Source organism: Vicugna pacos, chromosome 29, assembly GCF_048564905.1.
Source record: "Vicugna pacos chromosome 29, VicPac4, whole genome shotgun sequence".
Lineage (NCBI taxonomy): Eukaryota > Metazoa > Chordata > Mammalia > Artiodactyla > Camelidae > Vicugna > Vicugna pacos.
The window spans coordinates 1612374-1684462 of record NC_133015.1 but is presented as its reverse complement, the minus strand read 5'-3'; the positions used below and the strand labels follow the sequence as shown (position 1 = coordinate 1684462).

At 40.7% G+C, this 72089-nt stretch overlaps 1 long non-coding RNA gene and 1 pseudogene across 1 annotated transcript; one reads left to right on the top strand and one right to left on the bottom strand.

The window, feature by feature from the left end:
* Positions 1–7520: 7520 nt before the first annotated feature.
* LOC102528239 (TLE family member 5 pseudogene) lies at positions 7521–8114 on the top strand (annotated as a pseudogene).
* Positions 8115–24742: 16628 nt separating this feature from the next.
* Positions 24743–70951, bottom strand: LOC140690245 (uncharacterized). Its single transcript, XR_012065446.1, has 3 exons — positions 70836–70951; positions 42796–42920; positions 24743–24793 (listed from the first exon to the last, which is right to left on the bottom strand). It is a non-coding gene; the product is annotated as an uncharacterized lncRNA (long non-coding RNA).
* Between the last annotated feature and the right edge of the window lie 1138 nt (positions 70952–72089).

The window sequence follows — 72089 nt, the reverse complement described above, 5'->3', positions numbered from 1 at the left end:
CACAAGAGACTTGGAAGGAAGAAGAAAAGGAAAAGCCATTTTTGTGGTCACTAACTGGGGAGAGGCTCATGGGTATTGGCAATGTGGAATTTTGACGCAGTTTTGGATTCCTCTTGAAAACTATCTACTTTGGTGCTACGGAAAGATGAGATCAATAGCTGCTTCCCTCCTGCAAGAACTGCACTTCCTCATTCTCATTCCCAAGGTGTGTAAACTTATTGTATTAAACTTATTCCTACTTGAAATACCTAGCGATACCTAGAAAATGTAGAGTATTTGACTGTATTGTCCTGAACAACCATGATGATTATACTACATTATAGTGAAATTTCCAAAGAATAAGGAAAAAGAGACAAATCCTACAAGTTTATGGGAATGGCATGAGAGAGAATATCATTCCAAATATTAGTATCAGAATGCCCTCAAATGCACAACTTTGGATTCTAAAATTAAATGGAGTAGCACCTTCAAAATGCTCAGACAAAATTATTTACAACCTACAATGTGTAATTCTTAGACAATATTCTTGGATAAAATGACTTATAACTCAAAAAGTTACTGTTGAGGACCCAGTTGGAGTCTGTGCCCTGCAAAGACAAGGAGGACACTGAGGATGAGAAAGACTAGGAGTTGGGGATGAAGTGCAGGAAAGAGAGGAAAGAAAATTCCTCTCTTGTATTATCCCTAAGATAATAATGAAGTGTTACAAATACTAACAGGACTAGAGAACAAAGAATCTACATTTGAAGAAACATGCTCTAAAGAGTTCCTTTCAAAAGAAAAATACCTAATATATTTAATAATAGTGAAAACAGTAGTATCATTCCACAAAATAGTTTGGAAAAGAAGTAATGTTACTGTGGCAAATCACATTATTTATTTAACAATTCTTGATGTGTTTCCCTGATACTCTTCCCTATGGAAAGAGTATATTTTTTGCATTACTGATGTCAGAAATGGCCATGTGACCTCCTTTGGCAAATAGAATGACAGCAAAATTAGTATAGTAAATTCTGTTCATAAGTTTTAAGAGTCATCACTTGTTTTTCCATTTGCTGTTTTCTGTCTCCTAGCAGGTCCTAGATAAGGACCAGTTTCTTCATCCTGCATCCTAGAAAATGGGAACCTGGAGGAGACTGGTAGCCATCTGAAGTTGAAGAGAACAGGAAGAAATAAATCTCTGTTGTCGTAATTGTCTAGAATTCAGAGGTCATTTTTTACCTTAACATAATTTAGCCTAAGTTGGTTAAGTATATAGAAAACCAAACAAAAACAGTATTAATGCCAGGGCAGACAAACAGTTACACAAGAAATGAAATGAATAGAGTGAATTATGTGATTCAAATATGAGCAATTCATTTCTTTAACAAATATGTAATTAGCACCTATTACGTGCCAGATATTATTTTAGACACTAGGAGTAGAAAAGTGTATTAAATATACAATATTCAACATTGTTATCCTTGCGGAGCTTACTAGATTGTGTGGATACTGACAATAAACAAATATCAGGTACATTTATAAGTATCAAGTATATTTTATGCAAGGTGTAACACATGAACTGATACTTAACAGAAGTAAGAGATTGAGTCATCAGATATCTGAAGTAAGAGTCTTTTAGGAAAGGAAAGAAGTATAGAGGTATTGAGGGGGAAGAGTATTGAGGGGGAAGTACATTTGGCATTTTTGAGAAATACCATGCAGGCCAGCATGGCTGGAAGATGGTGATGAGAGTGACCCCACAAAATGATGTGAATTTAGAGAGGCAGGATAAGGCCTCCAGTTCTGAAACTTGAATCTGAAAGGCCATTGCAAGTACCTTGACTTTTACTTTGAATGGATAGGAAGCCATTGGTCTTTAGCAAAAATCTGTCAGGTTCTGATTTTAGAATTTTAAAGCTCACTCAGACAGCTCCATTGAAAATTGTCTAGATGTGGACAAGAGCAAAAGCAGTGAGACTAATTAGTAGGTTATTGTAATAATTTAGCAAGGGTTGAAGATGTCTTGGGCTTGGGATATAGTCATACAAGTGATGAGAAGTAGATAGTTTTTTAAATATATTTGGAACAGACAGCATTATTATGACTACAGAACAATATAGTATAAAATAATGTAAACACTGAATGCTGATTTAAAACAAAATAGCAATATAAATTCATTGAGAAAAAAGACATCTGTGTATGGATATGTGTGTGTCTCACCACTCCCACCAGTCATAATGTATCATTCAAAAGTCCATGAATGATAAACGATGGGGAGGTTACGAAGAAAATGGAACCCTCTTACACTGCTGGTGGGAATGTAGTTTGGTGCAACCATTAAGGAAAACAGTATGGAGATTCCTCAAAAAACTAAAAATAGACTTGCCATGTGATCCAGCAATCCCACTTCTGGGCATATATCTGGAGGGAACTCTAATTTGAAAAGATACATGCACCCTGATTTTCCTAGCAGCACTATTTACAATAGCCAAGACATGGAAGCAACCTAAATGTCCACTGACAGATGACTGGATAAAGAAGCTATGGTATATCTACACAATGGAATACTACTCAGTCATAAAAAAGAATAAAATAATGCCATTTGCAGCAACATAGATGGACCCAGAGACAGTCATTCTAAGTGAAGTAAGCCAGAAAGAGAAAGAAAAATACCATATGATATCATTCATGTAGAATCTAAAAAAAAAAAAAGAAAAGAAAAAGACACTATGAATTCATCTACAAAACAGAAATAGGCTTACAGACATAGTAAACAATCTTATGGTTACTGGGGAAAATGGGTGAGAAGGGATAAATTTGGGAGATTGAGATTTGCAAATGTTAGCCACTATATATAAAAATAGATTAAAGAAACAAATTTCTTCTGTATAGCACAGGGAACTATATTCAATATCTTGTAATAACCGTTAATGAAAAGGAATATGGAAGTGAATATCTGTATGTATATGCATGATTGGGACACTGGGCTGTACACCAGAAATTGACATATTGTAACTGTACTGCAATTAAAAAAATACAATAAAAGAAGTAAATTCTCTTATTTTAAAGCTGGTAGTCAATATTTATCTAAATCTAAAACTGAAAAATCAAGACACAGCACTGTAAACATAGTATGTAGTAACACGGAGATAAAATCCCAAGAGGAACAAGAAGGGTTTTCCTTTGGAAAATGGGGAATGGAGTTGGGATCAAGTAAGTGAGATGTTGGAGGCTGTTTTTTTGATAAGCCTTACAGTATTATTTGACATGTAAATCTATGTGCATGTGTGACTTTGACAAAAATAGAAATAAACTTTAAAAATTCACAAATATTTTAAGAAAATACTAACATCTAAAATGTAAAGAACAGTATATAAGAACAAGGATGAAAATGAAGAATTAAACAAAATGACAGAAGTTTTGTTCTCAAAGTTTAATCTTTATTACTTAGAAGTCAAGTTCAGCAGCTATTACAGAGGCCCCAAAATAAGATACAAGTTTAATTTTTCCCCATGCAACATTCTTAAAACAAACAATTCAAAGCTGTATTGGAGAACTCAAGGTTTCAGGAAACCAGAATCCTTCTAACTTATTCTACCATCAATATCCAAGTTAACCTTGACTTTTTTTTAAATTTTATTTTATTGAGTTATAGTCAGTTTACAATGTTGTGTCCATTTCCAGTGTAGAGCACAATTTTTCAGTTATACATAAACATACATATATTCATTGTTGCATACTTTTTCACTGTGAGCTACCATAAGATCTTGTACACATTTCCCTGTGCTACACAGTATAATTTTGTTTATCTATTCTATATGTACCTGTCAGTACCTACAAATTTCAAACTCCCAGTCTGTCCTTTCTCACCCCTCTCCCCACTGGCAATAACAAGTTTGTATTCTATGTCTATGAGTCTGTTTCTGTTTTATATTTATGTGCATTTGTCTTTTTCTTTTCTTTCTTTTTTTTTTTTTTTTTTTTTTTTTTTAGATTCCACATATGAGCAATCTCATATGATATTTTTCTTTCTCTTTCTGGCTTACTTCACTTAGAATGACATTCTCCAGGGACATCCATGTTGCTGCAAATGGTGTTATGTTGTCATTTTTATGGCTGAATAGTATTCCATTATATAAATATTGTTTCCATATAGTTGTTCATAATATTCTCATATCCTTGACTTTTGAAAATGTGTTTTGGATTTTGTGCTCAGCCCTTGTAAGATTTCTTGTGGAAAAGCAGCAGCAGCACAATGGTGGAATGAATGTGGGCTTCCTACATCGGCTAATGTGACTTAAATTTTCTGTATGTTGTTATTCTATATTCCATTTATGTTTACTCCCTATGTTATGTTATTCCATATTCCCCTTATGCTTTACTTCTTGATTTTACCTGGTAGTTTTTTTTTTTAATTTCTAAGGTGTTTGTAACTGATGGATACAAAGCTTTTATTTCCTTGATCCCTAAAAAAGTATACTGTCAACCCAAATATACTTAAAAGTCTAAATCATATGACAACAGAGACTCTCATCTCCCCTTACCAATTCTCTACCAGGTACGTAGCTTGGACAGCTGCACACAGAGTGCCATGAACAACTTCTTTGGCTTTTGATGTTTGTTATTATCTGACCCAGGTATATGGGCCTCTGCCATTTCCGTGAAAACCTGAGAGCTGTTGTTGAGACTCTGAAGTGGGGGTGATTAACTTGTACATCTTTTCTAATCCATAAACAAACTTTAAAACAGATGAGTTTCCTGGCCTAGGTCATAATTTTTTTAATCTCCATTTATTGTCCATTTGAAACAGAGGCAACTAGCAGTATACTATCCATGCTCCTTAGTTGTACCTTAAAACCATTTGTTTCAAAGTATTATCAGTCATTGCTATAGGTTAGATTTTAATTTCATAAGAATTTGATTGTCATTCTGTCAACAAAATATTGTTAGTGGGCTTTATAAAAATAAATCCTTATTGTGGCATGTTTCTATAGCAATTCTTTCAATAAAACACACCTCCCAATATCCATGCTCTGATGTAATGCACTTCCACAGTGATGCTGAGCTCAGCCATGTGACTTCCTTTGGCCAGCAGGACACTGGCAAATATGATACAAGCAGAGACTTGAGAAATTCTTGTGCACTATGTCTGGTTCTTTCTTGCTACCTTGGAACTACCATGGCCTAACTAAGTCTAGGCTATCCTACTGGGAAATGAGACACATGGAGCACAGATAGAACATCCCAGCTGAAGGTTTCTAGACCACTTCCCAGCTGGCCACAGCTGCGATGATATGCAGGATAACTGAATCCAGTTCAGTTGGACCTACAAAATCATGAGCAAATAAGATGGATTACATGTTAAGACACTAAATTTTGGCATGGCTTGTTACACAGCAACAGATAACTTAGTTTTTTTACTATAAGAAAAGTCTTGCTGAGAGAGGAATCTTGAGATAATTTTCATAATCCTGGTATTTCTGTAGGTAGTGGTTTCAAACACTTTTTCTCTAGAGCAGTGTTTCTGGAAAATGTGGTCTTTGAAAACTTTGCATAAGAATCAGTGGAGATTTATCTAAAAATTACAGATTCCTGGCACCATTTAACTGTCAGTGCCTGAATGGGAACCTGGGAATATGCATTTTTACAAAAACTCCTGGTCTTCCTTGAGAACCACTGGTCTCAACCAGAGGTCTCCTAAGTGGGGTACATGGGACAATCTTGTGGGTTCTGGGAAGGAAATAGAAAAAAAATCTATTTCTATTTATTTTTATTTCATCTTTTTATAATTTCCTTTTTTTTTTTTTTGGTGGATGTTATATAATGTACTAATATGGTAGTGCAAGAAGGAGGTGGTAACTGAAGTTGACCTTAAAAGATGGATTCACTGAGCCCAAAAGGAAGAGGAGAAAGTAGGTCAGGCCTGACAGGAAGGTATTCTCTCCAAGCAGGGAGATCTTTTGTGAGCAAAACCTTAGTGAAGAGAAAAATGACATGTGCTTTGTATTACAAATGGTTTGGTGCTCTTGTAGGACAGAGGCAGAGAGGATGTGGTAAGAAATAAACATAGGAATATACATGGAGTGGTGAGTTAAAGTGTACATAGATTGAGCAACTGCCACATGTCTGGATCAGTGAGAAGACATTATGAAAAGAGCCCCACTTTTATTGTCCAAAGACTTGAGGTCAATTCCTGATTAAATCAAGGATCAGCTGATGCCCAGCAGAAATGACTTAATATCTCTAAGCTCCACTTTTCTCATTTTAAAAAATTGATTTAATATCAATGCCTACAGTCTCTCAGAAAGTATAAATACTGATGAACATGACCCTTAGGTTAGTATCAATTAGCTAAATTGATTTTCATCAATTCCTAAAAGCGTATCTGTATTTAAGCCCGTACTTGTACATATTGCATACTACAATGCTGAGAAGGCAAAGTTTTTTTTAAGTACTAGATTTTACATACAGTTATCAAAACTGAATATACCTAAAACATAATGTGCTCTGCTTTAATCAAGCTCCTGCAAGATTATGTTATTATTCAGAATCCATATTTCCTGTAAACTGACATGAACTGGGAGTCCAGTGATGGCTCATATGCCCTACCCCATCCTTCTAACATATGTCGATAATGTAAATTCTTACTGAAAAGAGCTAACTTGGAAACATAAACTCAATGAGATAGGCCAACTGCATCTCATCAACTGGTCAAATTAAAAGTACTCAAAATAATGTTCAAGGAATTTTCATAGTCCAGAGGCTACCTCATTGTCTAAGAATTATAAACAGGATAAAACTCCAGAATGTGATTTCAGGTCCCCACTCCAGCACAAATTCTCCTAACCCCAATCCCTACACTGATTGAAAGTTGTCTCTTAACTTTAATACAATGGCTGAGATTAGAACCTCGTTTATGTTAATGAGCTCTTTTTTTCAAAATGTCATTTCTTTGGGAGTCTATCAGGTAATCTATTTTAGAGGGCTAACCAATTAGCTACCTATATTTCGATACAGCATGTGGTTAAGATATATCTCACCGAGGGATTATAAGTGTTGATGAAGGACAGAAATTAAATGTAATTAAAGTGCAAGAGGCAATTAGGGAGGGCAGCCCCCGTTGGCACTTTGAGCAACTAAATACAGTTCTGAAAGTTCTAAGATTTTTGGATATTTTAGAAGAAGAATGAGGACTAGAAGATACAACCTATGTCCATATTAGATATCTTTATATACACGCTAATATAATAAAATGCCCTTTTTTGGATAAATCAAACTTGATCGCCCTTTTGGAAAAGTACTGTTAGTTAATCATGCTTTAGTGTGAGTGTGTGTTACTTCATGCTCTGATTTTCAGTTAGTAGCTACAGCAACAATAACAATAACACCCACTGGGGGCCGGGCATGCGGGAGGGGGCGCAGGAAGCGGGTGAGGCCGGGCGCGGGAGGCGGCGGCCCCAGGAGCTGCCAATCGGCGCCGGGACAAAGCCGCGGCCGCCCGGCGCCCCGAGCAGCCCGAACCTCCTGCCGCGACTGACATGATGTTTCGACAAAGCAGGCATTCGGGCTCGTCGCACCTTCCCCAGCAACTCAAATTCACCACCTCGGACTCCTGCAACCGCATCAAGGATGAGTTTCAGCTGATGCTGGCTCAGTACCATAGTCTGAAACTGTAATGTGACAAGCTGGCCAGCGAGAAGTTGGAGGTGCAGTGTCATTATGTGATGTACTACGACATGTCTTATGGCTTGAACATTGAGATGCACAAGCAGGCTGTAATCGTCAAGAGGCTGAATGGGATATGTGTCCAGGTCCTGCCCTACCTTTCCCAAGAGCACCAGCAGCAGGTCTTGGGAGCCATCGAGAGAGAGCTAAGCAGATGACTGCTCCTGAGCTGAACTCCATCATCTGACAGCAGCTCCGAGCCCACCAGCTGTCCCAGCTGCAGGCTCTTGGCCCTGCCCCTGCCCCCACTGCCTGTGGGGCTGCAGCCCCCTTCGCTGCCGGCGGTCCGCACGGGCAACGGCCTCCTCTCGCTGTCGGCGCTGGGCTCCCAGGCCCATCTCTCCAAAGACAAGAACGAGCATGAAGGTGACACCCATCAGGAGGATGACGGCGAAAAGTCCGATTAGTGGGCGGTGAGGGTGGGGAGGTGGGGGTCGGCAGGGGGAGATAGGCACGGAGAGAGGGACTTTCAGTGCAAGACACAGTATAGCTCGGGGCTGGCCAAATGCTGGTAATGTTTACGGTAGCCGCCTGCTGGGGCCCTCGCCCTGCACGTGTGCCGCCCCCTAGCCTCCCTCCTCCTCCCCTGCAGCCGGAATGGGTGCATACCTGCTCATACCACAGATGAGGCAAGCTGAGGCCTGGAGGCGCAAGTGGGAGGCTAGGTCAGAAGGGAGCAAAACCTCATGAGGTCCAACCCCGCTACCCCACACCTACCCGATTCACACATGTGTAACTGACAGTCTGCCTGCAGGGGACCCTCCCGGCACATCCGGCTTCCCACCCTGGCACTGCATGCAAACACAACGCCAGCCGCCCCTTCCTGCCGCCCTGGGTGTCCTGCGTCCGCCTTCCGGCCCATTCACCCTCTGTTGGTCCCCACGCCCACCTGGTCCTCTCCCCTCGCCCACGAAAGAAAGAGGGGCCGGGACAAAACGCGCTTAGCCTTGGGAGCAGGGTGGGGCCGGAGACCCAGAATCCCCTTTATCTCCTTCCCAAATACAGATGAGGGTATTCAAGTTGTCTTGGTTTTTATTTTATTTTTCCCCCTTTTTCCAGTATACTAGCTTGTCTTTTAAGAAAAGGGATATTAAAAACAAAAAAAGAAAAAGAAAAAGAAAAAATGTTAAAAAAAAAAAAATAAAAAGCAGCAAAGCACCCCCACCTGTGTCTGTATATAGCCTTTTTGACTGTCAGCTTTTGTTGTGTTTAGTCGTTTGATCTCTACGGAGAGAAGTAAAAATGCTGTATTGAGGGTGGACATAGCTGTGCCTTTCAAATAAAGACGTGAGAAGGTTAAAAAATAGTAACACTCATTAAGAATTCAGGACAACATGGTGTTAAGAGCACAGATATTAGCCAGTCTCCTTGTGTTCAAATTTGTCACTACTAGCCGGGTGATTCTGGGTAAGATTCTGAACTTCTCTGTGCCTCAGTATCTGACCCTGATGAACCAGGGTAAAAGCAGTAGCTTCTTCACAGAATTGTTTTGAGGATTATCACAGAATGGGGTCTGGCATCTCATAGGCACTCAGTAAGTGTCAGCTATTCCCGATGAATGTTAATTTGATCCCAGATCTGGTAGTAAAAAATTTGTAAGTATTAATACAATCCACATAGTAGGCATTTTACATTTTTATAGATGTGGAAACTGAGGTTCAAAAAACCCTATTGGTCAACACTGCACATATGGAAAGAGATGGAGCCAAGACTCCAGCCCATGTCTTCTTGATGAAAGGCCAAGCTCCTGAGTAGCTATGGTCACCTGCAACGGGCTGTGAGGTACTGAAAATGTGAAAAATAAATTGTGAGGCCCCTTGTATTTTAAATAAGAATTAAAATGACTCTGCTACTGGGTCAATTACAGTCTTCCCAGAGCCTTGTGATGGGGTTCACAGAGTAATGTGAGGCACCTTTTGTCAATCTATTCTGGAAAAAAAAATGACGCCTTGATCTATGCTCGTTGACCCACTCCAAAATTCCCTGAAAAATAAAAATAAATTTCTCCTCTGTACATAAAAATTTTATAACATAACCACTATATCTACTTGGCTATACAGCATATAAAGGTATCTAGATAAAGAGAATTAGTGCAGCAGAATTTCTCCCCAAGCATGGAAACACATGATTTTCCTCCCAATATTTTAATATATCAAAAGATAGAATCCAGACAGGTAAAACCTAGCTAGTTTCTTCCCTGCAGTTTTCAAGTTTTAAGGCAAACACTTGTCTCAAGAGCAAGCTAGAGAAAATTCAACATTATCCATTCCATAGGAACTGGTTTTGGAAAGAGTTGGCCAATATCAGATGGTGCATACTAATTGGTACTTTGTACAACCAAGAAGTGGATAGGCTGCTTCCTGTCAATAGAGACCAGCTCTGCAAAAAAAGAACTGATTATTATGAATAATAATACACCGTATGCAATATCTACTTTAGAGCTATGACCTGGTTCTTCACCTGGAAGTTATCACTATAGGCAAAGCACTGGAAAATGAGAAATGGATACTTCATTGTGGGTCTACTCAGTTTACTTTGCACCTCCTTCTCTGGGAATTATCCCCTAATCACCAGGGTTACCAGCTCAGCAGGTACATTGGCACTCTGTGACTGCATCTCCTTATAAATGATGGTTTGGTCAAAGGGTGAACACCTAATAAAACGGGATCAGTCAGATCCGCACTCGTAGGAGTTGACCTACGTGTGTGACTGGATCTTGGACATGCAAACACAGGAGTTTGAAACGTGAAACAAAGAAGACCGGCCTTCAGGGAGGCAGGAGATGGAAACAGTGATGGGGAGTCAGAGATGATGTACAGAGATGATGAAGTGATGGAGAGTCAGAGATGATGTACAGAGATGATGAGCAAGCGACCTCTTGGGAAACTTGTCCCAGATTGCATCCCCAACCACGGACCCAACAGGTGCATCACAAGATTCATTTGTCCACTGGTTGGCCTGTAACATGAAAAGGAAGTTTAAAAGCCAATCATTAAATGTGTTGATTAATAAATGGTCTTTTTTGCACTTGTAGACGTGACCCACTATTAAAAACAAAATTGTTGAGGATGAGCTGTGTAGTATCTACATGAGCTTTGGAAATGAATCTCATTTTCTATGCACAGGAAAGAATTTATTGAATGAATCTAAGCTTATAAAACGTAGTCCAATTACCACCGTTTGGTATTGTTTAGCCATCTAACAGATTTTCATCAGTATCCTTTCATACATCTTCAAGAATATACAATAACAGATGGAAATAACAGTTTCTACAGTGCACTAATTAGGGAGAAACTTTCCATTTGAATTCATCACCTAGGAAGCTTTTTTAAGATTAATTATTGATGAATGGCCCATTAGGTGCTCATAAAGCTAGTGACAAGATTTGTCTGAAATACCTTTAGAAGTGAGTTATTTACAGTAGCTCTAAAATACGGATTTTATTACAGATAGGATTTCAGAGTAGGGTGTTTTCTTTGAGGGAAGTTTTTTTAAAATTGTACCCAGAAATCTTCATTAGTAGCAATTTTAGTGATACAATTTGATCCTCATAAACTTGTTTTTAAAAATTATATAGCAGTTGCTAGACTCGTAAGTGCAGAAAGATGGAGAATAGAGTCAAATCACTTGGGGGGAGACTAAGAGAAGAGGATAAAGATTGAGGTAAATTAATTAGGGAATATCCTTCCATTTTTAATTTTATTTTGAATATTTGTGTAGTGATAGCTCAAGACTAATTGCTATTTTTATGTATTTGGAATTGTAAAGTCAGGCGGCATTATCACAGTTAAAAATATTCTGCAACAATTAGAAATATTTTCTTTCAAAATTCTAGTACCTCCTTTTTTTTCTTCTTTTTAGTTTACCCAATTTTGTTTCACTCGTGGGTTTAGAGGCTAGAGGACAGTGCATATGAGCATATTTATAGAAAAATATGCTCAATTCTACTTCAGATTATAACACACTAGAGAAAATAATTGGGTCCCCAGAAAGACTAAACAAAACAAACACCAGGGATGGAATGAACTTACCATCCAACTGAAATGAGTTACAAGATACACCCAGTCTCCCAAGTTGGGAACTTTGGATGACTTCAAAGTAACTGAAACTAATAATGTCTCTCTGAAATTTATGAAAGATTTAGATATTTTGTACCTTGATGTGGTTTTTCAAAAGAGTAGTTGGTAGTGAATAAATTTAGGGAATCTGAATAATGTCAAAAAGAATGAATCTTCAAGTGGTAGAAATAATCCAGTAACAAACCACTTGAAAAATGTTCAGTGAACTCAAAAGTAATCTCGTATATGTATTGTATTTATATCAGTTATTTCAGATGTTTACCTTAGAAGATCTGAAGATCTGTTTTAAAAAATGGCAAATTAGCTTGCTACTATAGCATTTCCTTTTTCTTCTCTTTCTCAATATTTACTGGAGCTACTGATAAGAAGTATAACCTTTGAGGAAAACTTGAAACAAAAATAACATATTGTTTTAAGCATATTCCCTTGGATGAGGTATGATGAGGCCAGATGCTGATCAAGACAGAGAAACTGGAAAATGTTTTGCAGCTTTGTTATACTCACAGTTCTCTGGAGAAGAACACAGCATGCCACCCAGAGCCATTAGGGGGTTGGTCAAGAGGCAGAAGGACAGAGAGGAACTGTGTGCAAGAGACTTTATTGTGGTTTTTGTGGGAAGGAATGAGCAAGACAGGGTAAGCAGGCTAGTTTGGATCGTTTCAGTGGACTCTGGGGCACAGAGGATGTCTCTGGTTGTCTGGCCCTTGGATGATTAGGTGCATTGTTACAGGCATAATTTGGCAGGTGTATAGGGATGCAGAATATGAAGACCAGTATGGGAGATGGTTGAGGATGTAGCCTTAATCAACTGTTCACAAAGTAAAACTGACTGTCCAGCATTTATAAAAGCTAAATTTTACCTATATAATAGCAAATATAGGAGTAAATTTAAAAGCCTTAGGCAGATACAATAATGGGAAATCTCCTATGAATGAGTATGGGGTCTTTACTCTACCAGTGGAGGAGTAAATGCAGGTAGATCTTGATCTACAATTTATCTTGTGACCAAATTGAGGGTGTGATGATGTTCACTCTAAACCCTGCTGTGAATTGGTAGATACCCAAGGTAGACAGAGAATGTCAGCTAGAATGATCAGAAATGTAATTCTATACCAAAAAACACACCTAGTGAGTCATTTTGAAATCAATTTTTAATTAAAATCTGTGTGGGGAAAAGGGGGCCCTTCTACACTGTTAGTCGGAATGTATTTTGGTGCAGCCATTATGGAAAACAGGATGGAAGTCCTCAAAAGGCTAAAAATAGACTTACCATATGAACCAGCAATCCCACTCCTGGGCATATATCCGAGGAAACTCTAATTCCAAAAGATACATGTACCCTAATATTCATAGTAGCATTATTTACAATAGCCAAGACATTGAAATAATCTAAATGTTCATCAACAAACAACTGGATAAAGAAGTTGTGGTGTATTTATACAATGGAATACTACTCAGCCACAAAAAAGAATAAAATAATGTTATTTGCTGCAACATGGATGGATCTGGAGATTGCCATTCTAAGTGAAGTAAGCCAGAAAGTGAAAGAAAAATCCCATATGATATCACTCATATGTGAAATCTAAGAGAGAGAGAGAGAAAGAGAGAGAAATGAACTTATTTACAAAACAGAAATAGACTCACAGACATAGAAAACAAACTTATGAATACCAGTGGGTAAACAGGATGGGAAGGGATAAATTGGGAATTCAAGATTTGAAGACAGTAACTACTATACATAAAATAGATAAACAACAAGTTTCTATTGTATAGCACAGGGAACTATATTCAATATCTTGTAGTAATCTATAATAAGAAAGAATATGAAGAGGACTATATGTATGTACATGTATGACTGAAACACTATGCTGTTGGCAGAAATTGATACAACATTATAAACTGACTATATTAAATTCAGAAAAGCTAATCTGAGCAAAATATACCAATCTAGAAAAAAAAATCTAACCACTGAGCAATTGCAGGGAAAGAAAGCAAAAATTCCACTACAATGGATATTTAGAAATTCAGTATGTGAGAACAAGCCTTGTAGCATAGATTGGCATGGGAAATGGTCATTGTGGCTGAAGGAGGAAAATGAATCAATGAAAAAATATGGCAGGAGAAGAAAGCCCAAAACCCAATGCAAACACAATCCCATAGCCTCACCAGCTGAGGGGTTTACCACTCTCTTAGGAAGGAGGACAAGAACTTTATGAAAGGATATAAGAGGGGAGTGGCCAAGATGATAAAGTAGAAAGGCCCTGAGCTCACCTCCTCCCACTGGCATACCAAAATTACAATTACTTATGTGCCAGTTATCAATGAGGATGACCAGAAAACTAGCAGAAAAGATCTACAACTAAATATATAAAGAAAGAACCATATTGAAATGGGTAGGAGGGATGGAGGCTAGGTATATTCAAGACCCATATGCCTGGGTGAATAACCCACAAACAGGAGGATAATTATAAATGCAGAGGTTCTCCCCAAGGAGCAAGCAATCCAAGACCCACATCAGGCTCCCTATCCCAGGGATCTTGTACCAGGAAGACTAGATCCCAGAACATTTGGCTTTGAAGGCCAGTGAGGCTTACTTTCAGGAGAGTCAGAGGGCTGTAGGAAATGGACTCCACTCTTAAAGGGCACACACAAAATCTCACATGCTCTGAGACCTAGGACAGGAGCAGCAATTTGAAAGGAGCCGGGGTCAGATCTGCTTGCTGGTCTTAAAGAGTTTCCAGGAGAGGCCAGGACTCACCCTAGGGACACTGATGCTGGTACTGGTGAGCTCCATTCTGGAATCTTCCTTCTAGCTTATTAGCACAGAGACCTGGCCCACTCTCCATCTAGTCAGCACTAGTCTTTGACACCCCAAGCCAAGCAGCTAACTGTGCAGCGACACAGCCTTACCCAGGATCAGATGAGCTGCCTTAGGACACCTGAGCCCCACATCATGACATGGTCCCATCTGCCTGAGGGCCCCAAGACCTGGCCTCACCCACCATTGAGCCAGCACTAGACCTAGGACCTGCCCTGGGTCCCACAGCCAGTATTCAGGACACAGCCCTGACCACCAGCAGGCTGACACAAGTTCCAAGAACCTTAGGCTCGGCAGCCAAAGACCTCAGGGCCTGGCTAACTCACACTTACATGGGGCAATTAACCTCTGATAAATTAGGCAAGAATATACAATGAGGAAAAGACAGACTCTTCAATAAGTGATGTTGGGAAGACTGGACAGCTACATGGAAAATGGACTACTTTCTCACATACCACATACAAAAATAAACTAAAAATGGATTAATTACTTGAATGTAAACCCTGAAACCATAAAGCTGCTAGAAGAAAACATAAGCAGTATACTCTTGACATCATTCAAAAAGCAAACAACAAAAACCAAAAAACAACAAAAAGCAAACAACCCAATAAAGAATGGGCAGAAGACCTGTATAGACATTTTTCCAAGAAGGCATACAGGTGGCCAACAGGCACATGGAAACATGCTCAATGTTATTAATCAGGGAAATGCAAATCAAAACCACATGAGGATATCAACTCACAACTGCGAGAATGGTTACTATAAAAAAGACAACAAATAACAAATGTTGGCAAGAATATGGAGAAAAGAGAATGTTCATGAACTCCATGCAATGGGAATGCAAGTTGGTGCAGCCACTATGGAAAACAGTAGAGAGCCCTCAAAAAATTAAAAATAGAACTATCATATGATCCAGCTCCTGGGCATTTATCCAAAGAAAACCAAAACACTATCAAAAAGATATACACACCCCTATGTTCATTGCAGCATTATTTCACTAGCCAGGATATGGAAGCAACCTAAGCGCCAATCAATAGATAAATGAATAAAGAGGATGTGGTATATATCTACAATGGGATATTATTTAGTCATAAAATGGATGAAATCTTGCCATTTGTTAACAACACGGATAGATCTAAAAGGTATTATGCTAAGTGAAATAAGTCAGATAAAGATTTCATATATGTGGAATCTAAAAAACAAAACAAATAAACAAACATAATAAAATAGAAAAAGAGTCCTAGTTGCAGAAAAGAAACAGGTGATAGCCAGAGGGGAGAGGGTGAAGGAGAGAAATAGATGGGAGAGATTAAAAGGTATAATCTTCCAGTTACAAAAGAAATGAGTCATGGGTATGAGATGTATAGTGTGGGAAATATAGACAATAATTATGTCACATTTTTGTATGGTGACAGAGGGTAACTAGATTATTTGAAATGTATAGAAATATTAAATCACTATATTGTGTACCAGGAACTAATACAGTGTTGTGGGTCACTTATATTTCAAAACTCAACAAACTCATAGAAAAAGAGATTGCATTTATGGTTACCAGAGGTGGGGGGGAGGAGGAAGAAATTGGATAAAGGTAGTCAAAAGATAAAACTCCCATATATTACAAGATACATAAGTGTTAGGGATATAATGTACAACATGATAAATACAATTTAGCTGGATGTTATATATAAATGTTGTCAGAGGCTAAACCCTGAGAGTTCTCATCATAAAGAAAAAACATTAATTCTTTAATTTTGTATCTATATCAGATGATGAAAGTTTACTAAACTTACTGTGGTAATCATTTCATGATGTGTATAAATCAAATCATTATGCCATACATCATAAGTTTGTACAATGGTGCAGATCAATTATATCTCAGAATTTTATTAAATTTATTTGTAACTCCTTAGACATTCAATTATTGTTCCCTGCATATAATTCTCATTTCAGAGCGTGGCTTGATTATTCTTGCTTTCTTATTTTGTCATTACAATGAATTATTTTGTTGCTGAAATGCCCAGAATTGTCAGAGCAAATGAATTCAACCCTTTATATAAAGGAAACTGCCTTTACCTCTCAGGACATTCTGCCTGTTTCCCATGAATCACTCAAACATCAAATGCTCAGTTGTTAAGAATGTTTGTGGCACCAGTAGCTGCAGAAAATAACTTGCATGAAAGTTTAAAAATGAGGGAACTAAATGAAGCCTAATAGGGTTAATTCAATTGTTTAAGTTCAACGCAAAGCTAGATTTCAAGTCTCCTGATTTTTGGTCCAGTATTTTTCCAACTAATCCACAATCCTGTGAACCCAGCAAAGGAAGGATTTGAAGGCTTGGAGAATGTGAGGGATCTCTCCAGCATTATGACTAACTGACGACAAAGAAAATATGAAAAACCCAGCTTTTTTACTTTCAAGTCCATAAATGTTGCTTCTAATAAATAAAGGTCAATATTGACAGTATTGATATTAAAACAAATAATAAATGTAGAAGGTAAAACTGACAAAGGAATGATCAATAGGGGGGTTAGAAAAAGAAGCAGTAATGACTTTACCATAATTGACTAGCTCAAAGAGTAAATACAGAAGATGAATAAAATAAAATCAATCTCATTAAAAACTATGGGCACTGAACTGCGATAACCTTTAATGTATCATAAACTTACCTTTAATCCAATTTCCCATTATCAGTATGTCCGTGAACTTGTTTGGTTGGCAGAAATATTAATGCTAGAGATGACTAAAATCAATATACAAGGTTGTGCTTAAGTGTCTGAGAAAATCTTTAGAGATGTGGTAGACTACCATACGGCTTTATAGTTGTTGCACAAATTAATTTGAAAAATTATTTAGGGGGGAGTGTACAGCTCAGGTGGTAGAGCGCATGCTTAGCATGCACAAGGTCCTGGGTTCAATCCCCAGTACCTCCTCTAAAAATAAATAAATAAGCCTAATTGCCCCCACTAAAAGTAAAAAAAAAAATTAAATTAAAAAATAATTTATTTACACTCCTCTCTCTTACCTGCAAGGCATTCAAATATTGAAATAATATAATTGCTACCTCCAGTTTGTTTCTTTCCTTTTGATTTACATTGTTCCCCTCCTCCCAGTAAAAAGCAATTATGAGTTTGAATAATAAATTTTAGTGGTCCTAGGCATAGCTTTTTAGAACTTTGTCAGGCAACTTCCTTCTGTCTCCAAATGCCTCAGCTCATTCCCTGGTAGTTTTGGCGTGCTGGAGGAAAGGGTGTTTATGCTTTAGAAGGGTAAGACAAATAAAATACAGAGAAAGAGAACAAATAATTATTGCATTTATGTCAGGCAGTGTACACGGTGCTTACATACATTTTCTCATTTAAAGTTCAGAAAATTCCTGCAAGATAGGTGCTATAATCTCTTCTTCACAGATGAAAGAAAAAGAACTGAGAAGTTAAGTCACATAGTCACAAGGTCATATAGTTGGTAATGACTTGGGGATCCAGAATTAAAATTTGTATTTTTGTTAAGCTCTTATACCGTCAGATCACTGTATTTGGTAGATCTAAAAATGTTTTGAAATAGAGGACATGTCTAAGATCAATCATAAGTAAATGTCTCAAACTAAGACTGAGATCAACAGCACACAAGTGATTGAAATTTATCTCCAACTATGGTCTGATTCAAGCACTCTATGGCCTTCCATTCAGAGCGAGCTGACTTTGCAGGTGTCTAATAATTAGTAGTGCAGATGTGGTCTTAGAAATGGTTACTTACTTGTTTTTAAATAACACTGTAATTTGCATAAATACAGACAGAATAGGAAATTAAAAATCATATCCATATAGAAAGTTTGGTACAGAAGCTAAGGAATTCCAGCTGTGACAGCTCAAAAACAACAGATGGGTTTCACTGTGTATTTGTCAAGTAATCATGACAGCATCTCATAAGTACAAGAACATGAGCAAAGAGCAAGTCAAAACTCTCTCTTACTCTCTTTTTAAAAAAAATTATAGTTGATTTAAAATATCATATTCATTTCAGGTGTACAACATAGTGATTCAATATGTTTATAGATTATACCCCATTTAAAGTTATTATAAAATGTTGGCTATATTCCTTGTGCTGTACAATATATCTTAGTGTCTTAAGTATTTTATACAGAATAGCTTGTACCTCTTTTTTTAAACTGAGTTATAGTCAGTCTACAACGTTTGTCAATTTCTAGTGTACAGCACAATTCTTCAGTCATACATGAATATATATATATATATTCATTTTCAAATTCTTTTTCACTGTGAGCTACCACAAGATATTGAATATTGTTCCCTGTGCTATACAGTATGAACTTGTTTATCTATTTTTAATACACCAGTCAGTATCTGCAAATCTCAAACTCCCAGTTTATCCCTTCCCACCCCTCTCCCCCTGGCAACCACAAGTCTGTATTCTATGTCTGTGAGTCTGCTTCTGTTTTATATATAGGTTCATTTGTCTTATTTTGTTGTTGTTGTTGTTGTTTTAGTTTGTACCTCTTAATTCCCTACCCTCATCTTGCCCCTCACTTCATCACTCTTGCCACTGGTAACCACTAGCTTATTCTTTATGTCAGAGAGGTTTTTTTTCTGTATTGTTATGTTTACTCATTTGGTTTATTTTTCAGATTCTACATTTAAGTGATAAAATAAAGTATTGTCTTACTCTATCTGATTTGTTCAGTAAGCATAATAACCTCCAGGTCCCTCCATGTTGCTGCAAATAGCACAATTCCATTCTTTAATATGGCTTAGTAATATTCCATAGTGTGCATATCTAGACAGAGAGACAGAGAGATAGATTTATTTACTCATCTGCTGGTGGACACTTCTCCTCCCTTCCCATCTAACTCTGTGCCTTTCTTTAACCTTGGTTGAGAAAAGCTTTCCTGCCAACCTCCACTTTATTCTCAACAAGAGTTGCTCCACATGTAGAAGTATTTTTGATATGCTTGTGGCAGAAGACGAGCTCAGTGTCCTCTTACCTCACCACCTTGACCATCCCCCTTTCTTACTCTCTTTTCAGACTGAGTAACATAAATGATCTAGGCAAATGTTACTAATTGTCCCTGTAGAGATAATGCATGCTTTAATGCAAAGATATTAGGTATCAATAGATATTACAGAAACTCACTAAATTCAGACCATGTAGGTAAAGACTATTTTGGGAGAGTAAAAGAATGACTTGTAGGATATTAAAAAAAAAAATCTGTTTTATTACTTTCTGTTTTCTCCATGTTTATCCACATTTACAGAGCCTTTAAAGGGGACATGTAAAATCTTTTAAAGATAACATAAAAGACTCTTTATCATTTGAACATTTCTCTGATTCTTCTGCTACCCAACATACCTAACTTTTTCTTTAATACATAACCACACATTCCCCATTAAGATCTCCACAAAGTAGAAATAAAAAGACCTCATATTTTCAGGCTTGCTGAAGGAATGAATAAACAACATGACAAAAGTCCTTTAAATCTCCTGACAAAAGGAGCTTTCAAATGTAATACATTATTTCACCTCCAACTGCCTAGCAAGAATTGAGCAATGCTTAACTCAATTTCAGGTAGTAATGAAAAAAAGTCTTGCAGATAATAATGCAAAACAATATCATAGTCTGTCATTGATTGTGATATAGCTAATAGAGCAGGAGTACATACATTTTTCTGCAAAGGGCCATATGGAAATAAATTTAGGTTTGTTATTGCTTTTGTTATAGGCAATACATAAGTGAGCACAGCCATGTTTCAATAAAGCCATATTTATAAAAAACAGACAGTTGGTAGATGTAATGTCAATTGAAATAAATACACAGCCTAAAAGTTGAGAGTTACGTCTTATTTGGTGGACATTTCTGAGGACTCGAGCCCAGGATGACAGCCTCTCAGATTGCTCTGAGGGACTTCCAAAGAGGTAGGGGAGGAGCCAGGACATATGAGTTTTACATCAAAGACCAGGAATTAAGAACATTAAAGATTACTGTTAAAGGAAACTGAACATTTCAAGTTAAAGAATTTAGCACTTTTCTATATATGGGAAAGAGGGGACATTTGGGCTTATTGAAATCATTCCTTTGACAAGCACCTAGCTGTCTAGGGCCAGTGTCCTGCCGTTTCTTGTTCTGAGTCCCCTCAGAGTGCACCATTGTGGGTGGCTGCAGACGTCAGGCTCACAGCTAATCTGCACCCTGAGCTCACTGTGGGAGGTGGCTGATGACTTAATGGCTTCAGTATTCTTTGTTTACGGATATGCCTTGCAGTATTTTTCATTCACAGTAACTAGATTTCTTGTGGTGATCACTTTGTAATATATACAAATATCAAATCATTAAATTATACACCTGAAGCTAATATAATGTTATATGTCAATTATACTGCAATAACAACAACAACAATAATAATAAAACAGTGGGTAGCTTTAGCCAGCGGATCTTTGAAATGGAATAAATATCACAAGGACTTTTCTCTTAAAAATTAACAGCCTCAGGAATGTTAGAATTCAAGTTGAAGGCCATTTACTAGCGGAAAAATGTGAATTTTGATCTTGATTAATAAGCTATACAAAGATCCCTTCCCTGATCAAGCCAGCTGTAAATAAGGCCTGAAACAAGGAAAGTGTTAAGTCCTTACATGAGAAATGAGCACTGCAGGCATTTATTAAAAAATCTAATTTCTTTGCAAAATGTGCTATGTATCCAGTAGAACATTTTCATATCCTTTTTTTTCAAGATGTTGCTATTAGTTTTAACCATTGCTAGAAGTTAAAATGGTGATAAATGATCAAGAAAAATTATCAACACAGTTAACTTCAGCAGAATCAAACTAAGCTTTGAAATTTCCTCTTCCTCAATAACGAGCATGATTGCCATGCTATTAATTCCTACTCTTAGCATCGAAAGGAAACAAAACACATCTTCTTCAAGGACAGGTAACAGATTATCCTGGAGCTTTCTCTCTGGTTCAGATTTACATTTTCTCTTTTCCTGGACTGTAAACTTCTGGGGAGATCGAAACACAGATACCCAGCCAGGTTGATAATATGTATTTGTTTATGTATGAATAAAAACCTGAATAAAATTTTTCAAAGCTTGAAAAAGAAAGCACATCTGAAGTCCCATAGTCAAGCTGTTCTGCTAGGGTGTTTTCCCAATCCCTAGTGGCTAACCAGAGTAGAATATGTTGCAGTTAAATTTAATCAAATCCTTACAAATAATCTACAACATGTCAGTCACACTGCAAATACTGTGAATAAAAGGACAGGGGACTCCCACCCACCCATCCACTGGGGTGCAAGGCTGCCTAGCTCTGTAGTTCTTGCATACCAGCCTGACAGGCCAGGAGAGAAAGGCCACCATCTAGTGGGGAGCATGTCCTAGGAGCCAGTGAACATACCAGCATTCTGAGCACTCTAGAGCCAAACACAAACTTGGTGCCCCAGGAGACTTCCCAAGCTTTGCCTCCAAGATGGAGAGACCAAGGAAGAATCTTGTTTAAAAAGGAAAAAAAAAAGAAAGGAGAGGTGACCATTTCTGCTCCCTTCCACAATGTGTAGCCTATATAATATGAGTGCATCATAAGCATTCTGGTGAGAACAAAGAGGTAATTTTTTTTAAACTTTGATAATTTGTTGAGAATTATCTGGCTTCACTTGTAGGTGTTAGAATGTATAAATGGACAAATAGAATAGCTCAGCCTTCAAAAAGGAACAAAAAACAAATGAAAACAGTGATAATCAGGCATTTTTCAAAGTGCTTAATTCTTTTTTGTTAATGTTTTATGAGATCAAGATTTGAATTCTACTATTCAGAATGAATATAGATAATGAAGTTGCTAAATATTAAACCATCTTTTGAGTATCAAAATGTTAACTATCTTACTTATTTGCATAGAACTGGCTGCATTTGTCAACTTTGAGGTGATAGTTGTGAATGTAAAACATTGCCTGCCATATCAGTAAACAAAGACTGCTGGGCCATCAGCCACTATAGCCCACACCCTCCCCAGTAGTGAGTCAAGGGGAGCTCAGCATGGAGGAAAGCAGACTGTTCCTGCCAAGTCCTCAGGCTCCGCAGCGACCCCTCAATAGGACTCAAGGGTGGAAAAGAAAAAGATACTGGCCCTAGATAGCTAGGTGGGTGTCAAAGGAATGATTTCAATGAGCCCAGACTTTTGCATCTTCCCATACATGAGAAAGTGGTAAATTCCTTAACTTGAACTATCTGGTTTTCTTTAATTAATAATAATCTTTTGATGTTCCAAACTACCTGGTCTTTCTTACAAAAAACTCATATATCCTGGCTCCTCCCCTACCTCTTGGGCTGTTGGAAAGACACTTGAGTTTTTATTGTAATTTTCTTCCCTTTTCAAGGTCCTCAGAAAGCCCCCAAATAAAACATAACTCTCAACCTGTAGGTTGTGTAGCTTTTGCTTTGACATACTGCTGCACAATAAACAACCCCCCCAAATAGTTCAACCGCTAAACATACATTAAGACCTCACTTACAGGATGGGGCTGTGTGTGGGTCAAGTGGAAGGTCACTTTTAGGTTGGCTTCCTTTGTTTCCTGTTCTGGAGCACAGGTCAAAGTGATAGTAGCCCTCAAAAACATACCATTTCTCACTTCTCACAACAGAGGAAGCAGTGAAAGGGGCTGTGCAAGTCAATCATGGAGCCCAAAAAAGCCTCTGATTGAGTGTGGGGTACATCACATTCACTGACATCCCAATACAAGGCACATGGTCATGTCCTGTATCAACGGAACCACAATGTTTGTTCTTTTGCTGAAGGAGTGGGGAAAGAATTGAATTGAATACTTCCAAGCATTTGCAAAATCTAAAGTAGACTTAGGAATATGAAAGAGGTATTTTTTTCTTTGAAGTTTCAAAAATACATATACACATATACGTTATATATATACACACACATATATATACACACACTGTGTGTGTGTGTATTTACAAACTTTTGGGAAAATAAAAAAAAAGAAAAAACAGGGTACCAAAGAAAAGGAAGCTGAGTGTTTATACACGGAAAGAATCACACAGTCTTACCTGTTCCAATATAGGTAGTTTTAGTGCCTACAGGATGCAATTTGAAGCTCATCACCAGAGAAAAGCAAGTATTTTAAAAACATTTCTGCTCCAGTGGTCAACAATTGAGGATAGCATTTTCATTTTTTTAAATTTTAGTTTAATTTTTCCTTTTTTTTTAAAGAAGCTCTGGCAATGAATTTAATTGCAGTGTTCACTGACTAGTAACATCTAGAAAGAATAAATGTCAAAAATTTTACCATAAGCAAAAAAAAAATTTTTCCCCTCTATGAATTTTTTTCTAAATAGATTTAGGTGACTATAACCAAAATTAAAATGAAGAAAAGACGTATGATTTCCCAGAATTAAAAGAAAGTGCAGAATTCACAACCCTGAAGTAATGGCTATGCTGTAAGTTACAGAAAAAGAACTTTTTGACATTAATCGTATTTGTTCATTGTGAAGAGAAGTCCCAAACACTGACAGCTGTTAAATTGTAAGTTATGAATCATCAGTGCAAAGGAATAAACAAAGTCAGGATTGGAAAAAAAATTCTACAAATCTCTACTAAAAGAATTACATTACAGAAACTCTACAAGAAACTGAAAATTATCCCCCAAACCAAGCCATGTGAGATATATTTGTCTTCTTCTTTCCTGAATTAAGAAATCTTGTTTTCTACTTCAGCTCAGCAGGTATCTATTCAGCATTGTTTACTAATTTATTGAATTTTTACTGCACGCTTACCAGATGCACACTTTCTGCTAACAGTGGAGAATACAGATACAGATTTCAATTCCAGCTCTTGGGGCATTCTAACAAAGTCAAAACCCAACAAATAATTATAATACACTGTGATGGTTGCTATGAGATGCTGTCCTGGTTTTGTTTCCCCAAGAAACAGACCTAACACAAGAATTTGGTGAAAATAACTTCTTTGGCAGGTAAAGGAAGCTTGAAGAAACTGGAAGGGAAGTGGAGAAATGAACAAGCAAGGGAAGTCAGCTGACATAAAGGATATAATAAAAAGCAAGTTATCACTGTGAGCCACTGGGTTAACACCTGCTGGGGAAATCAAGGAAGCAATGTGGAACACTCACCTCAAAGGAATAGGGCCAGGCCATTAATTTCCCAGGATTGTCCACCTGCTCTATGAATAAGCAGAGAGGGAACCTGTTAGAGAGACTTCTGGCAAAGGGGGATAGATCCTGGTGTTTCTAAGTTGGTCTGATGGGCACTATTATGATAAGTTGCGAATGCATATGGACATCTGCCACAGATGTTCAGAATCACAGATAACCTTGACAGGAAAAAAAAATGTTGACTGAAATAAAATTACTCAATGTTAAAGTTGTGGGTTAAATTTTATTTGGGGCAAAATGAGGACTACAGCCCGGGAGACAGCATCTCAGAGAGCTCTGCGGAGCTGCTCAGAAGCGGGAGGGTCTCAGTCTTGTACGTTACTTTAGTGAAGAGGGTGCATGCAGTCAAGCACGTGTTCAGGCAGAAGCTTGCCCCTAGTGATAAGGAGCAGACGTCACCACGAATGATATTAATACTCTTCTAGATACGAGAAGCAAGAATTTGGGCTCGTAACATCTTCTGAAGATATCTAACTATCTAAAGGCCTATTCCACCAGTTTTCCCAGAGCAAAGAGCATTCTACTCCTGGCCTCCACCCTGAACTCCTTTCAGGGAGTGTTGGAGGTCAGTGGCTGCAGTAGCTCATGATTTTATCCAAGCAGAGCTAGATGGCAAGTGCCAATGTGATCCAATCCTTGTAGAGGAAGATGGCAAGTGCCAATTTTTAGTTGACAGAAAGAAGTGAGTAAAGCCCACCCAGAGATTACACTTGAGATGAAATTGTAAGATGCATCAGACTTACTGAGGTTATAGAAAAAGAAAAAAATATTATTTCTGGCAGAAGGACAAATACAAAGGCATCCCAATCAGAAAGTACATGATACTTTAAAGAAACTACAAGTTCTATGTGTGCATATGGCTAGTCTGTAAGTACAGGGGGAGAGAGAAGGGAGAATTGTTGAGAACGAAGCTAAATGAATAGGCAGGAACAAGGTCAGAGTCAGCCTTGAATCCCAGGCTAAAAATGTGGATTCAACACTACATAACATTTATGAAATACATAAAATAGAGATACTGTGAGGGATTATAGCATGATTTCAGCAGCATAAACTTGGCAGCTTTTGGAATCTTGCTTGATTTCTATATATATATATTTTTTTTTTCTCATGAATAACCTCATTTGAGTAGGGTTAAACTGGCAAAGACAGTTGCTTTTAGCTTCCCAAAGAATTGGTCTGTCACCTAGGTCCAACTTCATCTTTTTTGATTTGATTTTTTATATCAGTGAGATTTCTAAATAAAGAATTTGTTTTAAAACTTTAGGGTTTAATTTATTATGTCTTCAAAGGCTTGCATAAGACATTTAATAAAAAGCCATCTTTCTTGTGTTTACAAACTAAACTCAGAGCAAATCTCTATTATTATTTTTATTAGCCCATGAATATTAGTTTTTAGTTTTACTTTATATTGTGTGGCTGATGTAACCCTATTGGTGTCACTTAGTATGTTTAATCACTATTTCCTGAGGGGCAGATTTATGTGTCCAGTCTTATTATATCAAGCAGAGGAAGCATTCCCCATTGAAACACATTGTGAACAAAACCTACTGCAAGCCATATTAATAAACAAAGAATGCTGTGACCATCAAGTCATCAGCCAACTCAGGATGCAGACAAGCAGGCAACCCAGCCTCTGCAGACTGAGGGGACTCAGAATGGAAAAGGACAGGTTACTGGCCCTAGGTGGCTAGGTGTTTGTCAAAGAAATGATTTCAATTATTTCAATGTGCCCAGACACTTGCTTCGTCCCATACATAGAAAAGCACTAAATTCTTTAACTTGAGACGTCTGGTTTTCTTTAGCTAATAGTAATCTTTTAATGTTCTAACTACCTGGCCTTTGTTGTAAAACTCCTATATATACTAGCTCCTCCCCTACCTCTCCAGAGCAGTCCTTCAGAGTGATCTGAGAGGCTGTCATGCCAGCCTTGAGGGAGTTTGAGTCCTCGGAAATGTCTACTGAATAAAACATAACTCTCAACTTTTAGGTAGTGCATTTATTTCAATTGACAATATCTATCCCACAATATAATTAAGCAAAAGAGGTTTATATGAAGCCTATTTACATATAACAATTTTTTATAAATTTTATCTAATTTTTTAAATTTTTCAGTTTTACTAGGTAGAACTGTTACAATTTGACAGTACATATACAATATATTGCATGTAAATAAATATACATAATGTATTACACATTTTTAAAATTTATATATATATATATATATATATATATATATATATATATATACTATTCATTGTTTCTAAAAAACATTTAGAGCTTTAGCTTTTTAAACTTACACAGTTATGAAAGGGATAAAGCCAACCACAAAGTAACAATTCAAAAAGATACATATATCCTATTAACAGCAACATTCTTTATAATTGCCTAGATATGGAAGCATCCTAATTGCACATAAACTGATGAATGGATAAAGAAGATGCAGCATGTATATGTAATGGAATACAACTCACACATAAGAAAGAAGGATATTTTGCCATTTGCAGCCCCTCATTTACTTCTTTTCTCTTCACTTCAAAAACCAGAATTTTTTAATTGGCATAAACATTTCCATTGCATCAAAACCAACAAAGTACCTACAAATAAACTATCCAAGGAGGCTGGTTATCTATACTCTGAAAAATGTACAACACTGATGGGGAAAAATTGAAGATGTTACCAAAAAATGGAAAGGTATCTTGTGCTCTTGGATTGGAAAAATCAACATTATCAAAATGGCCATACTACCCAAAGCAATCTACAGATCCAATGTAACTCCTGTCAAAATACTCATGACATTTTTCACAGAGCCAGAACAAACAATTCCAAAATTTATATGGGACCATAAATGACCCCGAACTGCCAAAGTAATCTTTTGTAGGTCTTTTTTTTTCTTTCTTTTTTTTGTTCTTTATTCGTAGTTTGATGACTAAAGAAGGTCCTTTAACATTTGTTGTAAAGCTGATTTGGTGGTGGTGAATTCTTTAAGCTTTTGTTTATTGTGAAGCTCTTGATTTCTCCATCAAATCAGAATGAGAGCCTTGTTGCATAGAGTATTCTTGGTTCTAAGTTTTCTGTTTGATCATATTAAATATATTGTGCCACTCCCTTCTGGCTTGTAGTTTCTGCTGAAAAATCAGCTGATAACCTTATGGGAGTTCCCTTGTATGTCATTTGTTGCTTTTCTCTTGCTAATTTTAATATTTTCTCCATTATTTGTCAATTTGATTACTATGTGCCTTGGCGTGTTCCTCTTTGGGTTGATCCTGTGTGGAACTCTCGGCACTTTCTGGACTTGTGTCTGTTTCCTTTTCCAAATTGGGGAAGTTTTTGGTTATTATGTGGGTTTATTTCTGGACTCTCTATTCTGTTCCATTGATCCATATATCTGTTTTTGTACCAGGACCATGCTATTTTTTATTACTGTAGCTTTGTACTATTTTCTGAAATCCAGGAGGGTTATACCTCCAACTTTGTTCTTTTTCTTCAGTATTGCTTTGGCAATTCTGGACTTTTTGTGATTCTACATAAATTTTAGGATTCTTTGTTATTGTTCTGTAAAAACCGTGCTGAGTAATTTGATAGAGATCACATTAAATCTATAGATTGCTTTGGGCAGTATGAACACTTTGACAATATCAATTCTTTCAACCCAAGAACATGGAATATCCATTTCTTTAAATCATCTTTCATATCTTTAATCAGTGTTTTATAGTTCTTCATGTATGTCTTTCACCTCCTTGGTGAGATGAGGTGTATTCCTAAGTATTTTATCCTTTTGGATGCCATTTTTAAATGGATTTTTTTACTTTCCTTTTTTAATGTTTCATCATTAGTATAAAGAAATGCAATAACTTCTTTATGTTAATTTTGTGTCCTGCTACATTGTTGAATTCTTTTATCAGCTCTAATAGTTTTTGTATGAAGCCTTCAGGGTTTTTTATGTATAGAATCATGTCATCCACACATATACAATTTTACCTTTTTGCTTCTACTTTGGAACACTTTTATTCATTTTGGGTTTTTTTGGTTTTTGGTTTTTTAGGTCTGATTGCTATTATTAGGACTTTCAATACTATGTTGAATGGAAATGGTGTGAGTGAGCATACTTTTCTTTTTCCTGATTTTAGTGGAAAGACTTTCAACTCTTAACCACTGAGTATTATGTTGGCTGTGGGTTTGTCATAAATAGCCTTTATTATGTTGAGATATGTCCCCTCTATAACAACTTTGTTAAGAGTGCTTTTATCACAAATCAATGTTGAATTTTATCAAATGCTTCTTCTGTATCTGTTGAGATAATCATGTGATTTCTGTCCTTTCTTTTGTTAATGTGGTGCATCACATTGATTGACTTGTATATGTTGAACTACCCTTGTATCCAGGAGATGAATCCAACTCAATCATAGTGTATGATCTTCTTTGTGTTGTTGGATTCTGTCTGCTAATATTTTGTTGAGTTTTTGCATCTATTAGCAATATTGGCCTGTAATTTTCTTTTTAATTAGTGTCTTTATCTGGTTTTGATATCAGGATAATGGTGGCTTCATTGAGTGAGTTTAGGAGTGTTCCCTTTATTTCATTCTTTTGGAAGAGTTTGAAAAGGATTGGTAAAAGTTTTTCTTTGTATGTTTGGTAGAATTCCCCAGGAAAACCATCTGGTCCTGGACTTTTGTTTGTAAGGAGGATTTTGTTGTTTTATTCCTGATTCTGTTTCACCCCTAGTGATCAGTCTTTTCAAATTGTGTTTCTTCTTGATTCAGTTTTTGTAGAGTGAATTTATTTCTACAAACATGTCCATTTCTTCTAGATTTTCCAGTTTGTTCCCATATAATTATTCACAATATTCTCTTACTTTTTTTTTTTTCTTCAGTATTTCTATGGTGTTGGTTGTAATTTTTCCTCTCTGATTTTTTTTTATTTTGTTTATATGTGTCCTTTCGCTTCTTGGTGTGCCTGGCCAGAGGTATGTCCTTTTTTTTTAAAACTCTTTCAAAAAGTCAGCTTTTGGTTTGATACATATCTTCTATTTTTTAAAATCTCTATTTTGTTTATTTCCTCCCTGATCTTTATTATTCCTTCCCTCTGCTGACTTCAGGTTTTATTGGTTCTTCTTCTTTTTCCTAATTTTTTTAGGTGGTAGGTTAGGTTGTTTATCTGACATTGTTCTTGTTTTTTGAGGGAGGCCTGTATTGTTACGAACTTCCTCTTAGGACTGCTTTTAATGTATCCTATAGATTTTGTGTGGTTGTGTTTTCCTTGTAATTTGTCTCAAGGTATTTTTCAATTTCCTTTTATTTTATTGTTGACCTAATGGTTTTTTAGTAGCATGTCATTTAGTCTCCATGTCTTTTTTTTTTTCTTTCTTATTTTTCTTTCTACAGTTGATTTCTAGTTTCATGTCACCGTGGTCAAGAAAGACGCCTGAAATCATTTCTACTCTCTTAAATTTGTTGAGGCTTCTTTTGTGTCTGAGTATGTCATCTGTCTGAGAGAATGTACCATGTACAGTTGAAAAGAGTGCATATTTTGATTTTTGGAATGTAATACACTGAAAATATCAATTGAAACTAACTATTCTGTTGTGTCACTTAGGACCTCTGTTGTTTTATTGATTTTCTGTCTGGAAGATCTGTCCAATGTTATTGGGCTGTTAAAATTTCCTACTATTATTGTATTCATATCAATTTCTTCCTTTATGGCTGCTAGCATATACTTTATGAATTTAGGTGCTCCTATATTGGGTGCATATATGTTAACGAGTGTAATATCCTCTTCTTGTATTGATCCTTCATTATTATATAGTGTCATTTATCTTTCTTTATGGCCTTTGTTGTAAAATCCATTTTGACTGATATATTGCTCCCCCCACTTTCTTGTCATTTCCATTTGCATGAAATATCTTTTCCATTCTCTCATTTTCAATCTACATGTGCCCTTCACCCTAAAGTTGGTCTCTTGTAGGCAGCATATTGTAGGCTCTTGTTTTATTATTCAATCTGTCAGTCTATCTCTTTTGATTGGAGCATTTAGTTTGACATTTATGGGAATTGATAGATGTATGTTTATTACCATCATAACCTTTGTTTTCCAGTTGATTTTGTATTTCTTTTCTGTTCCTTTTTCTTTTGGTTATTCCATTTGTATTTTAATGATTTTCTTTTGTATTATGCTTGAGTTCTTTTCTTTTTGGTTTCATGTCTCTATTGCATGCTTTTGATAGTCCTTACAGAGTCCAGGTCTGCTCCACAGTTGTTGGGGTAGAAGCCTACAGATCCATTTCTGAGCTGCTGGGTGAGGTAGGAGGAACTAGTGCACTTCCACTGAAAGGGGCCCACTGAGTATTCCTCCACAGATGTCCATTGTGAAGTGCCCTCTGTGGTGTGAAGTCACCTGTCACATGTGCAAACTTAACAAAGTTGGCACTGCCCTTGGATGTAGGAATATGGGAAGTTTGCCCTGGTGCTCCTTGGACACTGTGCTCACAAAGTCACCAGGGCAGATCCGTTAGTCAGGGATCAAGGTCTTCATAGTTGTGCACTTGGATCTACTGTGTGCTACAGGGCCAGCCAAGACCCCAGCCACATCTCCAAGTGTGTGCACCTACTATTAATGCTGGGCCTGCCCCAGCCATTCAGCAACTCTCTGCACTGACTTCCCACTGGTACCAAGCCCACAAAACACTGGGGGTGCAAATCTGCCCAAGCTACCCAGGACATGGCTCAGACCTCAGCCTCACCTCAACCTGGGGGCAACCTGCCAACAACTATGCCCTCCCAGAGTTCCCAGAGGCAGAGATGCCCTGGAACAAGAGTAAGTCAAGACAAGTTTGGTTTGACAGAGTCTCACCCCTCCCCTGGCAAGCATGGGTTAACAATGAGGCTTTTATGGTATGACCACCCTGTGCACAAGCTGAGAAGGAGGCTGTTATGGTGCAGTCCCACCCCTCCCCTCACACTCATCAATGATAGCGGCCTCTATGCAGACCTGGGCCTCCTTCACACATTCCCAGCCCCAGACCATAACCCACTCCAGGCAGTCTCCACTCCACCAACCCCAGTCTTCTCCCTGGGTCTGTCCTCTGAAGTCCAAGCCTCAGCATCCAGCCTCCACACATCAGCAGGCTCATATCTCAGGCTGGGGAGCACAGCCAGGTGCCCCAGATCCTCTGCACTGGTTTCTCCCTGTTCTTTCTCAGAACAGCTACTGTGTTCTCCTCTGAACCTCTGTGGCTCACTTTCTGTCTTGTCTGGTCTCCCTGTTGGTGAAAGGGCTTCCTAGGTTACGGGAGCATTTTCTCTTTTTCTGCTCCTTCCCTGGGGTACATGTCTCTCATTCTGATTCTTTATGTGGAGATTCCTCTTGTAGCCTTGCTAGTATAAGATCTTCTGCCAGAGGTCAGTAGGTATTTTCCAAAAATAATTCCATATATAGGTGTATTTTCATTGTATTTATGGGAGGAGGTGAGCACCATATCTTTCTCTTCTGCCATCTTGAAGCCCCTCTTGGTAGCACGTGGGTTTCAACATTAGTTTCTTATCCATGTTTCTACCATGTGAAGGCAGTGTGTTTTCACATCCCACCGATAGACTTGGTGTTCACAGTCCTTCTGGATGTTTATTTTAGCTCAGTGCCGTGACCTTGCATCCATCTATGCCCAAGTATTGCTGCTGATGAACAGAGTTAATCTATTCATAATTCATGGACTGGAGCAATTCCTTCTGGTGCCACCATTCAGGGAGTTGAGTTCCAATTTCCTACCACCTTGTGGGTGTTGGGAGAACAGCAATGAAGCAATGAATGCAGCAATGAAGACCACATAACTTCAGCTGTCTATTCATCTTAATGTTTATAAGTTTTTTCTTTGTATCAGATTCCTAATTAGTTCCTGTTCTTTCTTTTTAACTTATCTAAGATACCTTTTTATACATATTTTATCCAGTATCACTTTAAGTATAAAGCTGAGAAAGGCAGAGTAGTGGGGTGGTGATATCCACAACTGCTCAGTTCACCATGCTGTCCCATATTTATCAAGTAAAGTCTTAACACTTGAAAGGATGTGTAGTTGCAGTGCTAATTCCATGCACATCCCAACTATAAAGAGTTTATCTCTTTTCTGAATTCTCTTGTACTGTATTAGTTTCTATTTCTTTAATCACAAACTTCCTTGAATTCATATGTTTTTACTTATCCATACTTCATATTCTTCCAATCTTTGGTTTTACCTCAAGAGATAGTAACTGAATACAAAGGGATTGGGGTTCTGTATGTTGACTGAAGTATCATCTAAGTGTGTGTGTATGTGGGGACATACTTAGGAATACAGTGACTGGCAACCTGAGACACCTCCACTGTCCTGGTCTACCAAGAGAATGATACAGCAGTGAGAGAAGTATGAGTTGCAAGAGGGTTCTTGGCCATGGCACCTGACAACTCTCTCATCCTCTCTACTAGCATCTTCCCATTTACTCATTTATTAATCATTTACTAAGCATCTAATATGTGCACAGAGTATGAAACTATGTATTATTGGCCTACACACTGTGCTATGGGGTGAGGTATTATAATAACATATAGAACAATGATGTTAGAGGTTGTGGGTTGTAGATGACCCATCCATGAGGTGATGACATAGCAAAAGCTCTGGGGCCACCTATGCCTAAGTACAACCTTACAACCTTGGTTCTTAGATTATGAGTCAAAAGTTTGTGAAATGCTGGCCCTTACCGTTGTAATTGCACCTTACCCAGAATAAAGTCCACTTTCAATTCAGGATATAGTCTAATGGTGGTAAGTTACCATACATTGTCTAATTTGATTATTATCACAACAGATAAAAGTTATGATTCATGGCATTAGTCATTCATTCATTCAAAAAATACTAACTGCATTCTTCTGTATACCAGGCACTGTTCTAATCATTGTTCTAGTGTTTGGAATTAAATCAGACAGGTGAGATTAAGAAAATTGGCCAAAGACCACAGTGTTATCAAACTCTGGAGTCAAATTAAACCTAGATCTAACTACAAAAATCTTAGACACTACCTGGTGTTTCTGCCCAAATGTTGCAAATGAATCTTTGTAATTGTGACATTGTGATTTTTTTCTCCTTTTTTACTGCCTCTAATTTCTAGTCATCTCTTCTCCTAGGGCTGCTTTCTTGTCATAGAGTTTTTATTCAGGTACTGGTTCAAGTTCTCAAAAGGAATTTTAAATGATGCAATAAAATAAGTCCAGTTAAATTTTAAGCATGATATTATACATTAAAAAAAATTTCAGATAAACTTAGAATTTGGAATATTTATCACTGAATATTATTTGAAATCTGCTACCCCAGAGACTTTTTAAAATTTTTTTCCATTCACTTCTTTTTAAAATATCAAAATTTGCACTTTATTTCAGCTCTAAAAAGTTGAACTTCTTTTTGTTCATTTTTCTAGTTGTTTACATTGACTTTTGCCTTTCAAGTTAAATCTAGTGTTTGGAATTAAATCAGACAGGTGAGATTAAGAAACCTGGCCAAAGGCCACAGGGTTATCAGAGTCTTCACAATTTTTCACTGATAGTCTTCTCATTTTTCAAACATGGTTTCTTCTTTATTGTTACTTAGTTTTAAAACTTCTTTCTTCACAGACACTTACCATAAATAAAGTTTTGAACATTTTTCTGTTATGAGAGAACCAAGACATGAGACAAACTTTCAAAACTTGTATGACAATAGTTCACAGAAACATCTTACTGTACTGAAATGGAAAGAAACAAAAGGAAAATAGAAAACATTAAAGAGATTTTGTTTCTGTTTCCAGCTAATGTTGACACATAGTTTAAAGAAAAAAAAATCTTTTTGCTCATCAGTGTTATGCTGTAAGAACTTCTGACTCTTAACTCTCAGTCCATGTACTGCTGACAGGGCTGGGCTTCTGCTCTAACAGAGCCCATGCCAGCATGCCCTCAGTCAAGTAGCCCTCACTCCATTACCTGACATATGGGTAGGGCACTAATTATTGGTTTACCTTTTAGAATGGAAGAGTATCAGTTTTAGTTGTTTTCACTTACTAATGTCTTGGAGTCATATGTTTATACACTATTGGGGGGATAGTTAAGAGAGGGCACTGACAAGAATGGGAGGAGATCAGACAAGGCAGGTTGAGACAGTAGAGTGTGGTGATGGATGCAAGGAAAAGCTGTATATTTAGGTAACTTGCAGGACCCATGAAGACCCTGGCTTTTGAAGTCGGGAGTGTGGAAGAAATGAAAAGGAAAAAAACTGAAGGGAGAGTGGTGCATTGAATAAAAACTTCCAAAAAGATCAATGTGGGAATCTTCAGAGCTGAGATTTGGTGGAACAATAAAGATCTGCACATGAGCTGCTGGTGCTGAAGGTTCTGACCTACACTGCTCCATTGGTGCATCACAGCGTCTGGAAGATATATTCATGGCAATGACCACCAAGTAGTGGAATTTCCTTTATATGTTGAAAGAAAAATGCATTCATTATCTTAATTCTATACACAAAGCCCTATCTTAGTACCCATGAGGAATTTCAACATCTTCTGAGTGTGCCAACTCAGAGGGGAAAATTAAGCACATCGTATTGACTTTGCTGAGACTTAAGATGTAATATACAATGAACAGCAAGATCTTTGAAGAAAAAATAAAATGTCCATACAAAACATTTCTTTAAAAAAACTGCAAATTGGGCTTTAAATACATTTGCAACAGAAGATTTCACCTGAGTTTCTTCTAGCCAAGATTGGCAAATGCATCAGCATTCTTTCTCCCCTCTTTCCAAGTAAAAGGCTTTTGGAAATGAAAATAGTACAACTTCTCACTGTCTACAAAGCATGAAAATTTAGATTCAATATAGTTAGTTGTTTCTTCTAATTTATCTGAGAAATGGAGCTATATTCTTCAGTAATCAATTGACAAAAATGTTTCAATAAGCCAGTCTCTGGGGTTTTAGGATGTGAGTTTCTGAGTTTCCTTAGTCCAGAAATGCATGATTATTAGTAGTAGTATAAAATAATAATGGTAAATAAAATTATTATTTGTGTTAACTTATAGAATGTGTTCCTGCAAATTAAATACTTGGTTGATATTATTCTTATCCACTAATCATACATATTTGGAGGAAAATTGTATGTAACAATATATTATAAAATTATAAATTATATAATTTATATACATATAATTATGTAATTATATAATCATATATTATAAATTATATATGCATACATATACATCATATATATATAGAGAGAAAAAGTAGTCTTTTAACAATCTTCTACCCCATTCAATAAACACTGTAAATATATCTTCCAAAGAAGATAAAGCAAGGTTATTGTAACTCTAACTCAAAAGTGTGAACATTCTGCCATCCTGAGGTTATTTACAGTACTACAGCTGTATCATCTTTGGAATTTTTTACAAGTATCCCAAAGTACATGCACTTAGGAACAAGAATAAATAATGATGGCAGAGCAGGAGGATGTGGAAATCCCCTCCCTTCTCATGAACACATAAAAACCACATCTACATGTGGAACAAGCCTCACTGAAAAGTAACTGGAAACTGGCAGAAATATTCCCATACAACAAAGGCTGAAGAAAGATCCATATATAATTAATAGGAAGGATAGGAAGGGAATACAAGTGATCCAGTCAATCCCATGCCCCTGAAAGAAGACTTGGAGGAAAAGAAAGATTACACAGGCAGAGACCTGCCCTGGGGAGTGGGTGGTCAGACCACAGGTTGGGCACCCTAATCCTGGTGTCCTACACAGTGGAGATGAGCACTTTTGCCTGGTTAGAGGACCACTGGGGCTAACCAAATGACTGAGTAAAGCCTGGATTCTACTCATGAGAAGTGGGTATGTGCAGACTTGCCCCCCATGCAGGGCAGAAAGGGCAGTTAGAGGACTGTTCTAGTTTCCCAGGGCTCCCTCAGCATGAACCCCAGCCTGACCCAAGCAATTGCTCCAGACCTGCCCACTCCACTTCACAGTATGGGATCTAGGGCTACTAAAACTGAGCAGAAAAGTTGGCTATGCAATGCAGAGGTGACGTGGTCCCAGAAAAGAGCCTAGATAAAGCAATGGTGACCGTTGTTGGCACTCAATCAGTCAGCACCTCAGAAGCAGCACAGAACTCTGCCAGCAGCTGCTCCATCACAGCTCATGCACTGATATATGCCAGGAATCTATGCAGGATCCATCTGCTCTGCAATGTGGCTCCATAACAGTTGGGGTGGTGGAAGCTACGGACACTGGTCAGCTGTGAGAGACAAAGGAAACCTTCAGCTGAAGCTGCATCTGAGCAGAGCAGGGGAAACCACTGTGGGTGACTGCACAGGGAATGCAATGGAGACAGCTGGGACCTCTATCTGTAGCCAACATGAGCCAAGAGCCTGCATGGGCCACCCTTGCTTAAACACTACCCTGCTATGGGGCAAGGGTTCAGGTGCTGGGAGTAGGGAAAGTGCACAGTTAAAGGAAACAGAACCATCCTGAGCCCAAACTTCAGGGCTTGTGCTCCAACAACTTGGGATCAGAGCTCACCCAAATAGGGTGGTGACAGCCCCTTAGCAGAGAAGTCCCACCTCACACTCAGCTCCAGTTCAAGCTACCCCATCTCAAGCCCCACTCCACCAGCCAGGGTGAAAACTGACAGTACATTCTGAGGAAAGATGTCACTTACGTTCATGTCAAACAAGCTCTTCACCGAAGTCATTTGGTACATTCAGTCTGTATAGGAATGCCCCTACATAACAGCATGACTTCGAGACTAAAACAAGCAACTGTTTCACCTAAATTCATAGACACAGAGAAAATTAAGCCAACTGAAAAAGCAGGAAAACTGTTCTGAATTGAAAAAGCAAAAGAAAATTCTTTAAAAAGTAAATAATAAAACAGAAATAAACAATTTACCAGATAAAGAATTCAAAGCATTGGTAATAGGAAAGTTAACTGAATTAAGTGAAAGAATAAATGAATACAGTAAAATTTTAACAAGAAAATATAAAAAATACCCAATCAGAAATGAAGAATTCAATAAATGAAATTTTAAAAAAAACACTAGAAGGAATGAACAACAAAGTGATACAGAAGAACACTAATTTATGACAAACCCACAGCCAAAATAATACCCAATGATGATGAGTTGAAAGCCTTCCTGCTAGAATCTGGAAAAAGGACTCCCACTCTCACCACTTCTATTCAACATAGTATTGTCAGCCCTAGCCATAGCAATCAGAGAAGAAAAATGAATAAAAAGTTTCCAAATTGGAAGTGAAAAGATAAAATTGTCACTATATGTGAATGACACGATACCATGTACAGAAAACCCTAAAGGCTTCATGCAAAAACTACTAGAACTGATAAAAGAATTCAACAATGTAGCAGGATACAAGATTAACATAAAGAAATCAGTTACACTTCTTTACACTAATACTAAAATATCAGAAAAAGAAAGTTAAAAAACAATCATTTTAAAAATTTCATCCAAAAAATAAAATATTTAGCAATAAACCTGACCAAGGAGGTATTATGACTCTCGACAAAATAAGAGAATATATACTCAACAAAAACAAACCAATTTCAGTGACGGTGGCTTGGGAAGAACTACTCTTCTTCAGATACAAGGATTATTTGGTAAGACAACGTTAGCGGATGTGATGGTTTTAAAACATGTCTACAGAGTCTTTGACATTTCTCCCATGAAATTTCCTCCCCTTAAATATATGCTGACCTCAGTAACTGGTTCTTTGGGGACAGAATATAGGGAAACTGTTGTGTGGTTTCTAAATAGCTTCTGACTTTCACTCTGTAGGGACACTCACCCTTAGAACCTGGCTGCCATGTTGTGAAGAAGTCCAGGCCACATAGTGAGTCTTCGTGCATGGAGGTGTCCCAGGTGACTGCTCCAGCTAGCATCCCAACCAAAGCCAGCTCCAACTGTCAGACATGTGCACAAACTAGCCTTTAGAAGATTTTAGTGTCCACCTTCAAGTCATCCTGGCTGATGCCAAATGGAGAAGAAATGAGCTGGCTCCACTGAGCCTTGCTTATTAAATGCAGATTTGTGAACCAAGCAAATGCTGTTTTGAGCCACCAGATTTTGAGGAGGTTTATTATATAATTTATTAGCAATAAATAACTGGCACAGATATTGATATTAAAAATGTGGTGCAGCCATTAAAAAAGAACTCAAACATGTGGGGATGCCTTTGAACTCAGAGGAATGTGGAACCTGAACAGATATAGAGAAGAGTAAGAATGAAAACTCAAAGGGCTCTATGAGACTGTTAGTGGAAGCCTGAGAGTCCTTGAAGGGGCTGAGAATGAAGGCCTCTAGGCCAGGGAAGAAAATGACACTGAAAGCAGAGGAAATGGGACTCTTTCTACCAAACAGTTGAAAATAAAATTGATGAGATAAGCAAAAAAATAGAAAGATTATTAAATATAAAGGAACCAGGACTCACTGGGTTCAAACATCTGTATTACATGTACAGCATCTCCACATGTCCAACTGTCAAATAATGGTAAAATAGAGAAATGGCTTCTGGGCTAAGACCAAACTTAGGGCACTGCCAGGAAAACATGGTCTAAAGATGAAGCCAAGGCTTTGTTAAGACCTTGGAAAGATTTAAGGTGCTGCCTCAAATTCCTTTAAGGATCTTAAAAGCATAAGAATTTTAAAGACATCATCCCACCACAGCTTCACAGCAAGCCCAAGGTGAAGAGCTTATCTCAAAAAGGCTGGTGAGCATGGCTTTTCCAATAGCAAAAACTCCAATAAAATTCACAGGAAACTCAAAGTTTTAAAGAGAGCTGTAGTAGCAGAAACACTTCTTGCTAGCTTGGACTGAAAGAGACCAAGACAGTACAAAATGTGAAGGGGCCTTTGGGTTTTTCTTAGAAGTTATATAAGGAGGAAGCTGGCTTGAGAAAAATTTTAGTCAGCTGTAAATACAGTATAATTTCTTATGAAAAGGACAGAACAAAGAGCTCAGAGAGGACAGCGAAAGACTCCCACCCATGGTTAGGACTAAGTCTTAATCAAACAGCTGGCAACAAGCATCAGGCTGTATTTCAGAAATGCTATGGGTCAGTGTGCCTCCCATATTCCGTCTGTGAATGGGAGAGTCTTTGGCAGTTTAGCAGAATGTTGGGTGTGTGGTGGTAAATAACCTGTCTCCTTAGTCCTCAAGTCTCAGTACTGAGAAGAGTGTCCTCAAGGGGCTGTACTCTAGAAATCACACACAGGACCCTCATCCTCATCTTTATCTGATAAAGATGGTAAGATCTTGGACTCAAGCCTGAGCCTAACATGACAGCAATGGAGACTTGTGGAGGAATTGACTAGGGAGAAGTGTATTTTTCATGTGGAAGCAATATAAAAAAGTGTGGCTAGTAAGATTATGCTGGTTTTTTGATGTATCCATAAGTTAAAACTAATTCCATAGAAAAGTAGAATATGGGCCAACCTTAAGTGACTTGCTCCTAATGAACAGAATATGGTGAAAGTATGAAAAAATGCTCAATATCACTAATCATCAGAGAAGTGCAAATCAGAACTACAATGAGGTATCACTTCACACCAGTCAGTATGGCCATCATTCAAAAATCCACAAATGACAAATGCTGGAGAGGCTGTGGAGAAAGGGGAACCCCCCTACACTGCTGGTGGGAATGCACTTTGGTGCAGCCACTGTGCAAAACAGTTTGGAGATTCCTCAAAAGACTAGGAATAGACTTACCATATGACCTAATAATCCCACTCCTGGGCATATGTCCAGAAGGAACCCTACTTCAAAAAGACACCTGCATCCCAGTGTTTATAGCAGCACTATTTACAACAGACAAGACATGGAAACAGCCTAAATGTCCATCAACAGATGATTGGATAAAGAGGATATGGTGTATTTCTACAATGGAATACCATTCAGCCATAAAACACGACAACATAACACCATTTGCAGCAATGTGGATGCTCCTCGAGAACGTCATCCTAAATGAACTGAGCCAGAAATAGAAAGAAAAATACTATATGAGATCACTCATATGTGGAATCCGGAAAAAAAAAAAAAGAACATACATACAAAACAGAAACAGACTCATAGACATAGAATACAAACTTGTGGTTGCCAAAGGGGAGGAGGGTGGGAAGGGACAGACTGGGAGTTTGAAATTTGTAGATACTGTCAGGCATATGCAGAATAGATAAACAAGATTATACTGTATAGCACAGGGGAATATATACAAGATCTTGCCGTAGCTCACAGTGAAAAAGAATGTGACAATGAATATATGTATGTTCATGTATAACTGAAAAATCACGCTCTTCACTGGAAATTGACACTGTAAACTGACTATAACTGAATAAAAAATGTTTAAAAATAAAGTGCTCCATTCAGAGCTATGGTTACGTGATCTTTCAGGGACAGAGTCCAGGTTGGAACCTAAATGTACAGACTGGGAGAGAAAAGGATTTCAAGTACTCTGACCACTTCCTGTTGAATGAAACAGAGAGGCCAAGCCCTCACATTTCAAAAGTGCCCAGTTGGTGAGAAGATCCACTGCAGGGCAGAAGGGAAGGAACCTCCTTAACAAAGGTCCCAGATGAGAAAACGGCCCAATGACCCCCACTCAGCCCAGAGGGCCTTCAGCCTGAATAAGAACATGGGGAACTTGGGCAGAAGTAGGCACCAAGCCTCCCTTCACCTGCGCAAGGTGGAGGCAGCTCTCAGCACCCCTCCCTCACCACCCACCTGTCCAGTCTTCCTCACTGAATCACAAGGGAACTGAGTGGAAAGGATTTCAGCCCCATGTGTTGGTACCCTGGGTGGGGCTGGGATGCCCCCTCCATCCAAGTGGAGGGCAAAGATGTTCCCGGAATAGGGTGTGTCTGTAAGTACCCCTTGTTGGTGTTTCCTGGCACCACAATCTGGAGGGGAGGACCTGACAAATTCTGCCTTTCGACAACCCAAATGCTTACCGAGTCTTTTATTTGTCAGCATAGTAACATTTATAGTAAAGGGCTGAGTCTACACACAGCAGAAGCCAACCTCTATGCTACCTCGTGAGATCTGCCCAGGCCACAGCGTTAGATGTAATTTACCCTCATAAATTCCCTCTCCATTAAGTGTGAGCTCACACTTGACCCTTAGCAACTTCAACAACCTCCCATTTAGGCTCCTGGGGAAGGTTCTCAAATACAACATCCATGGCTTACGACAGTGACCCCAAAGCATCCCGAATGTTAGAGGTGTACACGTAAGATACACTTCTTGGGGAGACGTTTTTCTATTAAAATAGCTGCTCCATGCGATGGATAAAGGCAATGTTGTCTGAACACGTCCTACCACACACAGGATGCAAATCAACGTTCGGACAGGCTCAACTTGTGTTTATCTTTGTTCATGGTCCCTGCTTCTTTCTGTAAAGTCTCATAAATTTACTTTCCCTCAGGTGTTCTGATACTCTCCCTACTCAAATTAGTAATTTCTGCTCTCTGTGTTATTAATCTACTTAGAAAATGGAATCGTACTAAGGTAGATTGGCAATCTGTTAAGAGCCAATGAAGGCAGACTTTCAGGTAGGTTCCTAACAAAGATGCGTGTGTTATAATAAAAGCCCATACTGACAAGTCCTATGAATGATTTGCATTTACTACTGGGGTTCTTTTTAACTCACATAGCTAAGACTATAACTCATACAGCATTTACATTTTCCCCAAATGCATTTTTTGTTTACTAACCCTACAGCTGATACCCTTATGATTTAATTCATCAAAAGCAATCACTTAAGCACTGTACATGGGCATGTTTGTGGTCTGCATTCTCACAGGCTGCCAAGCACAACACAAACAAGAGACTAAATTCATCAGGAAATGAGTGTGCATGTGACCCAGGGCCACACCAACTCATCTACTGCCCTGCACCAGCAACTACAGCAGAAGGTGCCATAAAATCTACAAAATTCTTCTGCCAGCTCTAAGCTGACAACAGTACTTACAGGTTCCAGGGGCCTCGTGCCAGCCAGGGGAGCTGCTGCACCGGCCAGGGGCGGGGTCCAGCCAACGTCCCAGCTGTTTGGCATCGGATTGTACAGTTGGACATTTCTGGCCAGTCCTCTCACCACTGAGAAAAGAAAAGCCAACACATATTTCATATGTCTACTCACACATGTTGAGCTATCACTTCCCCCGAGCTTCTGCTCTGTAGTAGGAGAAATACTGACTTCCTTAAACTTTGAAAACAAAAGCAGGTGAAAACTCTCCAAATCCACACTTAGCCAAACTTAGCCAACTAGGGCCTTGGTCTTTATGGAAGCTAAGTTGGTGCCAATAAAAACAAGGGAGTAAAAGCAGTAGCACTGGGTTGGCCACAAAAGGACAAGGGGCAAGAGCAAGAAACTGGAAAAGCAGCTTCAGTTTTCCAGCACAGGTCAGGAGAGACAGACAAGAGGATTCTATCATCTCTGCCTCTAAATGAGAACTGACAACACTGAGGATGCCCATCTAATCCAGGCAGCTAGGTTAGCTGGTTTCAATCATTGATTTCTTCTCATTCAACAATAGACACTGAATGTCTTCTGTGATTCAAAGAAAAGGCAAACATAGGGAGAAATCAAAGATACACTCAGTTCTCAATTAACTGCCCCAACAGGGACTTAGAAAGACATGCAAATTAAATCCATGTATTAACCCCAAACTCCAGTTTAGCCAATAACATCATTTTTCTAGATCACTAATCTTCCACCAAAAAAAGTCATCCATACTTGCTTTCTTTTAGCCATCAGCATGTATATTTTTAAGCCAAAAGAATATTTAGAGGTATGCATCAAAAGCCTTGAGAAATGTGCTATTAAGTAACATGACCAACAGATTACAACAACTGACACTGAAAGCCAGTGACAAAACACTGCTTCACACAAATTTATCAAGCAGAAAGCAAAGCTCATGAACTGTTGTCAGTGACAGAGAATACTGACAACTGTACACACACTTATAAATCCTGAAGTTATCATTTCAGAAGAATATCATGATACATTTTATTTCAGATTTTATTTATTAACAATTGCTGGAGGTTGTGAGATAAACTATGTGTAATTGTTACATTTTTATTCCATCATTATGAATTTCCCAAATTTTCTTTATATTTTAAACTTTACACTATTCTAAAAAGCAAAATGCATCATGAAAATCAAAATTTTTCTGCCTTCTTACTTCCATGTCCTTCCAGTGTATGATGTACACCCTCCATCACCCTCAGGATAAACGAGAACCACCGTAATGGTGTATGGGGTATCTGGCTACAGATTCCTCAGAATGGTATAATTGGTATTCCCAGGGATTGGCACCTAAAGATTTAATAAAATGTAAAGTACTTGATTTGAAAACCCTGTACAAAAAATAACACTTTGAACAATAAAATACTCAAAATATTAACTCAAGACCAAGTCAAGAAGCAGGTTCTATCATATTGGGACTTAAGGATGTGCCCCCATACAAACTATTGTAAAAGTTCATGAAGACTTCTCCACACATGCCCTAGCTCCTTCTTGAAAAGTCCCTGGTATGATTCAATTCCCCCAGTCCCAATCCCCCAGAAGCCCCCATCACCCAGGCTTTAAAGTCACCAACCGACTATCCTCCGTCAAGTTCTCCTGAAGGAACATGAACTCCTTCAACTCTGTGGTGAATTGGTTAACTCTTGATCTCCACTTTGCAATCTACAGTTGAAACTAACATTCACTTTTCCCTACAGGAAATCATGACCAGCTCCTCTGCACCACCCGCTGTTGGTGCACAGAACAGATTGTACTGAGGAGTTCAAAGTGCTAGTGGAAGGGTCATGCGCTGAGTTTCCTCATGGTATTCAAAGATTCTCAAATGTACAGAAAGCACATCACATGTGAAGCTAACAACCCAGCACACATGAAGCCCAGGTTTACTGAGGGTCCCAGGAACCCTAGAACACAGGATCCCTTTAGTAGGCATCCCACCTGTTGAAATACCTGAAATATTCAAATACCTGTTGAAGTAGTGAATAAAGGAAAAAATGTCAGATGATGGCTATGTGAGGATTCCAGCCCACACCCTCAGCCCTTGGACACAAAAACAAAAGGCTGTCCTGCCCTTGGGGCCCCTAGATCAGGCATTCAGAGACTTTTACTCCCTGATAGGCAGGGTCAACACCCCTACTCAGCCTAGAATCAGTTTCAGAAGCCGGACCTTCACCCCTCTGCAACCCCATAAGATTATGGGAGCAAAATCTCTGCGGGGGGAATGGGACAGGAAGGGGGCAGAGCACAGCCATTCAAGGAATGCCACAGCAATTAACATCAAAATAGTGGAAGATTCAACCCCCAGTAGGCCTTGAGGCTCAGGATGATAAGAGATTTAATTTTTGGTAGATCTTGAGCTACACTATATGCCCACTGCCCACTGTAACATATTAACATGGTGAATAACACGCCCACAGGCACCATGGCAGTCCCAAGGCTAGCCACAAAAAGTCAAAGGGTGGGAAATGGCCAACTTTCTGGGAATCCCAGCCCCATCCCCTTAGACTGGTCCTTCTACTTATTAGCATGTGAAGCCACAAAGCCCATAAAAACCAGCAACACAGCGCCTCTCAGCTGCCCCCCTCTCTCTCTTCAGAGAGGGCCCACACTCTGTCTATGGAATGCGTACCTACTTTTAATCTGAGCACCCAGCCCCCACACCTTGTGCCTTTCTCTTCTCTTTCGATGTATCTCTCTGAATAAATCTACCTCCACTCAAAAAAAAAAATTAAAATTAAAATTAAAAAAATTAAGGAAAAAATATCTGTGATCATCTGGGTCATGTCTCATCCCTCCACAAAATATTTTGGCCCCAGAGCATAGTTTGTTTCTTGGTGTTATCCTAGAACACAAGACCAGAGACAGGTAACTCCAGGAAGGATACTAAACAATTAAGATCTTTGTGGGGAGGGTATAGCTCAGGGGTAGAGTCTATGCTTAGTGTGCACAAGGTCCTGGGTTCAATCCCCAGTACCTCCATTAAAAAATAAATAAATAAAACCTAATTGCTCCCCACCTCCAAAAGAGACAAAAAATTAAAATAAAACAGAATGAAGAGCATTATTAACAAGCATTTTAAAAGTTTAGTAAAACTGTCACTCCAGTGTTTCCAGCAGAATATGTGATTCCATCCCCATGATGATTACTAAAACAGCCACAGGAGTCCAGGTTCACTTAAACTGGTGTTGCCTCTCCCCATCATCTGACCTCCTTCCCCATCAGGATGCAGGGTGGACAGGGTGATGGTGTAAGGGGCACTGGGCTTCAGCTTCTGCAGGACAATGTTTTGTCATAAGCCTATCCTGGTCTGGAGTAGAACAGGGGTAAGTGTTGGCTTTGCCCTCTCCAAGTCACTCATCCGTTAGAAAAAGCTCCTTCTCTGAGACCTTTGTCAAGATCTGGAAACACACCCCACCATGAAAGTTTAAAATACATCATAGGGTATCATTTTAAATGTAAACTATGCCCCTAAATCATAAAAAGGACTTTAAGCCTTAAACTGATGACCTTAAAAAGATATTTCAACTGGCAAGTGGCCAGCACTGCAAAATTGCATCCAAAACTCGTCTCAGATCTCTTCTCCAAAAAGGCATTAGTCCTAAGTGAGCTGCAAGTGACCTTGAAAAGACAGCAAAGGTCTGCATAATAGTAGAGGCCATTCAGTATTATTCTCACCTTTTAACGGATGGTTTTTACTTGCTTTAAAAACACAGTAAAATAATTCAGCAAAAGATCTAAAGCTTTTGGATTTCCCACCTCCATAACTGCTCCCTGACCAGCATTAGCTGTGTAGACTATGTGACAGGACCCCCTGCCAGGCCACACTCAGGCAGGGATTCCCAGTCCTCTCCCTGACTCCAGCCTGCCAGAATGAAACATTTTCAATATTGTCTGATTATGGAGTTTGAAGGTTTTTATTTTTGTTTTTGTTTTTAATTCACTGCTTAAAGCCATCTAGCTATCATGTAGAAAAAAAATCTGGATGCTTTGTTAACAGTATACTGAATTCAGTTGTACATGCCATGCTAATTAAAATCACATAAAAAGGCAGGCTGCCCACAGTGGGTGCACAAGCGGAGGGCTGGGTGCACTAGCACAGTCCAGATGTTTCCCACTGAGCACTGTCCACTCGACCAGGCTGAGTTTCAGAGAAAACCTCAGTGGATCACTGGACTCATCCTCACAACAAGCGAGTTGAGCTACAGTGGCTAATTTGGACAAATTTAGTAAATTTGGGAGTTTGAGATTTGCAAATGTTAAAAATAGATTAAAAAAACAAATTTTTCCGTATAGCATGGGGTCTATATTCAATACCTTGTAGTAACCTTTAATGGAAAACAATATGAAAATCAATGTATGTATATATATATGCATGACTGAGACATGCTATACACCAGACACTTACACACTAACTGACTATACTTCAATTGTAAAAAAGTAACTCTAGAAAAAAATTAGTGTGTGAGGTTATGACAGCAAAGCTTCAAAATATCTGTTACTTTAACAAATCTGACTGTCCACATAGTAGAACCAGCCTCACGAGGAAGCAGAAGGGTGTGTGCCTACTTCTCCCATCCAACTCTCCAAAATCATTCCAGCACCAGGGAGTTGTCACTTTGATTATTTCTTGGACTAGCATTAAAATGCAAATATGCCAAAGAATAATAAATCTTAACGGAGTATCTGCAAACATGCTACACAGGGTAAGTTTATGAGATGCCTTCTAATTATGACAAACATCTGACAGACAGTAAGACAGACTCAAGGCAGCAGTTGGAGGGTCAGTATCACCAATAACAGAAATGCTAAGCTTTGCCTAAATCTGGCCTGACCCAGGCAAAAGTTCTGTTTCTGCCATTAGAACATCAATCCATCAAATGTGTCTTCTTTCATATAAAAGCCAGTTGATCACTGTTGGTCTTTAGTTTATAACTGGTAACCTGTAAGACAGATTCTCAATCCAAGTATATCGTACTACCTAAGTCTAGTTCTACAGAAACCACAACAGGGCAACTCACAAGTCACACTGGGGACAGGAGGGTCTCTGATTCAGCTAAACCCACTTACTGGGCAGTACAGAGACCTGTAACCACTGCCAGCATCGATCTCTGCTACACCTCCAACATGGTAACAGTAATGACCCATTTGCTGGAGCTCAGCAAGTCAGATGATTAAAAGTGAATAACTCACCTCTCTCTAAGGCTAACTGAAGAAATATGACAGCCTCCAAAACATCAACAAAATGCTAGTCCTCATCAAAAGAGATATTTGGAATAAGTCAGAAAGCATCATCCTATCTGTAAAAATCCTGGTGCTTCCTGACCCCCAGGGTAACACGTGCAGTTCTAGTCACATGTTTCATAAAGGCAAGGCTGGAGAAGGTTCAAGGACAGACAACTAAAGCAAGCAAGGTAAAATGGACAAGGGCTCTGTTAAATAGGGAAGGCTGGGAAGATAAAGAAGATGAGCTTCCAAAAGTGGGATAAACATGACAAAGAGATCTAGGAGTCAAGGAAATGCACTACCGAGTCTGAAAATAAAACACTGACCTCCAGGTTTTGCCTATTCTGGCTTCCTGGGAAAACACTGAATACTCTGCAAAGCACACCCTAAACCTAGAACAGAGGAAAAATGTAAAGGAGGGACAGTGGCTCAGAGGCAGTGCCTGAGAATGGCATGTACATGCCCAGTCACAATACAAGTGGTCTCCGAGGACACTCCTGCACTTCAGCACCACGGACCCTGATCTCACCTGCCTCCCTATGTGGCATCTGTCCTAACAGTATGAGACACACTGTAGGATGACCTGAGGCATGGTGACTGTCGCCCTTCCCCCAGGCTGCACTCCAGTGTTCTCCTGGGGCAAGGCCAGGTACAGGTTATCCCCTGGAGCCACAAAACAAGACTGGGTAGCTCTGCCTTGCCCAGCGCCACCTCCACCCAGGTGCCCTGCACACGTCAGGGTTGAAGAGAGCAGCCTGTGGATGCTCCACCTCACAGAGCAAGGCCGTGATGGAGTGTGGAGAGGCTCCCACAGAACCTGCCATGGGGCACTGACTTTTCCTCAGGATGGAGGTTGGTCCAGGTCCTACTGATGGATTCTGTGGATTCCATGGTGTTAGCATTAGCCAGAGCTTCTGGGAGTTATGAGCAGACAATTCTATGGACAGACATGTGAATCCATCGGATGATGACGCTCTGATTGATGGATCAAAGGGGGACTCGCAACACTGGGTTTAGTGGGTCCTCAGAAGGTGCTTCTCTGTCCTATTTACAGTATTTCTGAAATCTTTACTAGATGGATGATGCATAAAGGTTCCTTTAAGACATTAAATTACTCAAGTGTTACTTGCCTAGGCAATTTACAAATCCAGAACAGCCGCATATAAGACACTGTTGGTAAATAACCAGTCACCCCGTCCTGACTTCTAAGAGGAGTGGGCTTGGCCCCCAGGGGCCAAGGCACCAGGCGCAGCTCAGCCCAAAGGTGCCTTAAGATTAATCTAAACCCCAAGGATGGTCCCATCCTTCCTGCTGCACCTGGTCAGGCATGAAGGGACAGGAAGGAAACACTTCTGAAAAACTACCAGGTGAGGTGTCTTCACTCCAAAAATGAAACTAGGAAGGCTTCACAGAAACAGCCCATCACAAACCCCGTCTGCTTCTTCTCCATCTCCCCTGAGGCCTTGAGGCCTCAGCACATGGGACAGAGGCCAAGGGAGCTGGAGCAGAAGAGCCCACGTGGCCCCCAGCTTGCCCCGCTCTGGGCTGGATGAGGGTGACAGGAGCAAAACCACAAGGCAGGAAGAGCCACAAGGTCATTACAGAATGACCACTCTGAGGACCAAGAAAACCTTCTCTGACTTGACTTCAGCTGAGGACAACTTGTGCTCTGTTTCCACACACATGCTTCAGAGGGTCTTTGATATGGCAGCTCGGGGACCTCAGTGAGGGACAAGTCCCCCTGTTCCGCCAGCTGTCACACCTGAGTGACGACCTTGAATGGTGATGGCGCTCTGCAATGTGGGGGGGTCAAGCCACCACTGTGAGGGCCACAGAGCAGGAATGGAAGAAGAACCAGGGTTCTCCCACATTCTGCCCCAGCCTCACTAGGAGATAACAGTCCTGCTGAGGCCACTTTGTCTGGGACTTTCTGTGACCTGAGGCCAAACACATTCTCATGCAAATAGAAAAAAAGGAAAAAGAAACCAAAAACCACCTCCAGGCTCCACATCCCTGGATAAGGAGTGTAAGTACTTTGATTCTGTCCCCTAGTTCAGCAAGCACTGCACCAGGGTCCCCAGGTCGGCACCCCGCCCTGACCCAGACACACCACACTGCAGTGAGGGGCCCTGGGGGCAATGGCTACAGATCCAGCTCAGCCAGGCCCCATGCAGGTCTGCCCCTCCTCCTGGTTTGCCCCTCTTCCAAGGGGCTGGCCTCATGGGGCTGGTGCCACCAAGAAGCCAGTGCACATACCATGCTCCGCAAGGTACGTGGCACAGAGTAAGAGCTCAGGAAATGCCAGGCACACTGGCAGAATTGGGGACTAGACTCATATATGTAAGTGAGTAAACCCTGTGTTACACTAGCTGGCAACTGGGAGGTAGGGAGGTAGGGAGGTAGGGAGGTAGGGAGGTAGGGAGGTAGGAGGGTGATGGAGTCCACTCATTGAGGAAGTGCCATTTGGGGTATGACCCTCGATGTCCCGGGAGCACACACGGGCTGGCAAGGCCCTTGAAAAGGCCCTGACACCGGGCCTCCCAGGTGGCAGCTTAGGGAATGGCCCAGAGAGAGCCCCCAGGGAGTCTGCTCTAAAAGAGGCCCCCCAATCCAGCAAGGTGCAGATGCCACAGGGCGAACAGCCCCTCTCTCCCTGGCCCCTGGGGGTTCTCCTAGATAGCCATCTGCTCAGCTGCTTCAGGGAAAGGGGACCACACTGTGCATCCCGTTTTACAATCTGCTTCCTCCACTTAGCATAATAGCATTAAATACCAAACTTCCATCTTTGTAATGGATGTGTGTCTTTTTAAAAACTGCTGTATCATAGTGAATTCATACTGAATGTGTATCTTTTTTCAAAATGCTGTATCATAATGAATTTATCCAATCTCCAGTTATTGCTAGCTACTAATATTTTACTCTGAAACAGCTGAAGTGAACATCTGTTTAGCCAATTTCCTGTAAATTCATGATTATTTCCTTAGGATACATTCCCAGAAATGGAATTGTTGGGACTACTTATAATGCAAAAGAAAATATTTTTTTTAAACTGAGTGCCTGTAGTGACTTTTAATAAAGTATCATTAGAGGAACAAGCCATGGATGAACTAAAGACTCAGAGGTGATGCTTGGTTGCTTTAAAGAGCTGCAGAACCCCTGCTGCCCTGGGTACTGGTTTCCTTTCCAGACTGGCCACCCCACCCCACCCTCAGAGGCTGTGCAGTGATGGCCCTACATCCTTCAGATTTACCTCCCAAGCTTCCCTTAAAGGCAGGTACCATTCTTGGCTTCAAAGAAATGCCACATTCCTCAGGGGAAACTTAATCCTGGGAGAGTGGTGGGGTCCTGACTTCCTGAGCCCACTAGCACCCCACCTATAAGCAGAGAGTGGGCCCACCACAGACAGATCCTAAAAGTGGGCCAGGCTGTCCCTCCAGAGATGTTACCATGCAGCTGTCCTGGGAGGCTGGACGGCACAGGCCACGGAAGCTGCCCTAATTGGACTGGTGAGCTCAACTCCTTGGAGACCCTCCAAGGAAGACAGAGTCTTCAAGAACAAACACAGTCCACCCCAGCATGGAAAACCATCAGCACCGAATCTGGAGACGTGTTCCCTGAGTCACCCAACTGAAGCTCCTCATGGGAAGTGTAGGAACAGCCAGAAACGGGCACTCTCAGGACAGGGGGCTGAGAGTGAGGGACCCCTCAAGAGGCTGCCTGACCTACGCTCTTATCACAGGTGAGGCCAGCGCACAAACCACACAGAAGAAAGAAGAGCTGGCTCTGCACGTGGAGTCCCACTGCGTTTTCCACAAGAGCCACACCGACTCAAACCTGTTGTTTATTGCTGCTGTTAAGCCCCGGAAGGGGCTCGTGCAGTAAACATAACTGCCCTTCTAACAGCAGGTGCAGGAGTTAAAGAGGAGTCTGCACCCTGCACCCCCACCATCCAACCCTGAGGCCCACAGCTTAGCTCCCAGGAACCAGAGCATTTGTCATGAATAAACGTGAAATCACCCAGATCAGGGTTTGTGACCAAAGACAACAGCACCTACTTGAAAAGTTGGCAATCAGCTGGGAAGATGGTTATTGAACAAATACAACTTATACGTAAACCAGTGGTTGATCAGAATGATCCTTTTTTTCTTAACATTTTTTATTGATTTATAATCATCTTACAATGTTGTGTCAAATTTCAGCGTAGAGCACAATTTTTCAGTTATACATGAACATATACATACTTCACTGTCACATTTTTTCTCTGTGAGCTACCACAAGATCTTGTATGTATTTCCCTGTGCTATACTGTATAATCTTACCTATTCTACATTTTGAAATCCCAGTCTGTCCCTTCCCACCCCCTGAGAATGATTCTTAACCACAGAGAATGCTTTGCCTGCAGAAAGAATTCACTGTGCTCTTGAAACTAACACTGATCACTGGGGTAAGTCATTCAACACTTCTTAACCAAGAACAGAGGAAATTAGCGAGGGGAGGCCACAGGGCACAGGGGGGGTTCACAGACAAAAAGCAGCCTCCCTTGGCAGGTGATCAGGGAGAATAAAGGCCCCACTTGTGGAACTCCTGAGCTGAGACGGACTCGAGGTGGTGGGGGACAGGGGCAGTGTGCTCCAGGACTGGAGTGTTTCATGCTGTTCCTGTTCAGTGGGTCCACAGCCCTCCCAGCCCAGATGTGCTTGGGCAGAGTACGCCCCACAGCCTGCTGGTCATGTTGCCAGATGTGGGGTGTAAAATATTCTAAGTCGGTCCCTTCCAAGCCATGAGAAAGTCACACAGTCTACAAAATTACTATCAGAGACACATCTGTGAGTCAGCCAGCTGCCTGCACCAGACAATTTGGCTACTGGAAAATCCTGAATAATGACATTTTTCTTAAACACCAGAATAACAACTTGACCTGACAGAAATGACCATTTTTTCATGATTTCACCATTTTTTGCTTTGGTTACCTATAATCTTCTGCAGAGAATATAAAGGAACTAGAATGAAAATGGTGTTTTTAATGTACATTAACCTCAAATCCAAATGCTGTTCCTTTCAAGGTGTGGGAAAGGGGAAAGGGTTCTGTGGTGTTAGCTTTGAGGGAGTGAAAGGCTCCTTTTGGATGAGGCTCTTGGACTCCTTTAGGCCATGCTGAGATGCCTGGGGATTTTCTAATAATACAGTAAATTCACATCTGCAAATAAGTCCTCCTGAAGTCACAGATTACCAGGCCTGCGAGTTTCAATCAGGACCCACGGTTACTGTGAGCAAAGCCCCAGGACCCCCGGGGCTGAAGCCCCTCAGGAAAGCCCTTGTCTGAAGTCCTCCTCTGATGACAGAAAAAACAGGTGCGCTTTAGCTTTACATTTCTGGCTCCAAAGCCACCCACAGCTTGCACTGGTGGCATTAATCACAAGAAGGAATCCCTGATGATCACTTTATTTTTGCTCCATAGGAGCCAGCCGTGCAGAAAAGTCCTGAATCCGGAAACCTGCCAATCTCCATTCATGGGGGAAGCGACAGGCAGGCAGCCAGAACACTTTGGGGCAGAGAGCGAGCACCAAGGGAGCCACTCGAGTTTCAGAAGCAGGTCCCCCTCACCCCCTGCTCCCAGGACTCGCCGCTGTCCCCCTGAAAACACACCAGGCCCAGGGGTTATGCGCCCTGCCACACCTCTCCACCATTAACTCTTTCGCCGGACCCGCCATACAGTGTGCTCTCCACTTCAAGTCTCTCTGGGTAGCATGCGTGACGGGTGGGAGTGGGGTGCCAGGAGAAGGGCACCCACCTGGCCCAGCATAGGGCCACCATGCCTGCTGCCACAATCCCTCACTGGGAAGACTGTAATAATTACATCTTCCTGCTACCCTTAGCCAACCAGCCCAGAATGGCAAAAGACACTGCTGCCAGGAGGGTCCTTACAGAATCCTGAGCCTCGATCAGTAACCGATTCTAAAAAGCCTCCGAGCTCCCCTTCACGGGGAGAGCCTGTGGCCACCCTCCTGGCGCAGTCCGTCAGCCCCCTGGTCACGCAAATATCGTGCATGGCCTGAGTGACTCCTTCAGGCTCCCGGGAGCACACTGAGCCACTGCGTGTAGCCCAGGCTCCGTGAGCAAGCCATCCATTTCCAGGAGTTGTCAGCCTACTGGTACACTCTGGGCAGAAAGAGGGGGTGCAGTTTGCTGCCCTTCCCATCCCCTCGCGGTGCCTAGCCTAAGCTGGGAGCACAGCCCCTAGGCGTCCTGCGCTTCCTCCCGGGATTCCTAGGGTCCACCAGCTTGAGGGTCTAAGCAGAGAATGTCACGTATGGGAAGCTACGATGCCAGAGCTCTGCACAAGGTTGCACCGGGAACAGCGCCCCCCACCCAGACACCCTGGCAGCGCCCCAGCTGTCAGTCTGCCACGCAGCCCTCTCATGCTCAACCCTCAGTGGCTCCCAAGACCAGTGCCGGGTCTGCGTGTGGCTTTGTCTCGGCAGCTCACACCTTCCTCACTGTAGACATCCTCGGGCGCTTCAGTTTAGCAGGTGCCCAGGGACATGGCCCAACCGCACGTCAGCGAGCCAGCCCAGGGATCTTCACTGCTGCTGCCACTGTGATCCGCTGGAGCTCCTTGCACGGTTGCACTTAATGGCTGGTGCCTGAGGACTGGGCGCCCTCAGAGGCACCGGCAAGGCACACAGAGGGGGGAGGCCAGCATGAGATGACATCAGGAGAGGGACCGGGATAGTGCCTGGGGGAGCTCCAGGCTTCGAACACGTCACCCTGGCACATGCCTTCACCCTGGCCACCCAGCAAGCTTGGCAGGCACAACCTGGGAAGCGCACGCGCCTCTAGGCCCACTAACTGCTGCGTGGGGAGTGGCAGGTAAGGCGGGGGAAAGTGGGGGTCTCAAGGCACCAGAAGATTTGTCTGAGTGCCCGCCATCCCAGTGCGCAGTGCCTCTCTTGGAGCCCAGTGCACCGACGCCAGCCATAAGGCCCCAAGGTGCAAGGAGCTCCAGCAGGTCAGAGTGGCAGCAGCAGCGAGGACCCCTGGCCTGGCGGACTAAAAAGCTGATAGGAAAAGTCACCAGGCACCTGCTACCATTCCCTTGTTTCTTGGGTACCACGCTGATAGGGCCAAGTGGAAAAAGTCACCTCTCCACAAAGACCCGCTCGGTGCTCGTTCCCACATCCTTGGGAGCCTCGGGTGCCAGGGCCCTGCGAAGGATGCCATGGAGTCCCTGCCCCCAAAATGGAGCACTTGCAGGGCCCAAGCTGTCTATCTCGCCACACAGCCCTGGCCCCCCAACCCCCAATGGCTCCTGTGACCCGCACCAGGTCCACTTGCGGCTTTGGCATGGTGGCTCGTACCTTCCTCAGTGTAGACGTCCTCAGGTGCTCCAGTTCAGCAGGTGCCTGGGGACATGGCCCAACCGCACGTCAGCCAGCCAGCCCAGGGATCCATGCCGCTGCCAGCGCTCTGACCCACTGGAGCTCCTTGCACTGTTGTGCTGTGTGGCCAGCACCTGAGCACTGGGTGCCTTCAGAGGCACTGTGCAAGGCGCACAGAGGGGGAGGCCAGCGTGGGATGACATGGGGGGGGCTAGCGCTTGTGGGAGCACCAGGCTTAGAATCAGGTACCCTGGCACGTGCATTCACGCACATAGGCAGTGTACTCTGACTAAATCCCAGCGGTATATTTTTGATCCAGCTCCTGGAGTAACTCAAATAAAAGCAAAAATAAATGGGATCTAATTAAACTTAAAAGCTTTTGCACACTTAAGGATGCCATCAACCAAATTAAAAGACAACTTACAGAATAGGAGAAAATATTTGCAAATGATGCAACCGACAATGGACTAATTTACAAAATATACAAACAGCTCATACATCTTAATATCAAAAAAACAAGCCACCCAATCTAAAAATGGGCACAAGATCTAAAGAAGCAATTCTCCAATGAAGACATACAATTGGCCAATAGGTACATTACTTAGCTCAGCATCGCTAATTGTGAGAAAAATACAGATCAAAACTACAATATCACCTCACACCAGCCAGAATGGCCATCATTATGTCTACAAATGATAGATGCTGGAGAGGGTGTAAAAAAAGGAAAAGCTCTACACTGTTGGTAGGTGCGTAGACTGGTGCAGCCACTATGGAGAACAACATGGAGGCTCCTTAAAAAACTAAAAATAGACCTACCATGTGATCCAGCAATCCTACTCATGGGCATATATCCACAGAAAAATAAAATTCAAAAAAAAATGCACCCCAATGTTCACAGCAGCAATAGCCAAGACATGGGAACAATCCAAATGTCCATCAACAGATGACTGGATAAAGTTGTGAGAGATATATATACAAACACATACATATACACACACATACATACACACACACATACATACATATACACATACAATGGAATACTCCTCAACCGTTAAAGAAATGCCATTTGAAGCAACATAGATGGACCTGGAGATCGCCATTCTAACTGAAGTGGGCCGGAAAGAGAAAAAAAATGCTATTTATCACTTACATGTGAAATCTAAAAAAAAACAAAAACAAGACACAAATTAACTACTTATTATTTATAACTTTAATGACTGATTTCTTGAATATGTGTAAGCATATTTGACTGTCCTTTATGATCAGATTACTGCATTCTGTTGATTCTTATTTTGTGGCTGACTTTATTCCTCTGATAACTATGTAAGTTTAAAAAGATAAAGCTCTAATCTATTCTTAGAAACAATGATCAGTACATATACATAAACTAACATAAAATATGTGCAACACATTGTATATATGTATACTAAAAATAACTATATGGAAACAAATTGGACAACCCAGAAGAAATGGACAAGTTTCTGAAAACATGCAGACCACTATGACAGAATAAGAAATAGACCACTTAAATAAACCGATCACTAGAAATGAAACAATAAGCAATAATCAGAAATTAGCAAAAACCTTCCTGCAAACAAAAGTCCAGATCAGATGGCTACTCAGGAATTTTACAAAACATACAAAGAACTCATACCGATCCTTCTCAAACTCTGAACAGATTGAAAAGGAACAAATACTCCTAAACTCAATCTATGAACCCAACATCACCCATATACCAAAACCAAAGACACTACCAAAACCGAAAATTACAGGTCAGTATCACTTATGAACATACATGTAAAAATCATCCACAAAATATTAGCAAAAAGATTCCAACAGCACATAAAAAACATCCTACACCATAATTAAGCTGGATTCATCCCAGGGACACAAGGATGGTTCAAAATACACAAATGAATCAATGTGAAATAACACCTCACAAAATAAAAGACAAAAACCACATGGTCGTCTCAAAAGATGATGAAAAACCATAACAAATTCAGCCATTTATGATAAAAATTCACAAAAAGGGGGCATAGAGGGGACCTATCTGAACATAATAAAAGCTATTTATGAAAAACCTACAGCTAACACAGTACTAAACAGTGAAGAACTGAAAAATACGCCACGAAAATCTGGAACAAGACAAAGATGCCAACTCTCATCCCTAATATTCAATATACTATTGGAAGTCCGAGCCATAGCAATTAGACAACAAAAAGAAATAAAAGGGGTCCAAATTTAAAGAGAAGAGGTAAAACTCTTATCATATGCAGATGATATGATACTATATACACAAAGTCCTAATGGCTCCACACAAAAATGACTAAAGCTCATTAAAGGATTCGGCAAAGTAGCAGAAAACAACATCGGCATACAGAAATCAGTGGCATTTCTTCACATGAATGTAATACTCCCTTTTAAAATTGCATCCAAAAAATAAAATACTCAGGAATAAATCTAACAAAAGACGTGAAAGACTTACATGCGGAGACCCTAAAAACACTAAAGGGAATTAAAGAGGACTTAGAGAAACCGAAAGATAGCCCATGTCCTTGTATTGGAAGAATCAATATTGTTAAAATGGCCATACCTGCCCAGAGGCATCAACAGACTGAATGCAGACCTCTACCAAATAACACAGGTAATTTTTCACAGAAACAGAAAAAATCTTCTTAAAATTTACATGGAATCACAAAAGACCCAGGATTACTGAAACATTACTCAAGAAAAAGAACAAAGCTGGAGGAATAAGCCTCCCAGACTTCAGACAGTACTACACGCCTACAATCGAAACAGCACGGTACTGCTACAAAAACAGACATATGGATCAGTGGAACAGAAACGAGAGCCCAGAAATAAGCCCACAAACTTTTGGTCAATTAATCTTTGACAAAGGAGGGAAGAACATACGATGGAGGGAAGACAGTCTCTTCAGCAAAGGCTGTAGGGAAAACTGGACCGCTGCATGGAAATCAACGAAGTTAGATGACTGCCTAACACTGTACACAGAAATAAACTCAAAATAGCTTAAAGACTTAAACAGAAGACCAAAATCTATAAACCTCTTAGAAGAAACCATAGGCAACACATTACCTCACATACATCTCAGCAAAGTGCTCCTAGGGCACTCTAGCACCAGAGTGTCTGTCTGTCTAATGGAGGAATGCTCCCAGGACTCTACCCACCTGGAAGGATGTCAACTGCCATCCTGAGGCAGCAGAGGGTGCCCCAGAGCAGGATGAGGGGGCCACAGGGTGGAAATTCACAAGCTTGCCTGGCACCGGGAGCCCTAGCTTCCACCTTCTCTGTAGCCACCACCGCACCACCCCCTCCCCACCCCTTGACCACCCCGCATCCGCCTCCCGGGAGCAGGCCAACACAGAGAGCTGAATCTCTTGTACCTAGGGTACCAGAGACCGACCCCAGGACCGGCCAAGGAGGAGAGGGGAGCAAATACATGGGCTCAGTGGGGCAGCCCTGCCTCCTGACTGCAGCCTCAGACCGCAGAGCGCCCGCCTCCGGGGGCAGGTGGACCTGGAAACATGCATGCTGTGATCCTGGGGCAGGAGAGGCCGACCCCAGGCCAAGCTGTTGTGGAGATGGGAGCAAAGTGATCAGCTAACCCGAGGCAGTCTGCCTCCCACGACGTCCCTTTACCCTGAACTCACCTCGCCATCATCCCAGGACCGTGCTGACAAGGAGACCTAAATCCCTCAAACCTGGGCTAGCAGAGGTCGCCCCAAGGCCAGGAGAGGGGCAGATGGGAGGAAAATGACCAAGTCGGCGAGGCATCCCCCTTACCTGCTGTGCAGCCTCTTCTCTGCCCCCGACCTCTTCCCCTGACTTCACATGCCTGCTCTCAAGGGCAGGGTGACTTCAAAGGCTTGAGTCCTGCAAACGTGGGGGAGCGGAGGCCGCCCCCAGGCCAGGCCACTAGGGACATGGGGGAAAATCCTCTGGCTCACCAGGGGCACCCAAGTCCTCGGTCGCCGCCGCCGACCCCATCCCTAGACCGCACCCCGCCTCTAGTGTGTCTGTCTGTCTGATTGTCTGCCTGACTTCTTATCTACTGGAGGAGGGGAGAGGCTACTCTATGTGGGTGTCTCTCTGTTTATCTAACGGAGAAGAAGACGACTAGTATGTCTCTATCTTTCCCTGCCTATCTATCAATCAATCCATCTATCTATCTATCTATTAATCAATGTACTGGAGGCATAGGAACAGGCTAGTGTGTCTTTTTATCTGTCTGTCTGTCGGTTGTAAGAGGACATTAGTGTGTCTATCTACCTACATTAATTGAGGTGTAGGAGGAGATTAGTGTGTGTTTGTGTGTGTGTGTGTGTGTGTGTTTGTCTGTCTATGTATGTAACTGTCTACCTATCTAACGCATGAGGAGGAGTAATTTAGGATATATGTCTGTTTCTAAATGGAAGAAGTGGGTAGTGTTTCTGTCTGTCTATTTATTTTTCTATCGGTCTGTCTAATGGAGGAATCCTCCCAGGACTCGACCGACCTGGAGGGATGCCAATTTCCACCCTGAGGCAGCAGGGGGCGCCCCTAGAGCATGCTGTGGAGTACACTGGGTGGAAATTCATAGGCTTGCCTGGGCAGCCCGAGCCCCCTGCATCAGCCCTCTCTACAGCCGCCTCGGCCCCGCCTCCGCCCTGCCCCCTGACCAGCCCGCTCCTGCCTCCCGGGTGCAGGCCTACAGGGAGATGTGCATCTCCTGTTCCTAGAGTAGCAGAAAACGACCCCAGGCCAAGGAGGAGATGGGAGCAAATACACGGGCTCGATGGGGCAGCCCCACCTCCTCACTGCAGCCTCGGACCGCAGAGTGCCCACCTTCGGGGGCAGGTGGGCCTGGAAACATGCATGCTGTGATCCTGGGGCAGGAGAGGCCGACCCCAGGCCAGGCTGTTGTGGAGATGGGAGCAAAGTGATCAGCTAACCCGAGGCAGTCTGCCTCCCGCGACGTCCCTTTACCCTGAACTCACCTCGCCATCATCCCAGGACCGTGCTGACAAGGAGACCTAAATCCCTCAAACTGGGCTAGCAGAGGTCACCCCGAGGCTAGGAGAGGGGCAGATGGGAAGAAAATGACCAAGTCGGCGAGGCATCCCCGTTAGATGCTGTGGAGCCTCTTCTCTGTTCCCGACCTCTTCCCCTGACTTCACCACGCCTGCTGTCAAGCGCAGGCTGACTTCAAAGGCTTGAGTCCTGCAAACTTGGGGGAGTGGAGGCCACCCCAAGGTAAGGCAGATAGGGACATGGGAGAAAAATCCCCTGGCTCGCCAGGGGCACCCTTGTCCCTGGTCACCGCCGCCGAACCCCGTCCCCAGACCACAACCCGCCTCTAGTATGTGTGTCTGTCTGCCTGCCTGTCAATTGGAGGATGGGAGACGCTAGTCTATGTGTGTTTCTGTCTGTTTATCTAATGGAGAAGAAGGCTAATAGCATGTCTATCTCCTTGCCTGCCTATCTCTGTATGTATGTATGTATGTATGTATGTATGTATGTATGTATGAATGAATCTATCTATCTATCTATCTATCTATCTATCTATCTATCTATCTATCTAGAGGAGGGAACGGGGTAGGCTAGTGTGTCTTCTTATTTTTCTGTCTGTTGAAGGAGTAGTTTAGTTTGTCTCTCTACCTACCTATTTAAGGAAGCAGAGGAAGCCAGTGTGTGTGCGTGTGCGTGTGCGTATGCGTGTGTGCGTGTGGGTCTGTCTATCTATGTATCTGTAAGTAAAGGGGGAGGAGGCTACTGTATCTATCTACTAGTCTATGTATGCATGTATTGGAGGAGGAGTAGACTAGTACGTCTGTCTGTGTGTCTGTCTATCAGATACCTATGTGTGTACCTATAACTAATCGAGAAGAAGGAGGAGGCTACAGTTTCTGTCTGTCTGTCTGTCAGAGGAGGAGAAGACCAGTGTGTCTGTCTATGTGTCTGTGAGTCTGTCTCGATCTATATCTACTGAAGAAGGAGGAGGCCCGTGTGTCTGGCTACTTGTGTATCTAACAGGAGAAGGTAGAGGCTAGTGTGTATATCCATCAATCTTATGGACTATCTATCTAATGTAGGAAGAGAAAGAGTGTGTTAAGTTTGCCTAACTATTATCTAATGGAGGAGGAGATTAGTGTGTCTATGAACCTACCTAATTGAGCAGCAGGAGGAGGCTAGAGTGTGTGTTTGTGTGTGTGTGTGTGTGTGTGTGTGTTTGTGTGTGTCTGACTATGTATATATCTGTCTAACTATCTAATTGATGAGGAGCAGAAGGTTAGGATATATGGCTGTTTCTAAATGCAGGAAGAGGCTAGTCTGTCTGTGTGTCTATTTATTTGTCTGTCTGTCTGTCTAATGGAGGATGCCTCCCAGGACTCGACCGACCTGGAGGGATGCAAATTGCCACCCTGAGGCAGCGGAGCGACCCCAGAGCATACTGCGGCGTACACTGGGTGGAAATCCACAGGCTTGCCTGGGCAGCCCGCGCCCCCCGCATCCGCGTTTCTGCAGGTACCCCCACCCTGCCCCGCCCCCTGACCACCTGGCTTTATTTCCAGAATATATAAACAGCTCATACAACTGAATAACTAAAAAACAAACAAGCCAGTCCAAAAATGGGCAGAAGACCTAAACAAGCAATTCTCCAAGGAAGGAATACAAATGATCAATAGGCACATGAAAAAATGCTCAATATCACTAATGATCAGAGAAATGCAAATCAGAAATACAATGAGGTAGCACCTCACAGCAGTCACGATGACCATCATTCAAAAGTTCACATATGACAGATGCTGGAGAGGCTGTGTAGAAAAGGGAACCCTCCTACACTGCTGGTGGGAAGGCAGTTTGGTGCAGCCACTGTGGAAAACAGTATGGAGATTCCTCAAAAGACTAGGAATAGACTAACCATATGACCCAGGGATTCCGCTCATAAGGAACCCTACTTAAAAAAGACACCTGCACCACATTGTTCACAGCAGCACTATTTACAATAGCCAAGACATGTAAACAGCCTAAATGTCTGTCAAGAGATGACTGGAAAAAGAAGAGCTGGTATATTTATACAATGGAATACCACCACTCAGCCATAAAAAGTGACAACATAAAGCCTTTTGCAGCAACATGGAGAATGTCATCCTGAGTGCAGTAAGCCAGAAAGAGAAAGAAAAATGTCATATGAGATTGCTTATATGTGGAATCTTAGAGAAAAAAAAAAAGGAAAGAAAGAAAGAAAGAAAAGAAAATGACAAACATAAATACAAAACAGAAACAGGCTCACAGACATAGAATACAAACTTGTGGTTGTTGGGGGGAGGCACGTAGGAAGGGACAGACTGGGAGTACAAAATTTGTACATACTGGCAGGTATATATACAATAGATAAACAAGATTATACTGTATAGCACAGGGAAACGCATACAATTTTGTAAACACTGTGCACTACACTGGAAATTAACACAACATTCTAAACTCAGTATGAGTTAATAAAAAAGGAAACAGTAAATTCAGAATAAATAAATAAAAAGAAAAGAAGTTGAGGTATATTTATACAATGGAATACTACTATGCCATGAAAAGGAATAAAATAATGTCACTTGCAGCAAAATGGATGGACCTAAAGATCATCATTCTAAGTTAAGTAAGCCATAAAAAGAAAGAAAAATACCACAGATCACTCATATGTGGAACCTTCAAAAAAGAAAGGACACTATGAACTCATTTACAATAGAGAAACAGACACGCAGACTTAGTACATAATCTTACGGTCACCAGAGAAAGGGGGTGTGAAAAGAGAAATTTGGTCGTTTAAAATCTACAAATCTAACTTATTATATATAAAGAAAGATTTTTAAAAATCTTCTTCTGTATAACACAGAGACCTCTGCTCAATATCTCATACTAACCTACAATGGAAAAACTGCCAAAGCTACCACCTGAAGAACCAAGAGGAAAAAGAGGAGTCAGTTATCCTAAGCTACAGCCCAGTTCCTTCACAAGTCCTTGCCGGACGCCCCCACTGCCACTGCCCACTGACAACACTGCACCCTCCTGCCAGGAAAAGGCCGACATGAATACATGCACCTAGTGAACGTGGGGCGACAGAGGCCGCCTCCAGAACAGGCCACGGGGGAGGTGGGAGCGAGTCCACCTGCTCCCCCAGGGCAACCCCCATTCCCTGGCCACCACTGCCCACTGACAGCATTGTGCCCACCTCCCGGGAGCGAACTCATCTAGAAACAAGTGTCCCGGGAATCTGGGGCAGCAGCGGAGAGGTGGGTGCTGCCCTTGATAAACTGGTATATTTGCTCCCCCATCTCCCCCACATCCTGGCCTGGGGGCGGCCTCTGCTGCCCTAGCGTCGTGGAACACACTTCTTCCTGCCAGCCTGCTCCTAGGACGCAGGCACAGTGCAGTCACAGGTTGGCAGCAGTGGTAACGGCAGGATTGGGGCTGCTCTGTGCCAACCTGGGGGTTTGCTCACACATCCAGCTGTGACTCCTGCCACCCCTCACACTGACTGTACTGTACCTGCCTCCCAGCAGCAGGCTGACTTGTACCCTGCATCCTGTGAACGAGGGACAGTAGAGGCCACCACTAGGTAAGGCTGCAGGGGAGATGGGAGCAAGATGACCAGAGCGGAGAATCCAGGGCAGAGCCCCTACACCAATCTCCGTCAACTTCCCCTCACTATGCAGGCCTCCCAGGAGCAAACGAACCAGGAGACATGCATCCCGTGAACCTGGGGCATTAGAGGCCGCCCCCAGGCCAAGCCGTGGGGAAGGTGGGAACAAATCCCCCGGCTCTCACAAGGCAGCCCCCCTTATTCCACCTCCACAGCTGCCACACCTGCCATCGTCCCCACTGCTCCCTGACTGGATCACACAGGCCTCTAGGGTGCAGTCTGACCTAAAGATGAACCTTGGGCAGCAGAGACCGCACCCTGCCAGGCCGCAGAGGAGATGGGGGCAAATGACTGCCTGTCACTCGGCAGCCCCCCTCCCCACGCCGCCAGGGCTATGGCCTCTGCCATCTTCCCAGCCCCCTGGCTGCACTGCGCCCGTGGTCGTACTAAAGTGGGTATAGAGGGAACATGTCTCAACATAATAAAAGCTATTATGACAAACCTACAGTCACCATAATACCCTACCAAGAGAGCGGAAACCATTTCCACTAAAATCTGGAACAAAAGAAGGATGCCCACTCTCACCACTTCCATTCAATATTGTTTTAGAGTTCCTAGCCATAGCAATTAAATGAGAAAAAGAAATAAAAGGGATCCAAGCTGGAAAAGTAACGTCAAAGTGTCATTATATGTGGCTGACATGATGCTATACATAGAAAACCCTGAAGGCTTCACACAGAAACTACTAGAGCTACTACCCGGCAAGGCAGCAGCACACAACATCCACACACAGACGTCACGGGCCTGGCTTCACATGAAAGGAATAAACACTTTTAAAATTGCATCCAAAAAATAAAATACTTAGGAATAAATCTGACCAAGAACGTGAAAGACTTACATGCGGAGAACTACAAAACACTGACTACGGAAACTAAAGAGGACTTAAAGGACGGAAAGATATCCCAGGTTCTTGCACTGGAAGAATTAATATTGTTAAAACGGCCATCCTGCCCAGAGCAGTCTGCAGATTTAATGCGAACCCTATCTGTTAGAAATCTGTTGGGAACAACAGAATCTGCCCTTAAACATTTTCATAGTTTTGGGTTTTTTGTTTGTTTGTTTTTTGTTTTTGCAGGAGAGGGATAGACAAAATTAACTCAAGACTTTTTGGGATGAGTTCTGAGTGCCCTGAGATATCTCATGTTCTAAGTAGGTAACAGCTGGCTTTACCCACTGAAGCCTATTTTGGGAAGATCTGTGGCTTTGTTTAGCTAGTGCCTTTAGGAGAATGTGGAAACCTGTAAGAACACCTTGCTTCGGTTACAAAGTAAAAGACCATCAACGTCCTGACTAAGAGTGGAGCCTTGGGTAAAGCCTACGGAGTCTAAGCTGGCTTTAAGGACCTGGAAGAATACTGAGGAAGACTCACCATGTCTCTGAGGTACGGAAGTCCATGTTAGCTGTCTTCCTCTAAACATAAGCACAAAGGGAAACTGTAAGTCAGGGGCAATGGGATTAGAAAGCTGTGCCGGAGTCAGTTACTGACACTCTAGCTACGTCAGCAGGACCTGAGTTAAGAAGAGTAGGTGGATTAGGGACTCCAGTAAGATGAGGAATTACAAAAGCACTGATGGCTCCTGCATCTTGTACAAAGCAGTAACTTGATTTTCATCTGAATCAAGTTTCCCTTCTTTCCTTACTGACAAGACTGAGGTACTGCAGGGTGAGAAAGTTAAGAACTTGGCTCCACTGTAGATTCAATTCCTTTTTTGCTTCTTGAGAGAGAGGATAGTGGGCTCTCTCAAGAGGATGTTGTTGCCACAGCTGCCACCCTAATTAAAACTGCTGGGACAGGTTTATTCCTTTTCCAGACAACGTGCATGGGCTCTACACTGAGTAGCAATCCAACCTCAACTGCATGTGAGGATCAGAGACTAATTAGGACATCTTTCATGGTTGCATTCTCTTCAGAGGATTTTAAATAGAGATAGGTCTCTACTAGGGAAAGTAGGAAGTTTGAGATTTGGCCTGAGCGCAGGGGGGGAAAAAAAAACCTTTCTCATTACATAGTTTGGTAGCATTAAATTTGCATAAGTCTCTACCTAAAACGCTTGCTGATGAGGAATGAGAAACTAGAAAGGTCTGATGGGTGGTTAGAGGGCCTAAAGATTTGGGGGGTAACCTGAGATCTGACAGTAAAATAGGTTGCCCAGAGACTCTGACAGCTTGAATAGAATCAGAGGTGACAGAGATAATCCTCTAAGCCTATGGTAGAGAAAGCTGAATGAGTATCAACTAAGAGAACAGTTTCTGATACTCCATTTTAAGTTTAATGGTAGGTTCTGGGGTGCAACTGAGAATTGACTGACCCCATCAATTGATCAGAAATTACCCTATAGAAGTGAAAAGTGTCTCTGAGGCACATGGAATCTAGGGAAATTTTATGTAAGCCTTTTTTTGTTTTATGTGCATTCCAATGTACCAGCTTTTACAGTATTTGCAGATAGCTTGAGATGGGTAGGGGAGGCTCTGTGGTTGGCAAGAAAAATTGGTGAGTATTGAATTACCCTTAAAGTCATATTTCTGTTTTTTAAACACTCAATTTGCAAGGCAGGATTGTTGATTTCAGTTCCTATTTTCTCCTGCTTTCCTGCAAGCTATTTTCAAAGAATGAAATAGCAACTTCAGTAATAACACTGAGAGATTGTTCTGCATAGGCAACTATACCATTTTGGATTTGTCTTTTCAAAGAGAGAAGACCTGTTATTAAGGTGGAAATTAAAAGATTTCTATGACCTAATAAAACTTAACAAGCTTTTACACAATAAAGTTAATCACAAACAAAATGAAAGACAACCTGTGGAATCAGAGAAAATATTTTCAAGTTATGCAACTGACAAAGGATTAATTTCAAAAATATACAAACAGCTCATACAGTTCAATATCAAAACAAACAAACAAACAAACAGACAAACCAAAGAAATCCTCCAAATTGGCAGAAGTTCTAAACAGACATTTCTCCAAAGAAAACACATAGATGGCCAACAGACACATGAAAAGATGCTCAACATCACTAATTATTAGAGAAATGAAAATCAAAACTACAATGAGGTATCATCTCACACCAGTAAGAATGGCCTTCGTCAAAGAGTCTACAAATAATAACTGACAGAGAGGATATAGAGAAAAGGGAACCCTCCTACACTATTGGTGAGAATGTAAATTGATGCAGTCACCATGTAAAACAATATAGAAGTTCCTTAAAAAACTAAAAATAGTTACCCTATGATCCAGCAATCCTACTCCTCGGGATATATCTGGAAAAGATAAAAACTCTAACACAAAAAGATACATGTATCCCAATGTTCATAGCAGCACTATTTACCATAGCCAAGACACGGAAGCAATCTAGATGCCTGTCAACTGATGAATGAATAAAAAAGATGTGATATAGATAGACAGATACAATGAAATATTATTCAGCCATAAAAATGAAATAATCCCACTTGCAACAATATGAGTGGACACAGAGATGATCATATTAAGTGGTGTAAGTCAGACAAAGACAAATACCGTAAGGTATCATTTATATATGGAATCTAAAAAACTCATACAAATGAAGTTATTTATAAAACAGAAACAAAATCACATACAAAGAAAACAAACTTATGGTTACCTAAGGGGAATGGGGGAAAAAATAAGGAGTTTGGATTAGTATATATACACACTACTATATATAAAACAGAATAGCAAAATAGATCCTGTTGCATGGTGCTGAGGCCTCTGTCAAAGTTATTTCTTTGCCATCAGTATTTACATAAGTAACCTGAATACCTAGTCCTGGACATCTGGCTGGAGTATTTTCTGCAATTTTTGCAGGGTAAGAGAAGAAAGTGGTAAGGTGGGTATTTAAGGGATTCTCTGGGGAAGCCGAAAGAGTTTCAAGGATTAAAGGAACTTGTTAAGGGTTGAATTTGGGGAAGAGGGATTTGAGACAGGGGTCCAGAGATCTAAAAGATCTGAAGGGTCAGACAGGGAGTTTGGGATAAATAAGAGTGAAGGAGCATGGAGAAGGGGAATTTACTGTGGTGTGGAATTTAACTTTTGTTTTGAACCTCATTTCCATTCTTTACTCTTGTTTAAAGTGTCCATAAGGCTACCCAAATGATCTTTTTTTTATCCTTCTTTCAATTTGATCATTCCATAGGTACCAATAGAACATGTATTTAGGATGAGAGCTCTTTAAAATTATTTTTTTTCCAAATATAAAAATTTTTTCAAATCAAAGGATCTATCACCTGGCCACTAACAAATAGAATTTTTAAAGGTGTACCTCTTTCAATAGTGACCCAATCCAGTAAGCCTTTCCATAGAAAGACTTAGAGGTAACTTTCCATACTTAGAATACATTGTCCTCATGGATGCAAGAGATCCCTGGAGGTGGTGCAGCCCACATGATCCAAAAAGTCACTCATAAAGAAAGATCAAGAAAGCAAAGACCTCTCTCTGACTTCAGCCTATACTAGAAAGCTACAGTAATCCAAACAGTATGGTAGTGGCACAAAACCAGACACCTAGATCAGTGGAACAGAATACAGAGCTCAGAAATAAACCCACACACTTATGGCCAATTGATTTATAACAAAGAAGGCAAGAATATACAATGGAGAAGAGACTGTCTCTTCAATAAGTAGTGCTGGGAAAACTGGACAGCTACATGGAAACGAATGAAATTAGAACACTTCTTCACACCATATACAAAAATTAACTCAAAATTGATTAAAAACCTAAATGTAAAACCAGAAACCATGAAAATCCTAGAAGAAAATATAGGCGGAACACTGTTTGACAAAAACTGTAGCAATGTATTTTTTGGATCTGTCTCTTAAAGCAAAGGAAACAAAAGCAGAAATAAACAAATAAAGCCTAACTAAACTTAAAATCTTTTACAAAGCAGAGGAAACCATTCACAAAATGAAAAGACAACTTACTAAATGGGAGAAAATATATGTGAATGGTATGATCAATAAAGAGTTAATATTCAAAATATATAAACAGCTCTATAATTCAATATTAAAAAAATTGATTTAAAAATGGGCAGAAAACCTAAATAAACCTTTTCCCAAAGACATACAAGTGGCCAAAAGGCATGTGAAAATTTGCTCAACATTGCTAATCATCAGAGAAATACAAATCAATGCCACAGTGAGATACTACTTTACACATGCCAAATGGCTATTATTAAAAAAGAACACAAAAAACAAATATCAGCAAGAATACAGAGAATAGGACCATCAGTACTTGGTGGTAATGTAAATTGGTACACTGTGGAAAACAGTATGGAGGTTCCTCAAAAACTAAAAACAGAACTACCATATGATTCAGCAATTCTACTCCTGGGTATATATACAAAGAAAACAAAAACACTAATTCAAAAAGATACATACACCTCAATGTTCATAGCAGCATTAATTAAAATGATCAAGCTATGGAAGCAACCCAAGTGTACAACAAGAGATACACTGATAAAGAAGATGTGATATATATACACAATGGAACACTACTCAGGCATAAAAAAGAATGGAATTCTGCCATTTGCAACCACATGGATGGACCTGGAGGGTATTATGCTCAGAAAAATAAGTCAGATAGAAAATGAAAAACACTGTATGTTATTATTTATATGTGCAATTTAAAAATAAAACAAACAAATATATATAACAAAATAGAGACTCACAGACAGAGAACAAACTAATGGTTACCAGTAGGGAGAGGGAAGTGGGGAGGGGCAGGAAGAGGTAAGGGGTTAAGAGGGACAAATGATTACGTATAAAATACATAAGCTGCAAGGACATATTATGCAGCATAGGGCATACAGCCAATATTTTATAATAACTGTAAGTGGAGAAAATCTATAAAAATTTTGAATCCCTAAGTTGTACACATCTGAAAATAATACAATATTATAAACCAACTATATCTCAAATTCAAAACGAAAGCCACAACCTTTTTATCACAAATGGTAATGACAGTGTTTGTGAGAACTTGTGTCTCCAGCATCCCACAAATGTAAGACGCTTCCAATCACAGATCTGATAATTTGACACCGGACAGCCAGTATCGAGACGCAGCTTTTCCAGCACTGACAAGGCAATGAGGGTAGAGATGACAAAGGCCCTTTAAGGGCTGAGAACTCATACTAAGACAGACTCCCCCAGAGCTGGCAGAGTCAGACGGAAAATGCTGCGAGCACACTCTGTGTCTTAGGTTCCTCGTCTGGTGGCTAGCTACCTGATGCAGGCCCAACAGCTTCCTTTCCGGTTGGCAGAGGGGAGGAGGTTACAAGCCAGGCTCTCAGAATATGAAACAAGGTAAAAGGAGAACCTCATCTAGTACTTTTACCGGCAAGCCACAGCAAAGTTTGTCCAAACAGGCTCCAATCCAGCGAGAACTGTATACTCACCTATCTGTGATACCAGCTCAAACAACAGGCTGATAAGACCCATAAGGAAAACAATGTCTATCTCTGGGACAGAAAAGAGCAATTAAAACAAAGAGCTCCTCGGAAGGGCGTCTTCTCTGTTCTACCAGCAGAGAGCATTGCAAGAGTGGGGCCCTGTGTCCTTTCACTCAGAGGTCTCACCGTCACGCCTGGTGGCTGGGGTCTGGCTTTTGTGTCCAGAAAAGAAGATACCAGCTCGATAACTTTGCAGCATAAAACAAACAGCACAAGAATCACTTACCTTTTGCTGACTATTTTAGGTGTCCTAAGTGAGTGGGGAGTCCCAGCCAATGATATTCCATCCTTGCCACCGTAATTGTAGGGATGAAAAATACATTTTCACTACCTCCTTAGGTTCTGGGTCCTATGGATTGGAATGACAAATGACATATTAACAGGAGAAGAACATGTAAAGTTTATTTAATGTTTTTACATGTACACAAGAGCTTTCACAGGAAAAATGAGGACTCAAAGAAGCAGTTAGGGCCAAGAGCTTATATAGCTTTTTAACAAAGAATGATAAAATTGTGCAGATGTGACGATACAAAGGAAAAGGTGGTTACATGTCTAGTGGAGATGAATTCTGGGAAAGTGACTAAGAAATCTATGGGGAAAATTAATGGAAGATAAAGGTTATTTTAGGTTTGTGTGTACACATCCATTTCACCACTGACCTCCAATCTCCCATAGAGGAATGCTCTTTTCTTTCTAGTACAGGAAGAACAACTTTCTCGTAGGAAATTCTATAACCTACTTTTAAGTAGAAAGGAGGAGGTCAGGGAGTCCTTCCTGCATCTGTTGTTTCTCAAGTGTCTTCAGCTCCGAACTGTCAATATGCCAAAGTGGCTTATTTTGGGGTGGCATATTCTGAACCTCTTAACACATACACACAATCTTGGGACTCTTGCATATTTTTCTGGGGGGAGCAACCAGAAATATCAATTTAAGTTGCATTGACAAGATTGCACCTAAAAAGGAAAAAAAGGTTTTTTTTTTTCTGTTTTTTTAGCTCCAAGCAGATATTTTTATGTGAAAGGGTACATTTTTAAAGAACTGTGAGGGAGTTATGTGCAAAAATTCTGTTCATGTATAACAGCATTTGTTCTAATACCTCCCACACATCACTTTTAAAATGTACCCCTTTTTGCTTTATACATTGTTGTCTTGGGAGGCACTGTGACTTGGTAGGGAGTGGGTATTAGCAGGGGGAAAAAAAAACTTGCTACCAACAAAAATCTTTAACAAAAATGGTAATTTAAAAATGACTGATGAAACATATAGACAGATGATAGATGGCTAGATGATAGACAGACAGACAGACAGCAGATAGAGGATAGATACCTTTATACTTCATAGCTTGTTTTGAAGAAAATAAACAAATTAAAACCCTTAAAAACCAAGTGAAGATTTCAGATTTGATGAGATGTCAAAACAACATTATTCATGATGCAATTTTCTGTTCACAACTCCTGTTCTCCTAAATCCTTTTATGATA